Source organism: Gossypium raimondii, chromosome 11 (genome assembly GCF_025698545.1).
Source record: "Gossypium raimondii isolate GPD5lz chromosome 11, ASM2569854v1, whole genome shotgun sequence".
Lineage (NCBI taxonomy): Eukaryota > Viridiplantae > Streptophyta > Magnoliopsida > Malvales > Malvaceae > Gossypium > Gossypium raimondii.
The window spans coordinates 8,963,412-9,014,010 of record NC_068575.1 but is presented as its reverse complement, the minus strand read 5'-3'; the positions used below and the strand labels follow the sequence as shown (position 1 = coordinate 9,014,010).

The following is a 50,599-nucleotide window of genomic DNA, read 5'->3' as shown; positions in this document are numbered from 1 at the left end:
TCAAAAGATAAAGCGCTTAATAAATTTAAATTTTATAAATCTGAAGTTGAACTTCAGTGTGAATCATTTATCAAGTGCTTAAGATCGGATAAAGGTGGAGAATACTATAATCCAAGTTATTTTGAATCCACTGGAATTGTCCATCAATTTTTAGCCTGCTACACACCACAACAAAATGGTGTAGCTGAAAGGAAAAATAGAGTCTTGACTGAAACAATAAATTCAATGTTATCATATTCAGGTCTTGGAGAAGGTTTTTGGGGAGAAGTTGTACTAACAGCTTGTTATATATTGAATAGATTTCCTAATAAGGAAACTAAAATAACCCCCTATGAACAATGGAAGAAAAGGAAACCAAACCTTAATTATTTGAAGGTTTGGGGTTGTAGAGCTATTGTCAAAGTTCCAACACCTAAATGTAAAAAGTTAGGTGAAAGAGGAATTGAATGCATATTTATAGGTTATGCACATAATAGCAAGGCATATGGTTCATGGTAATTGAACCAAATGATCCAATTTCAATTAATACTGTTATTGAATCAAGAGATGCTATTTTTGATGAAAATGGAATTAATTTTATATCAAGACAATTACAGCCACAACAATTGATTCATTCTTCAAATGAGAATTAGATTCCATTGGAACAAATTGATAATAATGATGAATCTTGTCAAGAATTAAGAAGAAGTAAGAGGATTAAAAAGGTCAAAGATTTTGGACCAGATTTCATTATGTTTCCTGTAGAAGGAAAATGTGAAAGTATATGCAATAAGATACCTTATTGTTATAATATGGAATCTGATCCTATTACATTTGAAGAGGCAATAAAATCTCAAGACTCTGCTTTTTGGAAAGAAGCAATAAATGATGAGATGGATTCAATAATGGGAAATCAAACTTGGATCTTAGTTGATCTTCCACCAGGTTCCAAACCAATAGGTTGTAAATGGATCTTTAAAAAGAAAATGAAGGTCGATGGAACTGTTGATAAATTTAAAGCAAGGTTGGTAGCCATATGTTTTATACAAAAACAAGGTAATAATTACTTTGATACCTATGCTCCAGTAGCAAGAATTGCTACAATTAGACTCTTAATATCACTTACCTCTATATATAATTTGGTTGTTCACCAAATGGATGTTAAAATTGCATTTTTAAATAGTGAATTGGAAGAGGAAGTGTACATGGAGCAACCAGAAGGATTTGTTATTCCAAGACAAGAACGTAAGGTATGTAAGCTTGTTAAATCTTTATATAGACTTAAACAAGCATCAAAACAATGGTACCAAAAGTTTGACAAGGTTGTTTTAGCTAATAGCCATAAAATAAATGAATCTGACAAGTGCATATATAGCAAATTTGAAAATAGAAATGGTGTCATAATTTGCTTATATGTAGATGACATGCTCATTTTTGGCACGCATTTGGAACAAATAGAAAACACAAAGAAATTCTTGTCAAACAACTTTGCAATGAAGGATATGGGTGTAGCAGATGTTATTCTTGGGATTAAAATAACCCGAGATAAAAGTACTATAGCTTTATCACAATTACATTACATTGAAAATGTGCTTAAAAAGTTTGATCTTTTCAACTGTATACCAGCATCTACACCCATGGATCCTCAAATAAAATTAGTATCTAATGCTGGTAGGAAAATTGATCAATTTGAAATAACAATTTTAAGGTTATATTCGCCCCCACCTATCTTCAGTGTGCAAATAAATTCTAAGCAAATTAACCTCGATGATAAAATGAAGCCCGTGACTATTTGTGTTTTGCACTGACGAGAATAGTCCACTACGGACTGAGCTATGTATAACAAAAACTCAATTTCTACAAAGGATTTATGCTATAATACTTTATAGAATAATCTAGTAATATTAGAAAATGAAGGAAGGAAAGAAAGAATATTAGAATTTGTTGGTGTGTTTTCCAAATGAAATCTTATTCCTATTTGTAGGAATTTTCATGTCTCTTCATAAAGACATCTTTTATCAATAGGTGTCTTTCTCAATAATAATGTTTTAAAATAAACCTATAATTATTCATTTAATATTATAACAATTCAAATAATATTATTTAAATAGTTATAAATTTTTTCAAAAATCAAATAATATAATCTTTTGATTAATTACACCCATTCATTTATAGTTATTGGAACACTATAAATATTTAAAAATGTTCCAACAATCTCCCCTCATTTTCAAAATATTTCAGATTTTGATATTCTTGGAAATCAATTTGCATAAATGAAGGTATATTACGATTGAACCTTCACTTAGTGAATATATGTTAAAGTTAATTGAAATCGTATGGTAGACTAAGCTTTGAACCAACTATTCCATTTGATTAACCGAACACATCTCACACAATGATTTCAACATCGATCAATGCATAGAATCTAGGGACACTATTATGGCCACGTGTTTGTGTCCTCTTTTCATTAGTGTTGTCAGAGCCAAGCCCTTGAGCTCCTAGAAGTAGCCACACTTCCACTCACATAGGTAGATTCCATCAAGAGTATTCTCGTAATTATAACACTTTAACATATTTGTGTTATGGGTCCATTAAAAGTACATTACTCATCATTCCATTATCATTACGGTACCTAGCACTTTAATCTTAGGATGGATTTAGTTATAGTATTAACAGTCACATATTAATTATGTACTTTGTCTCATTGAACTCAAGACTTAACGTTATACCAAGCGCTGAGTCGAGTTTCCATCATGGGTGACTCTAATTAATGGGCTTTAGTCTTATCCCTTTTGAGGTCCTTTTTACTACATCTCTAGCAAGACTTTTTGTCAAAGGATCCGCCAAATTTTCACTTGACCTTACATAATTAATAGTGATCACTCCATCAGAGATTAATTGTCGGACATAACTATTTCTTAATCCAATGTGTCTAGACTTTCCATTATATACTTGGCTATATGCCTTTGCTAGAGTAGCCTCACAATCACAACGGATAGAAATAGGTGAAATTGGCTTAGGCCATAAAGGTACATCATAAAGCAAATTTTTTAACCATTCTACTTCTTTAGATGCAAAAACTAATGCAATAAATTCTGCTGCCATGGTGGAATCAGTAATACATGTTTGTTTCTTGGAACCTCAAGAAATGGCTCTCCACCAAGAATGAATATCCATCTACTAGTAGATGCATGATCTTCCAAACTTGTAATCCAACTAGCATCTGAATACCCTTCTAAAACTGGAGGATATCCATTATAACACAATCCATAGTTAATAGTTTTCTTTAAGTACCTAAGTACTTTATTCAAAGCTTGCCAATGCAAACTGCTTGGATTACTTGTGTACCTACTCACTTTTCCAACAGCATATGCAATATCTGGTCTTGTACAAGTCATTATGTACATAAGACAACCAATTAGACTTGCATATTTCAATTGATCAATTTTAAGGTTATAATATTCATGATGACTACCACAACATATGAAAATAGAACACTAAGGGAGTTGGCTTCCAACTTTGTCAAACTTGATCAATTTGATAATGGTTTGATACACGTCTTGGAGCCTTGTCCTATTTTTTTTATGTTCGAGTTTCGTTCGTGTGTTCGAGATTTTCCTCACTGAAGAGATTTGAAATAAAAACTCATGAGTGGTTGCGAATATGCTCGTCCATGCAAAAAAAGATTTCTCAACCAACTTCGGGTGGAAACATCCCCATCAGGAGTATTTCACATTAAAAACATGGAAACACAAAGCATCATAGTAATGCACCAAACACTAAACCTGTCCTTCCAAAAGAAAGATTGAATGACAATTATACGAACTAAACCATTCATTTACTGTAACTCTTCGAGTCGATCAATAATGGAATGGCTATTACAGCCAACTAAACGTGATGTAAGTATTTAGAATACAAGGGTGAGTTTAAAAATAACATAAAATAAATAACAATTCAACGAACCAAACCATTGATTTACTTTCTATAAAAATAACATATAAAGTATCATAATGGTACACCAAAAGCCAAACCTATCCCCCCAAAAGTGAAAGATTGAATGACAATTCAATGAACCAAACCATTGATTTACTATAGTGCTTCGAGTCGATCAATAATGGAATGGCTATTACAGCCAACTAAATGTGATGTAAGCATTTAGAATACAAGGGTGAGTTTAAAAAATAACATATAATAAATAATGAAATGTATGGTTTGAAAGCTAAGTAATAATAACACATGCAATATGTATGATATTAAAACCAACTAATATAAATAGTACATTAATATCCTTTGTATATTGTCTTCAACGGTTTTTGCATGCAAAGCAAAATGAAAGAAAATATTGGCTTATTGATTATCTAATGTTTAACTAATACTAAGCAATATTACGTGGTCAGATCATAATACTGAAAGATAACTTATATTAGTAGATAATCTAAACGTGTCCTTAGTCTAATCGAAAACGAGTAAACTGATTGAAAGAATAATATGTCGTTTATCAAGTCTAATTTGGGAGATACATTGTAAATGTCTCCTTATCCAAAAACTACATAACTTTCTCAAAAACCATCATCAAGAAAAGCATTATGAATACTAGCCAAAGTAAGGGTGTCGCAAGATACCTGACAATCATGTAAAGCATGTAAGACAGATTCAGTAGGCACCCCACATCATCCACAACTAGCATCATATACAAGTGTGGTTAAGGCAATCCTGGTCACTATAGCCAACAAAACATGACTGACCTACCAAGCAAACAACATGACTTTGGAAAAAATTTAAGTTTCTATATAGCTTGCCAAAAGAACCGGTGAAGCCCCAAACCAATAGAACATACAAAATTCAACTATAATCGAACTTTGTAAAATACAAACCTAGTGGCAAATAACCCCAAATAAGCATATTAGATGGCCCAAAAGATACAATTGAGATATATAAAACATTGTTCGCCTCCTGATAACTCTTGGAAAGAGTTATATTTCATGCCTTTAGACCTAGCTAATTGCTTGTACTTGATATATTTAGTTTCATTTTAGGAAATTTCATTGGTATTTTTATCATTGCATTAGGAGTTTGGACTGTGTTTAAATGTTAGGTACTTCTAATTGCATGTGGAAGGGTTGTGTTTAGTTGTTTGGTAGGTGCATGATATGGAGAAAAAAATAAATGAATGAAGGTTTATCGAGGCAAAAGGTTGGACAATTTGCCAACACGAATGTCGTGACAATTTGAAGAAGATGACCAAGTCAACACTCAACACATACCAGTTTCAGCCCAACTCTACTTGTACAAGAAAAATCTACCTAAAAAAGAGGAGAAGATGTCGTGGACTGATGGAGTTACCCTAAGAAGAAAAGCTTATAAAAAGCCAAAGGAGGAAACCCTAAAGGGTGTGGAGATCTAGAGGCAACAATAGAGGGTAGCGACTGAGTAGAGACGAAATGAGGAAATCGAAGGCAGTCCTTCTCAGCTACCATAGGACACTGTGCTCCTAGATTGTAGATTGACTTGTTGACGACCATTTTTCTAAGTTCTTCCATTATTTCTTAATATGTTCTCCCGAGAATTGATTTGATCAAAACGATGTTTGGTGTTATTTTAAACTTGAATTTTAGTTGCCAACCCATGAGCTAAATCTTATAGGGTTGGGATTACATGATGAAACTTTTATTTTTATTAATGATTGAAAGCATATATTTGATTTAATCTAATATTTCATTCAATTGTTTTTATTTTCCAATTGCATGCGTACATTCTCTAGACATAGATGAGTGTGCAATATACTTATAAACTAAATCTAATTCTGAAAAGGTTAGATTAGTTGGACTGGAATTGAATAATACATGTGGGTATTTGACCGAATGCTTGCAGCAAAATCTAGACATAGAGCAACGTTTGTATAAAATGAAGCCAAAACAGTGCTGGGTACCATGCTAAGGCCTATAGATACAGGCTAGGTAACTTGAGATCTAGCTCTTAAGAGAAACAAGTCACTTTAGGTCTCTTCTGAGTAGTTTATTGAGTATGATTTTGCTGAGACATTGCTGAAAGTAAAGGTAGATTCTTAGTAATCCCAACCTTCCAAATCAACATCGTAGACCCTTAATCCTTTGTCGAAGTATCTTTGCCATAGTATTCTTAGTTATTTATTTATTTGCTCACAGGTTATTTACGTAATTATTCTCATAATTGCCATTGCATTTTTACTCTTGCTTTCCTTTAACATTTTTCAGTATTATTCAATATACATTTTTCACACATCCTTACTACATTAATTCACCACTGCGTATTTGGTTTTGCGATAACATTAATCATAATTCGTTATAATAACTTGATCACTTTTATTGTAACAGTTCGGTTTCGACCCTAATCGAAACAGTAGTTTCGGGACCACAAATCTGAGTCAAAAAAATATTAAAAATATTAAAAATTATTATCTGTGTTAATATTGTGTGAATTGATATTTGTGAAATTTTCGTGATTTAATTTTTATCGTTTGAGTGTCCGATTTAATAAAATGACTTAATCGCGTAAAAAGTAAAAGTTACTAACTATTTGTTAAAATGCTAAATTGATTTGTTCTTTTAGTAGGAGGTATTTATGTTGATATTATACCATTGAAATATTGGATGGACATAAAAACCAATGGTTAGTGGATTTTAAATGAAAATAAAAAGGTTAATTTAGTAATTATATTAATTATGATAATATAATAAAATATTAAACACAAAATACATGCATGTTCATCTTTGGGATAGCCGAAACTAGCTAAAGAAAAGAAAAAGAAAGCCACATTCGGCCATAGCTAAGTTTGATTAAGGTATCTAACTAGCTCGATTTTTGATAATTTTTACATTTTTGAGATCATTGCTTCAAATACTAGCTAGCCCATGCTTTAATTTTTGATTTGATGAATATTTTGAGTTAAACCATTGATGAATTTATGATGTTTGTGATGCAAGATGATAGATTATGAAAGATATGTTTTGGATTAATATGTTTTGTATTGGAAATTTTGATGATTTTGAGTAATTAGGGCTAAATTGTAAAAATAATAAATTGAGGGATTAAAATGTGAAATAAATGAAATATATGGACTTGTATAATCATGGGTAAAATTCGGCCCAAGCATGGGACCTTGAAATTTTGCATATTTTATGTTTTATGCAATAGGGACTAAATTGTAAAAAGTGTAAAATGTCAGGGGCAAAATAGTAATTTGCCTATTTATGTGTTTTTAGACTAAATTGAATAAAATTGTGTTTAAATAAGTTTAATTTGAAAATGTTTATATCAAGAACCAAAGAAAACGGATTTGGATCGGGGGAAAACAAAAATAATCGAATAGTCGTTTATTCCGTCCGTCGATATTCGAGGTAAGTTTATAAGCAAATAAATGCTTTTAATTTTGAATATATATGAATCTTATATGCTGATTTGAATTTTATGAATATATATAAATGTTTGCCGAATGTTTATAAGCTTGGGAGCTATGTTTACAAGCTTGATTCGATCGAGTTACGATGTTCAAAAGTCCCGTACGAACCTTAGGAATAGCTAGGATACATATGTCATGACATAGGATTCTGTTATGTGTTATCATGTAAGACCACGTCTGGGACGTTGGCATTGACTTGTGTTTACAGTTAAAACCCTATCTGGGACAGTAGCATCGTTATGTGATTACATGTAAGACCACGTCTGGGACGTTGGCATTGTTTGATGTGTTTGACTATTTGAGTATCCTTTTAAATTCCAAATGGTTAAACAGGAAATGATATAGTTAAGATTGAGTGTAAAATCGAGTTAGAAAGGCTCAGGTATGTATTCATACTAAATTATGAAAATAAGGTAAATTGAATGTTTAAATTGATGATCTGATGCTATATATTAATGTGAACTATGTGTATATATATGTGAGAGTAGGTATATTCGGCCTAATGATGTAGTTGTATTATTGAAAGTAAAGGCTAAATATACTAAGGTTCAATTGAGTATTCGACCAAAGGAAAGTTATTACAAGTTATATATGCTTTGATATATAAGATGATATGTTGGATTGTCTATGAAATTATAATGGCTTATTCCTACTTAACTAGCTTAAATTATGTAAATGATTAGATGTTTATTTGCTTGTGACTTACTAAGCTGTGATAGCTTACTGTGTATATTTGTTTTTTGATTTATAGATTTTGGGAGTTGGTTACAAGCTCGAGGATCGTCAGAGAAGTCTATCACACTATCAACTATTTTCGGTATTTTATTAAATCTGAATTCGAACTTATGGCATGTAAAGTCTAGTTAATATATTCGATTTTGGGGTATGTAAATATGAGCCATGCGAAAATGGCTTATTATTTTGTTAAGCTTAGTTTTTTTTATGCTACTAATCAAATGATAGATGTGTTTGGTTTTAGTCATTCGGTCATGGCTTATTTACATGTAAAAAATGTTTGCTATGTTTTGTTAATAATATGGTAAATGTTTTGGTATATATATAAATTCAGTTATAGCATATAGGTGGAGTGAATTTGATATGTATTGTTAATTATTGAAACTGATTAAGGCTTAAGTTCATTCAGAAAATACTATTATGTATTCATATAAGGTGATGTTTGAATATGTAATCGGCAATAAATTAAGTAATGGATGTTAGTTAAGTTATAATATGTATTAGCTAGGTAATAGACATGTTATATATGCATGTGGAGTACTTGACAAATGTTTGATTTGCATATGTGAGTGATTTTATAATTTGGTTTAGTAATGAAATGAATGAATGGAAGCATGTATTGATTGTAAAAATAGTTAATTGTGTCGGTTTGGAATGATAAGTTTGCATGGGTATTTGGTTTAGAAATGGTGAACAGTTGTTTATGAAAATATTCGGCTATGATTTTGAAATTAATTTGATAAGTACGAAATATGATATAGGACGTGTATAATACTGAGTGTTCTTGGTTGATTTGATGGAATGGATTTGATGTATTTAGTATAAAAGTAGAATTGTTAACCGAATATAGAGATTTTGGATATGATAGAGTATTTGAAATTTGACATGAATTATTTCATAAGATTTAGGTAATGTTTTAATTTGGTCTAGGTGTTGAGTTTGGTAATTTATTAAAGGTAGGTTAAATAAAGGTTATATGAAAGATTTATTAAATAACCGATTATGAGATAAGTTAGCTTAATTATGTGAATGAAATTTGGAATGATTTAAAGCATATGGAAGTGGTATGTTTTGATTCGATTAAGTTCATGGAAAATGGTCAATGAATGTCAAATGAACATTATAGTACCTTATAAATAAATGTTCTAATATGTGTACTTGCTTTATAAAGCGGAATATGTTTGATTATAAATTAGGTATTCGAATATCATACATGTAATGTTTTTATATTTTGAATAATATATATTTTTAAGTAAAGTGGTTTAATTTTGAAGCATGAAATGTAATGAATACCTGTTTTGAGCTATGTTCTGTACAGTAATGCCTCGTAACCCAAATTCGGCGATGGATACGGGTTAAGGGTGTTACATTTATACCTAATCTGATCCCTGTGGAGACGATCTTACTTATCACTTTATTACTTGATTTGATGTGTATACTTGCATAATTCGCATTCCATTTCACACGCGACACCTCCCCATTTGAAAACAAGCCTCACACCAAGTCTCGGTACCACCCTTTTCCATCCACCTGAAGCAACTCCCTAACCAAGGCATCACGATACAAACAACCATTAATACCTAAGTTTTTACATCCAAACCCTCATTTCCTCATCGATACCCCTAAATCCTAATAAAAGAACCATTACCTACCTACCAAAAGAAACCAGGTTCCAACTCACAAGTGGTTGCCAAAATGCTCGTCCATGCAAAAGAAGATTTCTCAACCAACTTTGGGTGGAAGACATCCCCATTGGGAGAATATTTCACACTAAGAACACGGAAACACAAAGTATCATAGTAATGCACCAAACACCAAACCTGTCGCCCCAAAAGAAAGATTGAATGAAAATTCAACGAACTAAACCATTCATTTACTGTAACTCTTCGAGTCGATCAATAATGGAATGGCTATTACAGCCAACTAAACGTGATGTAAATATTTAGAATACAAAGGTGAGTTTAAAAATAACATATAATAAATAATGAAACGTATAGTTTGAAAGGTAAGTAATAATAACACATGCAATATGTATGATATTAAAACCAACTAATATAAATAGTACATTAATAGCACTTGTATATTGTCTTCAACAATTTTTGCATGCAAAGCAAAATGAAAGCAAATATTGACTTTTTGATTATCTAACATTTAACTAATACCAAGCGATATTACGTGGCCAGATCATAATACAAAAAGACAACTTACATTAGTAGATAATCTAAATGTGTCCTTAGTTTAATTGGAAACAAGCTAACTAATTGAAAGACTAATATGTCGTTTATCAAGTCCAATTAGAGAGATACATTATAAATGTCTCCTTGTCCAAAAACTGCATAGCTTTCTCAAAAACCATCATTAAGAAAAGCATTATGAATACTAGCCAAAGTAAGGGTGTCGCAAGATACCTGACAATTATGTAAAGCATGTAAGACAGATTCAGTAGGCACCCCACATCGTCCACAACTAGCATCATATGCAAGTGTGGTTAAGGCAATCCTAGTCACTATAGCCAACAAAACATGGTTGACCTACCAAGCAAAAAACATGACTTTGGGAAAATTTTAAGTTTCCATATAGCTTGCCAAAAGAACTGGTGAACCCCCAAACCAATAGACCATACAAAAGCCAAATATAATCAGACTTTGCAAAAATGGCAACCCCACGGTGAATGACCCCAAATAAGCATATCAGATGGCCTAGAAGATGCAATTGGAATAGACAAAACATTATCCACCTCCTCCCTTGAAAATAAGCCTCAAACCAAGTCTCGGTCCCACCCATTTCCATCCACTCAAAGCAACTCCCTAACCAAGTCATCACGATACAAACAACCATTAATACCCCACTTTCTACCATCCAAACCTTAATTTCCCCATCAATGCGACCAAATCCTTTTAAAAGAACCATTACCTACCTACCAAAAGAAATTGGGTTCCAACTCACGAGTGGTTGCCAAAATGCTCATCCATGCAAGAGAAGATTTCTCAACCAACTTCGGGTGGAAGACATCCCCATTGGGAAAATATTTCACACTAAGAACATGAATACACAAAGTATCATAGTGATGCACCAAACGCCAAACTTGTCCACCAAAAGTGCAAGATTGAATGACAATTCAACGAACCAAACAATTGATTTACTATAGCGCTTCGAATCAATCAATAATGGAATGACTATTAAAACCAATCAAACGTGATGTAAGTATTTAGAATATAGGTGTGTGTTTAAGAATAACATATAATAAATAATGAAAGGTATGATTTGAAAGCTAACTAATAATAACACATGTAATATGTATGATATTAAAACCAAAATTATTCTAACTTAAAAACCCTTGAAATAAACTACTTAATTAAAATTTGATGTAATTTCTTTTGTTGTGTCTATCTAGATGAAAAAATAGGTTGGTTCTTAGTTTTATCTATTTATTTCATGAAAATTGAGAAGTCAATCATTTAATTTTAACTTGTTAGAATTTAATCTTAATTGAAAATTTAGTTCATTTATTGGTAAATATGTAAACATGAAGATTCAATCTTTGTTAATTTGTTGTATATTAGTTGTTGAATTATTGATTTTTACTATATATAAATAGTTGAATTGTTTACTTCATTATTAACGTTTTAAGAACAATATATAAAACAATTACCGGATTGAAATAACTTATCAATATTTGAAAAATACAAAATTAAATTCAAATGAATTAGAAACTAACTCTTTTAATTTTTGTAAATTTCATAATTTGGAAAAAATGCTTTCGAGGTATTTCAACAGATCACATAGACAGTCACAAATTTTTCTTTTATTAACACACCGGAAGGTATATGAGAATAAGTTAATATTAAATAAAAAATCAACTTTGCTGACATCATACATAAAAATAAATATTTTCAACCAGAAATAATAATAATAATAATAATAATAATAATAATGGGAAGGAGGAGGAGTAGGAGGAGAAGAAATAATGATGGTAAGATTGGTCATTTGCTTGAAATTGAATTGAACAATAAATAAAATTTTACTTGGAGTATTTGCTCTTAGCTTCTCTGTGGCTATCTTAACAACTACCATTATTTCACTAAGTTTAAATCAGAATTTTTGAATAATATTTTTATTGTATTATTAAATTAACATTAAAAATAATTTATTAGTATAAAATTATTATTATACGATAATAACAAAATAATATTAATTAACATGATAATATATCAATGTGAAAATAATTAATTTAGTCAAATCTTTTAAAAATTTTATTGAAAAATGATATAATATATATTATTAATTAATAATTTTTTTGAATATTAATCTTATTATATTTTCTTATCATTTGTTGCTCTTTTTGATATAATGCCTAGAAATACCCATAGTCCCTCCCTAACCCTTAAATAGGAGGATAACAGCATTCAAACCCATGTCCTTCTGCAATGGCAACAATGTCGATGCCAATCGAGTTACGTTAGGATATTATTATGAGATATTATCTTTTAGTAATTTGATTCCTAATGTGATATTATAGGATATTATTATGGGATATTATCTTTTAGCAATTTGATTCTTACGTAACTACTATTGTATAGATATATATACTCTTGAGATCTATTAATAAAATTCAAGAGAGATTACCCTATTCTTGTTAGGGTATCAAAGTAAAGATTTTGACACAATTTTTTTCTTTCATCATTCTAAATGGCTGGCGGCGAGTCTTATCCTCCTCCACCATCACCAAGGGGGCGACACTTTCTGATTTTACCGTTGAGCAATGACAGTCACTTTTGACGGTATTCGATAATAAACAATCAACTTCCACTCGATTGAACGGTAAGTCCAAGAATAATTGGATTATTGATATAGGATGTTCAAATCATGTTATGGGTGATCTTATGTGTTTGACAAATGTGAGAGATGTTGTAGCATGTTCTGTAGGACTCTCTGATGGTCAAACAGTGGTGGCTACCCAAGAAGGAATTATTAAATTGATAGACAATATTCATTTAAAATACATTCTTTATGCTCCTAAATTAAACTGTAATTTAATTTTGGTTTCCTAGTTGACTCTCACATTTGTCAAACACATAAGATCACCCATAACATGATTTGAACATCCTATATCAATAATCCAATTATTCTTGGACTTACCGTTCAATCGAGTGGAAGTTGATTGTTTATTATCGAATACCGTCAAAAGTGACTGTCATTGCTCAACGGTAAAATCAGAAAGTGTCGCCCCCTTGGTGATGGTGGAGGAGGATAAGACTCGCCGCCAGCCATTTAGAATGATGAAAGAAAAAAATTGTGTCAAAATCTTTACTTTGATACCCTAACAAGAATAGGGTAATCTCTCTTGAATTTTATTAATAGATCTCAAGAGTATATATATCTATACAATAGTAGTTACGTAAGAATCAAATTTACTTCCTTAAGTTAGTAACTCTAGAGATCATCTGAATAAAGCATGTGAAATTTGTCATCATACTAAGCATACTGGAAATAACTTTCCATTTAGTGAACAGAAAGCCACTTGTACTTTTTAGTTAGTTCATTGTGATTTATAAGGGTTTTATGACACTTCATCTTGTGGATCTCACTATATTTTGATATTGGTTGATGATTTCTCTCGTGTTGTTTGGGTATATCTATTGGAAAATAAAAATGAGGTTTTTAAAGTTTTCATGACATTCATTGTTATGTTTGATCATCAACTTTCTCAAAAAATAAAGTGTGTTAGAAGTGATAATGAGACGAAATTTTATTGTCTCCAGAATTATTTTCTTGCAAATGAAATTATTTTCTGAACACCTTGTGTTGATACTCCTTAACAAAATGGGAGAGTGAAGAGGAGACATCAATATATTTTAAATGTAGCTCGTACTTTTCGTTTCCAGGGAAATTACCTATATCTTTTTAGGGGAAGTGTGTGTTGGCTTCTTAACTGAACTCCTTCACCTTTTCTTCACAATAAAACAGCTTACGAAATGTTGTTTTATGGCCCTCATTTGTTTGATGATCTTTGTGTGTTCGGTTGCTTATGTTTTGCTCATAATCAACGTTTTAAGGGTGATAAGTTTGCTAGTCAAAGTCAAAAATGTGTTTTTGGGGGTACCCTTTTGCAAAAAAGGTTTGGTATTTATATGATTTGGATTCTAAGAAGTTCTTTGTGTCCCACGGTGTGAAGTTTATTGAGGATATTTTTCCATATTTGGATAGAAATGCTGCAACCATTAAGCCTAACAATGTTGCTCTACCCCATGGGAGTGCAAACGTAATTTTTTATACATATTTTGGTGAATCAGAGGTGTTGGAACCTACAACAGTTCCTCCGCTTATTACTCCACAACCTTTGAGTTTACCACGTACGAGTTCTCTAACACCTGTGGTATCTTCTTCTTCCTTCAATGACACGTTGGTACAAAGGGCTTTGGGTAATGATGCGCTTGAATTAGGACGAGGGCGTAGGATGAAATTTCCATATGTGAAGCTTCAAGATTTTTTCGCTCATATTGTCATAAAGAAAAGTCCATCTCTCACCTACCTGCTTTAGAGCCTTTCTCAGGTACTCCATTTCCTATAGCGCATTATGTCAATTATGAAAAATCTTCTGTAAAACACATAAATTTTCTTGCAATTATTATTGCAAGGGTCGAGCCACAGTGTTTTAAAGAGGTTGTGAAGGATGCAAGATGGCGTGATGCTATGCAAAAAGAGATTTGTGCTTTGTAGGATAATGACACTTGGTCTATGAAAACAGTTCCTTCTAAAAGAAAACACTGGGTAGTAAGTGGGTGGACAAGATTAAATATGACTCTGATGAAAGTATTGAAAGACTTAAAGCTCATCTTTTTGTTTTTGGTAATCACCGGGTAAAATATATTAACTATAATGAAACTTTCGCACCTGTGGCGAAAATGGTGTCTGTTTAGGCTTTTTTAGCTATTGCAGCTTCAAAAAATTAGAAGTTACATTAGATGGATGTTCATAATGCCTTCCTGCATGATGATCTTGATAAAAAGGTTTACATGAAGCTTCCTCCAAGTTTTGCTCCTGATAAGCTTGGAATGGGTTGTCATTTGGGCAAGTCTTTGTATGGGCTGAAATAGGCTCCTCAGTGTTGGTTTGCGAAGCTTGTTACTGCACTGAAAGGTTATGGATTTTTCAATCATATTCTGATTATTCTCTCTTTACATACACTAAGGGATCTATACGCATTAATGTGCTAGCTTATGTTGATGATTTGCTTATTTCTGAGAACGACTCCGCTGCTTTGAAAACTTTTAAGGGGTATCTCAGTTTTTGCTTCCATATGAAGAATCTTAGTGTTTTGAAATATTTTTTGGGGATAGAGGTAAGTCGTAGCTCTTTGGGGTTATTTCTTTGTCAAAGGAAATATGCACTTGATATTATTTCGGAGGCGGCTCTTTTGGGAGCAAAGCCCGCATGATCGCAAATAGAGTAAACTTATAAATTAACACAAGCTACAGGGATAATTTTGTCTGATCTTGAGCCATACAGATGATTAATGGATGGTTTGATTTATTTAGTAGTGGCCAAACCTGATTTGGCATACTCAGTTCATGTCTTATCCCAGTTTATGTATGAGTCGAGGAAAGAGCAATAGGATGCAGATCTGCATGCTATCTGGTACTTGAAAGTCTCTCTTGGCCAAGAGATTCTTATGAGATTCTATAATGATTAATCCTTAAAAGGGTGGTGTGATTTAGATTGGGCTACTTGTCCGTTAACTCGGCATTCGCTTACTGACTGGTTTGTCTTTATGGGACAATCTCTTATTTCTTGGAAAATGAAGAAACGATATATTGTTTCCCGTTCTTCTACTAAGACTGAGTATAGGTCTATGGCTTCTATCACTTGTGAGCTCAAATGGCTGAAGGCCTTGCTTTTGAGCTTAGATGTTCATCATTCTAAAGCAATTCCTTTATTTTGTGATAGTCAATCTGCGCTGCATATTGCACACAATCCTGTATTTCACGAGCATACTAAACATATTGAAGTGGCATCCATCACTTGTGAGCTCAAGTGGCTGAAGGCCTTGCTGTTGAGCTTAGGTGTTCATCATTCTAAAGCAATTCCTTTATTTTGTGATAGTCAATTTGCGCTGCATATTGCACAGAATCCCTTATTTCATGAGTATATTAAACATATTGAAGTGGATTGTCACTTTGTTAGGGATGCAATTTAGGATGGGTTGATTATACCTTCTTATGTTCCGACCTCTGTTCATTTGGCTGACATTTTTACAAAGACATTTGGTAAACTTCAATTTAAATATCTTCTCAGCAAGTTGGGCATTTGTGATCGGCATACTCCAACTTGAGGGGAGTGTTAGGATTTTATTATGAGATATTACTTTTGGCAATTTGATTCCTAATGGGATATTATAGGATATTATTATGGGATATTATCTTTTAGCGGTTTGATTCCTATGTAACTACTACTATAAAATTTAAGAGAGATTATCCTATTCTTGTCAAGCCAAGACTCAATTGGCAATTAATAAAATTTTTAAATATATAAAATTATTGAATATAATTGAAGAAACTAACAAATAATATAATCTAGACCTTTTTTGTAATTAAACATTTTAATTAAATAAATCTAATTTTATCTATATATTTGATTTGATTTTAAATATCTAAGATTAACATTGTAATATATATAACATTTTCTTTAGCATAATATATATAAATAATATTTTGATAGTATCTATAAAAATAAATATTGTATAATTAAATTAAAAATATTATTTTATGGATAAATACTATATAATCGGTTTAGTTCAATAAAAATCTTAATCCGGGAAATAGCTTCACTCATGTCTACTTGAAAAATTAAAATGCAGAAAATTGCTCAATTAAAATTAGTATTATGTTATTTAGGTGTGTTTGATAAATTGAAATTTTGAGCGTTGAAAAATGAAGTCTTGAGTGCTGAATTCATATTAAAAATGGTTTGGTAAATTAATAAATAGTATTATGTTGTTTGATAAAAGTAAATAATGATTTTTAAAGATTATTTATTTTTAATTCTAATATTATTAAGATAATATTTTATATTATTATGGGTAGTTTTAGATGAAAGATATATATTAATTTAAATATTTCATTTTTATAAAATGATAATTTATTTCAAAATTTTAATAAAACAAAATTAATTTAATATGTTATATATTAAGCGATAAGTAACTACTTATCTTAGTTTCCATTTCTTTAAATCTATAAAACCCTTGAATATGATTTAAAATAATGAGTTAGTTGTGAGCTATGTTATAATTTATTGAAGAAAAAAAAACAGATGAGAATAAAATTAATGTTTTTTGGTCAAAGTATTACTAATAGGTTAATTACTAAAATGACCTACATCAATTTATATAGGAAATCTTAATAGTTTTTTAATACATTTATCTGATCATATATATTTTATACATAATGTGTTAATAATTATATATATATTTGAAATTTGGTTGTATTGGTAATGCCATACACGTGGGTTTGCAAGAAAATATAAATTAAAACAAAAGAGGATATCAGGAGTAGTTGCAAAGAAAGATCTGCAAATCAAATAAAATAGTGGATTAATGAAGATAAATGTTATCCTTAAAATGTTAAAAAAAAGTGCTAATAGGGTATAAATTAATCTAGATAACTAAAGCACTTAATGGGGTGAGTATTTATCAGATACGTTGCAGACACCTTAGATGAGAATCGGTGAACAATCGAAGAAGGGTCAAAACAAGTTCGACATTGAGATGAGAAGCGTCGACTCATCAGGACGACGCGATGGATGACGTTGTAACGACGCAAATGGGGATGTTGCGACGTCACAACATGTTCTCCAATTTGATAACCATGTTTTAGACTTCAAGTAGGACTTTTTTACCTAGACTCTAACTTTAGCCTATTTAAAGGGGCCTTATATCCCTGTTTTGATATGCCAATAAAAAAAAAGTCTCTATTTAGGGGCGACAAGATATAGTCATATATGAGTTTTTATTGGAGTTTCATGATAATTATGGAGAGTATTTGATACCCTTTTTGTAAGTGTCATATGAGATTTAGGGTTTGATTTACAAGTTTGCTCTTTGAGATTTTGAGTTTTGTATTCGGGGTTTTAGGTAATGTACAAGTTGTACATTTAGGTTATTTTCTCCATATTATACTCTCATTTATTTACTCATTTAGTGAAAAGTCGAAACCTCCTTTGCCCATGGGTTTTATACTTTTTTGAGGAGTTTTACACGTAAAATATTTGTACCCAAATTTCTCTATTTTACTTGTTTGTTGTTTATACAGGTCGATCCCAACAAATATTAAAACAATACATTTTAATTTAAATAATATTATTAATACTTATCTAGACGTATTTGTTTTCAAGTTTGGATCAATATATAACTTTATATATTATATATATGATATGTAAGGGTAGTTTAGTAATTTCTTAATTGAATTGGTATCGGTTAATTCGTGAAATCAATTCAATCATTAATTTAAATAATAAATACAGATTTTAACATAAATAAATTTATTTTACTCGATTTGATAAAAAATCAAATTAAATTTAATTATAAAAATAAAATTCATCGACTCTAGTAATTCAAAAATTTCACTCACCAACCACGAACCAAAGAGATGACGAGATGATAATAAAAAAACAATCACGTGGTCTTGATATGCAATTTAGTGTATGTCGTCATGGTTTAATCTACGACTGACGGAATCGATGTCCCAATCTCATACTCTGCTCTGAACCCAACTGCCCAAAAAATAATTAATTCGTTCACCTTTTAAACTCTAAAGTTTAGCATCTGCACCACTTTCTCCCATTCCGAGACCAATAACTTCCTTTCTTGAATATTCCCAGACTAATTTAAACTCTGAAGTTTGAAATTTACTATTGATGCTGTTACATAATACATTTACGGGTCTTTGAAGTGAAACGAGTTATGGGGCGGCAAAGAACCGAAGCAACTGAGTCTTTACTTGTAAGACAAGGAAACGACAACCTTGTTTACAATGAAGAAAATGGTGGTCTTGGGGATGGAGGGTCGGAGGCTGTTTCCGATGTTACCACCATTCTTGGTCTTAGCACCTTCGTGGCAACTTGTATTGCCTTTGGTTCTGGCTGTGCTGTAAATGCTTTTTCACTTCTTTTTTTTTTTTAACAATTTTAAAGTTTTTAAAAATTTCCCAATATCGAATTTGTTATTTTGTTTGATTGCATGGCAGGTAGGATATTCATCCCCTACTGAATCTTCAATCATGGAAGACTTGGGACTTTCTGTTGCTGAGGTAAAACAACCCCCGCTCCCCATCCACTAATTATGTTCGGATTTTGACCTACCTGCTGACATGCACTTTGCATTGCTTTCCTTGAAAAATGTCTACGCAAGTATAGATATTGGTTTTAAGGTTTAAGAATCTGATAAGTGAAGCTTTCACCTGGAATTCTCTGTTTCTGTAGTTTTCAGTTTTTGGTTCAATACTGAGTATTGGAGCACTTCTGGGTTCTGCAATAAGTGGGAAGATAACAGATTTTCTTGGTCGGAAATTGGTAAGCTTTGTCAAGAATTGCTGAATATTAACTTGCTAGTATCTTACGAACTTTCTAACCTCATGTCTTGAATCAGACCATGTGGATTTTGAATTTGTTCTACATCGGTGGCTGGCTTGCCATAGCATTTGCAAAGGTTTCAGCTTTTCTACTTATTCTTTCATGCACTATTCATGTATTAAGTTGGAGATAAATTAGGATCCGGGCTTTAAGACAATGATGGATCAGTTAGAGGATTTTCAAGATTAGTAAAAGCTGTTATGATCAATTTGTCATTGCTTGCTTTCATTTCAGAACATGATGTTTTTATTTGTTTTGTGAAGACCCCTTGGTTGCTTGACCTTGGAAGACTATCATTAGGATTCACAGTAGGAACTTTCACTTACTTGGTAACTCATCTCTAGTTTTCTTTGATGCATTTTTTACTCCTTTGTTGTTTAAATGTTGACTTACGATGGATAATCGTATTTACGTTCCGATCTCAAACAGATGCCCGTCTATATTTCTGAAATAACAACAAAGAATGTGAGAGGAAGATTTTCGGTCATACCGTCGGTAAACCTTTTTATCATAAATCAAACACTAGGCTGCATTGAACATATTGGTTCATAGCTCTTGTACTACTACTTGTTCTGCAGTTGACGGTTGGTTGGGGCATATCGTTCATGTATATTGTCGGTTCCTTTGTCAGTTGGCGCACATTGGCTCTGATAGGTAACTAAAATTTCCCTGAAGGCGTAGGAAATTGGTTAGACAATCTGATAGTTTTGTAACTGTTCCAGAATGATTTTTCATACAGCTACGATTCCTGGTCTACTTCAACTGCTACCACTCTTCTTCATACCAGAATCTCCGCGATGGCTGGTGAGTCTAGTTTGATTTTTTTATAAAATTTTGTAACTCAGTTGTAATGCCCATCTTAAATATTGAACTGATAGGAAAACAGAATATTTCATTACTAAACAGCACCAAACCTGTAAGATATTTGATCGATTTTATCTGGAAGCCTCATGGTTTTGTCCTAGAAGAGATGCCTCACAAGTACAGTTTTTAGTTTCTACATGGACGCTTCTTTTAGTTCAAATCTCCAATTTGGTATTTCTGTGCAGGCAAAAGTTGGCCGTGACAAAGAGCTTGAAGATGTTTTGTTGTGCCTCAGGGGAAATAAAGCTGATATTTTTAATGAAGCAGCTGAAATAAAAGTAACCCTTATTTTTTATTACTTTAAGTATTAAACTGTAATAATTGCACGATTTTTGGTTGTCTCAGCTTACTCTTTTACAGGATTATGTGGAATCTCTTAAAAGTTTCTCAAAGGAAGGAATTCTAGAAATATTCCAAAAGAAGTATTTTCGACCATTGCTAGTAAGACAAGTAATTTGGATGAAATTGATCAATTTCTTTATATTTTTTGTATAATCCATGGATAAATACCTCTTTTTTTCCTTACAGACTCTTATTGGAATGATAATCCTAATGAATTTGGGAGGAGCCAATGCGTTTTCGTTTTATTCTGGTGTTATCTTTGTCTCAGCTGGTAATACCATTGGTCTTAACAATCTCCATAAAAAATTCAAGAAAATGTTTGAATAGTTCAACTACATAAAATTCTATTTTGTGAAAATTGAAAGGTTTATCTAGCATGGTTGGACTCATCACACTGGCTACTACTCAGGTTTGCTTCACAGTCATTTTCTGAATCAAAAGTCTCCATTGATGGGTTGATATCTCAGTAACTAAAGAATTGTTGTTCTATTTTGCAGACAATAGTTGGTGTTTTGGGTATAATCCTAATTGATAAATTAGGAAGGCGACCACTTCAACTGGTAAGCAAAGGATAAACATTTTGTAATAATATGTTCAGTCAAATGCATTGTTAATGAACAATGAGTTAATTGTGTTATTAGGTGTCTACAGCTGGATTGTGCTTCAGTTGCTTCCTCACAGGATTATCATTTCTCTTAAAGGTACTAATATAATGACCGAGAATCCGACATCTCCCCTTCATCACTATACGTGCTGACATTTGGTCATCACCCTTGCGTATGCTATAACATGTTTAGGGATATGCTTAGTGCACAAAATTATTTATGCAAGTCATCTTCAGCTACTTCGGTCTGACTGTGCCCCAAACATTCATTGTAGAGTAAGTTGAACCTAACATTGGGCAACTCCAACCTCCCCCAACCTCATTTTGATTCAAAATTAATTATCTCATTATTAAGATCTCTCTCAAACTTTATCTGCAGTTCTAGGGTGGTATTACATTCCATATGTTGCAGTCTTAAGTGTATAGGCGTGAACCCATGCAATCTATAGAGAACCAACGTGTAAAAACATGGACTAGAGGTGCTTGAGCATGCATGTTCAGTTCCAAAAATGAAATCCTTATGTTCCAGCGACTTAGGCTAGCAAATAGATTTCCAATAGGCTCTAGCTCTATTGCTTGAGTCAACTTGCCCCTACCAAATGAATTTTGAACACAATTAAGTAATGCAGCTGATAACTTTCTGATGGAGTATAAAGTGCCGACACCACTAGTTGTGAAGGTTAAAAAAGATTGACTAGACTAGTTGCAGCCTACCTGCGTAAGACAAATTTCTCGCAAACCAACAAGTCATCCTTATTGTGATCTTCAATGAGAGGATCCGAGTCTCTGATGGTAATTTTTGGAGAACTCATAGCTAAGGTACCTTGCTTAAAGCTTGTTGTGTGCAATATCAACTCTAGTTCAGTTTTCTGAATTCTTTCGCTAAACAACTCACTTTTGTTAAAATTTAGCTCAAGTAGAAAAGGAATAAAAGAGATGAAGCCTTTAGACTCCCAATACCGAATTAAGGTTCCCTTTAGTGAAGATGAGAAGATCATTTGCGAAGCATAATTGAGTCAAGTTGACTCTCTTGCACTTTGGGTGGTAAGAAGTAACACCAAAAAAGGCTACTACACCTAAAAATCGAGAGGGTACATTCATTGTTATTACAAATAAGTAAAGAGACACAGGGTTTCCTTGTCATAGTCCGTTTGCACCCTTGAAGTAGCCGATCAATTCCCTATTAATGGCTATTAAGAATCTCAGAGTAGTTAAGCAACTCTTAATCCATCCTACTGAGCTCTATTGGAGATGACCTTGGTAATGCACTTGTCGACAATGAAGCAACAAGAAATAAGTTTATAGTCAGTTAAGTGTGTAGTCATTTAACAAGTAGGGACAAGAACCGCAATAGTGGAAATGAAAGCTAGATTAAGGTCCCTCGATTTAAAGAACACAACCTTCATAAAATCCACTTCAAACATTCTCTAAGCCACCTTGAATAAGTGAGCAGTGTATCCATCTAACCTTGGAGCTTTATCACTAGCTTGCTCAAAGAGGGCTATCTTTATCTCCTCTTTGGTGATATTTCTCGAGAGCATATAAAGGGTATTGTCGAGTAAATTGACTTGAAGGATGTTAAAAAATTCTTTTATGCAACCTTCCACCCCTGGGTCAACAGAACCTAAGATATGTTGGAAGAAATTCACAGGTCCGTTTGAAATTTGCTCAAATGAATTTAATCTATTGCCTTGATTGCTTATCACTAGATGGATAGTCTTGTGTTTTTGCTTGGCAGCCACAGTACTATGAGAAGTTCTTGATTTTTAAGTTATGTTCATGATACAATGCAATTTTAATTTTTAAGTTCCCACCCATCCATCCTATCCGCTCTCGATTATCGCTCAACACTCCAAAACACGTATCAATAACTGATCATCTCAGATTTCCCGATGACGATAACCATTCACTTGTCATCCATGAAGATGACTTTTACTACAATAACTTACCATCCCGATTAACCCGGTTTCAATGTCATTGCCACCTACTTCGTGCAGTACTGACTTTCGGTGTAGACTTAAATTGTCACTTTCTCCTATGGAACTCTTTCGTCCTTCGTACCCAATTTCATACAATTATGCACATAAACTCAACATATCATGCTATTTATCAACAATCGATACTATGCTTGTCAAGCACATTTATTATTTCATACTATCATCAAATGGAATGTATTCATGCATTCATTCATATCAATTTCACATATACAATTTTTTCATGCGAATTAAAAACTTGCATCAATATACTAACATACAGGGTTCGCACATACAGGCTTCGCATACTAAATCACATATAGGACTTGTATGAAGGTTTGCGGTACAATATACATACAGGTTCGCATACATAATTAAAGGGATCACATAGCAGCTTCACATAAGGGATCGCATAGCAATTTTACAATAGGGTTCGCATAACAGTTAAAGGGATCACATAGTAGTTCTGCAACAACGTTTGCATAACATTTACTAAGGGTTTGCATAACATACACTAAGGGTTTGCATAACATTCACTAAGAGTTCACATACTAAATCACATAAAGGTTCACATACTAAATCATATGGGGGTTCGCATACTAAATCATGTAAGGGTTCCATACTCAATCACATAAGTCTTTGCATGAAGGTTCACATATCGACTACAATTCATCTATCAATTTATAACAGAGTTCGCATTTATACCTGTTTATGTAAGGGTTCGCATGATATCCACTAAGGAATCGCATGGCAGTTCACCTAAGGTTCGCTTAATAGTTCACATAAGGATTCGCACAACAATTCCATAGGTGTTTGCATTCATAAAGGTTTGCATAACAGATTTCCCTACTCTTTAATGATTCAATTTATACACAATGGTTTTGAGTTAGATCTCACACCTGATTGAAGGCACAAAAACTTTACTTTTTGTATGAAGAAATCGGCAATCACTAGGAGGAGAGGGATGAAATTGAATACCTTGAAATCTATGGTTGAGTGGTATGGTTCGACAAAGGAGAAGAAGAAGAGAGAATTTTGAGAGTTTTTTTGAAAGTTTTTCTTAACAAAAGTTATAGGTTTTTGGAAAGATTGGCTATTTATAAAACTTCTTCCCTAATTGAAATATGATTAGGAATTAGTTTAGAATTAGGGTTGATTTAAATTAAGGACTAATCTAAAAAAGTAGTTTTCAGTCTGGGTTGGTTTGAAAATTTAGTACTTTATGGGGGTAAAAATAAGAAAATAAAATATTTTGACTAAAAGTGTACAAAGGTTTTCGATTTTGAGATAAAAGGGAATGCTATTGGGGAAAAAAATAACAGAGGGGTGCAATCAATAGAACTTAGACTTAAGACCTTTAAGATAGGGATTAGCACTTAACCACCAATTCTAAGGCTCATTTTTTATTAATTTCTTAACAACAATAATTTTTAAGGCATTTTAAGTTCTCTTACCCTATTTTTATTATACTTTAAAATCTAAATTTTATTTTTATTTCTTCTAGCACTAATTTTGTGATGTGACATCATTCCACTATAGTATCGTGACTGAGCTCTCCCTAATGGGATACCGTTATGAAAACAATTTGATCAGTTCTCGTCCAATAACATTGTCATAAGTGTGTTACTCTAATAGGATATCCTTAATCTCTTTGGGATAAATCCGCTCTTCCAATGTGATCCTACTCTATCTCATGATAACGATTACATCTTTCTTCATGAAAAGTCAATTACTATCAAATAGTAATTAAGTCATTCATCACAAAGATGAATGACCCGTGATCATATTTATTTTTCATCTATCATGTAATGCAAATGAAAGGATATCATTTACCTATGTCTTAGGCTATAAATTCCACTATTGTGAATGATGTTACATACTGCAGAAGTTGTACACCCAATGCATCATCTTTTCGTTCTTTATCTATTTTTAACATAGACTTTTACTTAGATCAAAGTATACGAGTCATGCATACATAGTCCATCATCCACTCAGAATTAAGGCATGCCACACTATAAACATCATAAGTGAATAAATCTAAAAACAAATTCAGGATCTATTCTGCTTGGGGTTCAGTTCGATGTATTATTAGTCTAGTCAGTCACATTTATGTCTCTACCTTTTAGGAGTCATTCACTCCAATGCTCAAGACAAAGCATCTCCCTAATTGGACTTGATAAAAGACATATTAGTCTTTCAATTGGTTTTCTTATTTCTGACTAGACTAAGGACATGTTTAGGTTCGTCTACTAATATAAATTGTCTTTTCATATTACGATACGACCGCATAATACCGTTTGGTATTAGTTAAACATTAGACAACTAGTGAGCTAATATTTGTTTCTATTTTGCTTTGCACGCAAAAAACATTGAACACAATATACAAAAGATACTAATGTAACTCATGTATAATTTTATTAAGTAATCTGTTTGAAAAAATTACAAATATACAAATGAATATACTACGTACACTTGGGGCACCGGATTCAACATCTTCAACATTCAGCATACTAGTAGAGATCTTCTAGTAATCAAACTCTTTTAAAGATCATATTTTCCATTTAAAGAAAATTGGAAAGATGGAAAATGAAGGGGTGGAAAACTAGAAGGATGAAAAATATAAATTTTCTTGTCATAGGTGTGATTGGTAGGAAAGATGAAAAAATAGAAAGAAAAAACAATTTTATTTTCCTCCATTGCTTATTAGAGTTGAAAAGTGAAAAGAAAGAAAATAAAACAATTAAAAATTATATAATTTGGAAGGATTAATTTTTATGCATTAAGATGGAAAATGATCACCCCACCTATTTTCTTTACTCTCACTTTTCTTCCCAACCAAACACATTCCAAATTTATGTTCTTTCCACTTTTCCACTCCCCTCTCCTATTTCTTTACTTTTCCACCTAACTAAGTACACCTTAAGGCTTACTTGGTAGAGTGTAAAGAAAACTAGAAAGATAAAAAATTGATGGGAAAGAAAATAAAATATTTAAAAATACATAATTTTAAACTAACATGCGTTCCACTCTTATTTTCTCTCTTCTCATCATCTCAATTTAAAAAGATTGATTTTTATGCATTAGGATGGAAAACGGCCATCCCTCCTATTTTCTTTCCTGTCATTTTTTTTCCTTACCAAGCACACTCAAAATTTATTTTTCTTCCACTTTTTTACTCACTCCTTCTATCCCTCCACTTTTCTACCTACCAAGCACACCTTAAAAGTCTAATTTTGATTCCTTTGCATAAAGTATTCTCAAATAAGTTAATGATAGTCTTCAATATTTAGCAATTAAAAATTCAAATCAATTTATTTAAAACATATCAATCAAACAACACAAGTTATAATGTCTCACCAAAATTCCTTAAATTATAGTTGGCACTAATAATATCCCTTTTAACATTATTAAACAAAATCTTAACAATATATTAAGTAAATATAACTAACTCAACATTCCTACTAATCCATTCACTTAACTATAAATTTTAACCATAAAATCAACTATTAAGGTAAATTATCAAAAAAATTAACAATTAAAATGCATAATATAAAAATATTATAGAAAAGATAAGAGAGTTATTTCAAGTAAATTCATCAATTATATCTTCAAATATCATCAAAGAACAAAATCCAAATAACAAAAATGATGAAGAAAAAACACTTCAAGTTTAGTAAGAAAAAAAACTCAATTCAAAATTTGAAACTTAAAAGTATATCCGTTTTCACTTTGGTATTTAATTTTTTGGTTCAATTTGGTACTTAAAGTACACTCATTTTTCAATTTGGTGTCTAAAGTTTTCCTCAATTAAAGTTTTTAATCTATTTTTAACCGACATTGAAAAAATTTGGTTACTAATAATATAGTGCCACGTGGTGTCTTTTTTAAAAATAGGTATTTTCTTTTATTAAATGTATATTAACATTAAAAATATAAAATAAAAATTCAAAAATATATATAATCTATAAAAACATATAAATTATAAAAAATGATAAACGAAAAGAAATTAGTTAAAATTAATAAAAATATAAAAATATAAAAAGAACACTTGTAAAAATTATAAAACTTTGTAACAAATTATTTAAAATTTACTAAAAATATAAAAAGTTGTAAATATATTTTAAAAATTATAAAATATATTTAAAATTTAAAAACTAGATACCTGGTGTTACTATCCAAATAAGTATCCATTTTGATAAATTATAAACAGGCATTAAACTTTTTATAAATACGACTCATATTTTACCTAGAACATTGTACCGAAAACTCTTAATCAAATATCATTTTCTTCTCCTCCATCTTTTAAATTAAAAATTATTCTATAATGAATTACTGTTTATACGCCTTGACCACATACCAATATTTGAATCTTGGTCATTACTGCTAAAATCTTCCTTTATTGCTTCCCTTTGATATTGGCACTGCATTTTACTCTGTCATGATGTCTGAAATACAATGATCAATGAGCAGGAATCTAATTGGTGGGATCAAGGTAGTCCTGCTTTGGCATTCATTGGCTTATTAGTAAGTAATCCATTTTCCCCTACCAGTTTTTTTTTTTTTCTTCTTGCTTTTTCTTTAGCCATTCTAAATGTTGGATTATGTTTTCAGGTGTACACGGGATCTTACATAGTTGGCTCAGGAATACCATGGCTGTTATTATCAGAGGTCCATAAATTGTTTTCCTTTATGTTGCTTTAGTTCATTTATTTTCTCAACGTAATCGTATCCAACACCAATGTCTAACTACATCGGGACATTAGGACGAGTGTGAAGATATGATGCTGGAAATACATGAAAGAACTTTTAGAAGAAACTAAATATATCTACACGAGAAATATACCAGCGTCTAATACTCACACCCGAATCCGAGTAATATAAGATTTTGCCTTTGTTTAGTTATTCATTCATCGATTTCAACAACATATTGAACTTGTGTCACAGTTATTTCCAATAAATGTAAAAGGTTCAGCAGGCAGCATCTGTAATTTTATGGGCAGTTGCTCTGGTTGGGTTGTTGCATACTACTTTAACTTCCTAACTGAATGGAGCTCAACAGGTGATTCATGCCTTGTTCATTTTTGTCATAATATTTCACAAGCTTCTTGACCTTACAAATGACTGCATATCCCTTGGCATTGTTTCAGGGACATTCTTTATATTTTCAGCCTGCTGCGCTGCAAATTTCATCCTATCAGCAACAATGGTACCCGAGACGAAAGGGCGAACACTGGAGGAAATACAAGCATCGATTATTCAGTCTTTAGATTGAAATAACAAGTTTTCCAAGTTATTTCATCATCAACAATTTGCTTTAAATCCTCACTTGTCTTGCTATTGTAGTTACCAAACTCTTTACCGTCATAGCTTGCTCCCTGCTGTTGTCCTGTGTTATTCATTAATGAAAGAAAAAAACAAGTAATGAATGAATTTGTGCTTTGGCTATAAGGTTCTCTGTATTGATTAATGTTAGGTTATTAGTTGATTACTTTATTTTCATTGCTTCCAAAAAGCACAAAAGCAATTCATTCATGAAGCGGTTGCTTTGGTTATCCTTGAAGCTATCTATAAATATGCGGTGGGATAGTGTCGGCATTGACGTGTTGAATGGAAATAAAAAAGAAACAAAAGCTACAACCCTTTGACCCATTCACTGTTTTTTTTACAGGATTCCATGTAAGCAATTAACGGTAGTATTTGTGACCATTTCAGTGAACAAAATGTAAAAAATGGATAATATTAATGATCATTTTATAATAAATTAAAGTTTAATAACTAAAATGTAATTTAAACTATATATAAATGATTATTTCAATAGTTTACCCTTGCATTTTTAAATTTTAAAATAAAACAACTAAAAGTGCCTTTGATTTTAGAGAACATTCCCTGTTTTTAATTTTTATTTTCATTTTCTATATTCCAAAAATTAGAAATATGTTTGATAAATAAAATAGGAATTTATTTTCAATAATAAAAATAGTGAAAATATTCTTAAAAATACAAATAAAAATTAAATTAAAGGATAATTCATTTAAAATATATTACAATAGTAAAATAAAATGTAATTAAAAAGAGTCTAAAGGTTATAAAAAAAGTTCTCTTAAAAGGATTAAAACCAGGATAATTTTAATGCATAAAATGAAGCTTAAAAAATAACTTTTAACTATTTCAATTTTTCCAAACATTTTTACTAAAAGTACCTATTTTTATTTTGTTTTATTTTCAAAATGAGAATGAGAATGAAAATTAGAATTGTTTCCTTAAATTAAAGGCATTTCTTAAAATTAAGGAAAGGATTAAATTTCAAAACTTAAAAGCATATTAATAAAATATTATTATGAATATCTTATTAAGTGAATGTTCATTAAGATCAAGATAAGTTTTGATGTATTTTAAATTCTTATAATCATTAGAAGTAGATATCTATTCCATTTATAATTATTATGCCTATAAATAGATATTTTAGAGAAGATTTATAAATATTCTAATTAATCAATAAAATACGCTCTCTCTCTCGTTCTCTAATTTTATTTATTATTTATTCTCTATATTTTATTTTATAATAAATATAACTTAAAACTTTTAAATAATAAAAATAATTAAATGCAATAAAGTATATGTCCCCATCGTCTAATGTACTCCTCGGTTGAACTAAAAAGAAAACAAAAAAAAATTTCAACTCAAAAAAATATCTACGTACGATTGAAGTGACGTTCCAACCCCTTTCCCAAACCCTACTGCCAATTATTTAATTTTTATCTTTCCACCTTTTACAGTAATCTTCAAGAAAAAATTAGTATTTTGCACCTTGTCTGAATTGCAACAAAAGATCATTTTTTAATGAATACATATATATACACTGTGGCGAACCCATGCCTCCTAAAATAGAAAATTTTTGTTCAAGTTTTTAAAATTTTAATATTATAATAATAAAACTGTACTTTGTCTCCTCCAAATGATAAAATTTTGATTTAATCCTTTAAAATTATAAAAAATATAGGTTAATAAAATGGTAAGATTGCGTTTACTAGAGTGAAAATATACAATTTAATTTCAGTCCCTAAAATTTCCTAGTTTTGTCCTGTATATATATATACAAGGGAGGGATCGAGTTCCATTAGTGTAAAATTTAAGTAATTTTATACTTTTTTATACTTTTTATGTTTTAATATTTTAACAACTTAATTGTTATATTTCGTGCTCCAATAATATAGATCATGCATGTCAAATTTGGTATAAATCAAAATTTTCTAACTATTCATTTTATGTAAATAAAAAAACTTACAACCATTAAAAATATATTAATATAGATAACATTTTAGATCGATATGATATGAATATTGGATTAATTCAAAATTTACATGCATAACAAGTATAATTTTGATAAATTTATTAGTTGGATTGTTAAAATATTAAGCGTATAATAAGTTACAAAAAGTGTAAAACCACTTAAATTTTACATCGGTATAAGTGGATCCTCATTATATATTAACAATCCAAACATTATATTTCATGCTCCTTATGTAAATTTGACATTCATTCTATGTAAAAACAAATTCAACAGTTAAATATATATTAGTATAGATAATATTTAGATTGATATGACAGAGATATCATGTCGATTAAAATATTTATCTGCATAACAAGTAGAAACATATTGAATAAATGTTGAGTTGGATGGTATAAAAAATAATGAGGTGGGTTAAGTTTTAAGTGGATACCTACAGCACTAATTTTGAAATCTAAAGTTCGTTGCCTTTTTTTTTCTTTTATAAATAGTTACTTGAAATTCGCAGTTGATTCTGTTAGCATCCTCGAAGAGGAACAATCTATGGAGCAGCAAAGAAAAGAAGCAACTGAGCGTTTGCTTTCCACTCAAGGACACAACAACCTTTTTTACAGTGAAGAAAATGATGGTGTCTGTGTCGGGGATGGAGGGTTGGTGGCTGTTTCCAATTTTACCAGCATTCTTGGTCTTAGCATCTTCATGGCTGCTTGCATTACCTTTGGTTTTGGCTGTGCCGTAGGTGCCTTTTCATTGAGCTGTTTTTTTAACAGTTTTAAAAAAGATGGAGCTTACTAATTTCTTGGATCGCATGGCAGATAGGATATTCATCGCCTACTCAATCTTCAATCATGGAAGACTTGGGACTTTCTGTGACTGAGGTAAAACAACCCATCCACTACTTATGTTCCGATTTTTAAGAGGTTTCAATTTGACAGTCAGTTCTCTGTTTCTGCAGTTCTCACTTTTTGGTTCAATTCTGAGTATTGGATCACTAATAGGTGCTGCAATAAGTGGGAAGATAACAGATTTGTTTGGTCGGAAACTGGTAAGCTTTCTCAAGAATTATTGAATATTAATTTGCTAAAATCTTACAAACTAACTCCGATGCCTTGAACCAGACCATGTGGATTTTGAATTTGTTCTACATCGGTGGATGGCTTGCCATAGCATTTACAAAGGTTTCAGCTCTTCTGCTTTTTCTTTTATAAGCTTTTGTTTACGACATGCTCTAGTTATGTACCAAGTTGGATATAAACTTGCATTGTTTTTTTCCATCACAATGCTAACTAGGATGTTGGTATTTTAGAAAAAATGTGAAAGAAAAATATATTGGAAGCACACTATAATTTATTGTATTGTTTAGATTATATAGCTAAAAAAAAAACAGAAAATGTATCCTACTAATATTCAGCCACATAATTTGCTTCTAAAATTATGTTACAAAATTAAAAATCCCTAAAAACTTGGTCTATAGTCTTATTATTCACCAAGTCTAAGGCACATTCTCAACACTCTTCATTGCCTTAGTAATTGCAAAAGCCTAATTTATTTCTTAAAACTTTAAATCTAAGGTTTGGAAGAGTCTTGGTTAACGTATTTGCAATTTGATATTCAGTCTTGCAAAAAATCGACTTGGTTTTACTAATCTTCTATTCTTCTTTCAAATTATATTCATCAATCCTATTGTACCAAGCCCTAGGAGCTTGTTTAAGACTGTAAAAGGCCTTATTTAATATGTAGACTTTCTCCTCCTCACTCTTAACTTGGAATCCCTTGGACTGCTTTTCTCTCATTGCTTCAATCCACTTGTCATCCTTTTCAGCTTCTTTAAATTGAGCATACTCAAATACAACAACAGTACACCTTCCATAAATTTTAGATAAAGATATTGTGTCACAAACCGGAACATCATCTATGTTGTCATCAAAGTACTGAGGAGTCTCTAGCAATTACTTCATTGTTGGCTTCTCCTTCATAAGAGTGAGTAAAACTCGATTCGACTCGAAAAAATTGAAAAAAATTCAAATTTCGAGTTAAACAAATCGAGTTATTCGAATCAACTCGAATTTTTTTTTTGAATTTCGAGTCCGAATCGAGTTGAGTTTTCGAATTCAAATAACTCGAATAATTCGAATAATTCGAATATCAAACTATAATATTTTACATTTTTACCCCAAACTCCCAAACCTTTTTACTTTTCCCTCAAAAATTTTACTCTTTCCCACTTTCGCCCCAAAACTTTTACTCCCCTCTCCTCCCAACCCCCCAATCTACCCAAAATCTATTTCCCACCAAAATTTTACTCTCCCATTTATTTTTTCTCAAAATTTTACTCCCAAAAACCCTCAAAACCTTTTATTTTCCCCCAAAATTTTTACTCCCTCCCACTTTTCCCCTAAAACTTTTATTCCCTTCCCATCTCACCTCTCATCTATCCCAAACCCTCCCCCCTCCAATTTTTTTTTAAATATTTTCCTTCCAAAATTTTACTTCCCCTATTTACTTTCCCTCAAACTTTTATTCCCAAAACTTTTTTATTTTTCCCCTAAACTTTTACTTCTCACCCTTTACTCTCAAATAAAAAATTAAAATTATCCAAAAAAAATCACTAAACATAAATAGTAATAGTTTTATTTATATCTACTATTTATATTATTAAATTAAATTTTATATTTTATATTATTTATATTATTGAATTGTTTAGTCATATTGAATATTTATATTAAAATTGAATTATTAATTATGCCATAAAATATTCGTGTTAAAATTTTATATTGGTATCAATTTCACATTTTGTTTTTAAAATAACTTTATTAAAAATCATATTTTTACATTTAATATATTTTTAATTCTAAAATACATAATGACAAGAATCAAGATAATTGAAACAACTAAGCAATCAAAGAAGCTAACCAATATATAAAAAATTAATAAATAAATTATGAAGTGATGAAAGTTAATAAAAAATTTGATTAAGGTGGACAAATTTTATTACGATGGGTGACAATGGTTACAAGGACCCAAAATTATTTTTTAAAATTTAACTCGAACAAATATATTCGATTCGATTCGATTCGAATTCCATCTCACTTGACTCGATTCGAGAAAACTTCAAATAAAGTGAGGATGATAAAATGAGATTCGAAAACTCGATTAACTCGAAAATTTTCGATTCGATTCGATTCGATTCGATCGAATTCTCACCCCTACTCCTTCATTAGATTTAGGGTAAAGCTTTTTGCTTTCATTTTTACTTTGAATACATCTTTGCCTTTTGATTATTTGATCAAGCACCATTTATTTTCAAATATGACCTTGAAATCTTTTTCAATCAATTGCCCAACACTAACAAGATTTTGGTCAATGTTAGGCACATATAGAAAATCAATTATGTGTTTCAAACCTGTTAAACTTTCAATAGTCACTTTTTCTTTTCCCTTAACTAGAATAAACTCACCATTTCCAACTTTTATTTTGGAAATGATAGTTTTACCCAGTTCTTTGAAAATTGTTGGGTTATTGTTCATGTGATTTGTGCAGCCTTTATCGATCAACCAGGAATCACTGGAGAAACATGTCACCACAAAAAGGAACTCATCTTCTTGTTTCAATAAATGCTTTTGTCTCTTCATATTGTTGAGACTTACAAACCCACTCTATGTGCCTAATATTGCCACATTTTCTGCATTTGATATTAGGCCTCCACTAACACTTCTTTGGCAAGTGATTTGTCTTCTTACAATATGGATACTAGAGAAACATGTTGCCACAAAAAGAAACTCATCTTCTTGTTGCTCAATAAATGCTTTTGCCTCTTCATGTTGTTGAGACTTAGACCCACTCTAAGTGCCCAATACTGCCACATTTTCTGCATTTGATATCAGGCCTCCACCAACACTTTTGGCAAGTGATTTGTCTTCTTACAGTATGGACATGGTGGATATATCTTATTGTTGTTATTATTGTTGGTCTTATCTTTAATTTTCTTGTTTTTACCTCTCGAATTTTTAAACTTTGCTCGAAAAGCACCCTCTATTGATGCTTCTCGTCTCATCTTCCTCCTTTCTTCTAGAGCATTCACTAATTCTGTCAAGGATATACTTGAAAAATTCTTAGGTTCTTCTAATGAAGAAATTTTAGACTTATTTTTCAGACAAAGTGACAAAAATTTTTTGCACTATTTGATCATTAGAAAAATCAATCTTACCTTGTTTACTATGCCCTCCAACTTGTTAGAATAGTCTTTAATGGTTTCTACCTCCTTCATTTTTAGCATTTCAAACTCTATGATCAAATTGAGCACCTGCATATTTTTTGTTCTTTCATTGCCCTGGTATTCCTTCTTGAGGTCTCAAATTGCATCTGCTCATCCCAAATTAATGGTTCTTGTAAATATTTTGCTTGAAACAACAGAGAAAAGACATGCTTTAGCTTTGGACTTCCTTGTCCTCTTCTCTTTGTGAGTCTTAATTTAGTTAATTCATTGTTGGATTTGTTGGCAATGACGGAACATCATAGTCTTCTTCTACTGCTTCCCAAAGATCCATTGCATCAAGATAGACTGTCATTCTAACAGCCCAAGTTTGATAATTATGACCATCAAAAATTGGTGGAACAATATGAGAAAACATTGTGTCAACTTCCATGTCTAAAGCTTATGCGTTTCTCTTAACTCAGAGATCCGATAAGATAGTATTTTAGAAAAACATATGAAACACAAAAAATGTAAAAGAAAAATATATTGGAAACACACTATAATCTGTTGTATTATTCAGATTATTAGCTAAAAAAATAACAGAAGATATATCCTGCTACTTACCCCTAAAGTCATGTGACAAAATTAAAAATCCCTAAAGACTTGGCCTGCAAACCTATTATTCAGCAAATCTAAGTCACATTCTCAATATAGGATTCTAGCTGTAAGACAATGATGGATCCATTAGAGGATTTTCAGGATTAGTTGCTGTCATGATCAATTCGCAATTGCTTGCTTTCATTTCATAATACCATGCTTTCATTTGTTTTCAAAAGGCCCCTTGGTTGCTTAACCTTGGAAGAATATCACTAGGATTCACAAATGGAATTTCCGGTTACTTGGTAACTCATCTGACGTCTTCTTTGATACATTTTTTTTATCCATTTGTTTTTAAATGTTGAATCACAATGGATAACCGTTTCAATCTCAAACAGGCGCCCATCTACATTGCAGAAATAACAACAAAGAATGTCAGGGGAAGGTTTACAACCATATTGCAGGTCATTAATCAAACATTGCCTGTAATACACTTATTGCCTCATGGTTCTTATACTACTAGCTAGTTCTGCAGTTGATGGTTGGTTGGGGCGCGTCGTTCATGTATGTTGTTGGTTCCTTTGTCCATTGGCGCACATTGGCTCTGTTAGGTAACTAAACTTCGAATTGCATTGGAAATTGGTTAGGCAATCAGATAGTTTTGTAACAGTTATTGAATGATTTTACATACAGCCACGATTCCCGGTCTGCTTCAAGTCCTACTCATCTTCTTCATACCAGAATCTCCTCGATGGCTGGTGAATCCAATTCGAGTTTCTCTTAAATTTTACAGCTACTGTTCAGTGTCTATCTTAAAAATTCGAGTTGAAAGAAAACAGAAAAACTCATTACTAACCTGCAAGATATTGTCCGTTTTGATATGGAAATCTCTAGTTTTGTCCTGCAGCTACAAAATGGCTTTGAGTTTCTACAAATATATCATAGCAGATCATCATAAGTTTTCTATTTCGGTTCAAATCTGCTCTGTGATTTATAGCTACCGAGAATATTCTGTGCAGGCAAAAGTTGGTCGTGAGAAAGAGCTTGAAGCCGCTTTGTTGTGCCTCAGGGGAGATAAAGCTGATATTTCTGATGAAGCAATTGAAATAAAAGTAGCCTTTGTTTTTTTCTTAGGAAAAAAGTAAAAACTTTTATAATGGTTCAATTTCTGCTTCTCTGAGCTTTTTTTTTCTTTTTACAGAATCATGTGGAGTCTCTTAAAAGTTCCTCAAGGGGAGGAATTGTAGACATATTTCAAAAGAAGTATGTTCGGCCATTGCTTGTAAGACACGTAACTTGGTTGAAATTGATCAATTTCTCTATGTTTGCTATATAATCCATTGATGTATCTCTTCTTTTCCTTATAGACTGTTGTTGGAATGATGGTCCTAACAAATTTGGGAGGAATAAATGCATTTGCATACTATTCTGGTGCTATTTTTGTCTCAGCTGGTAATATTACTGATCTTAACAATCTCCTAGAACTTCAAAAGAAAAATTATGAAAATTTCAACTATATAAAGTTCTATTTTATGACAATTGAAAGGTATATCGAGCATGGTAGGACTCATCACACTAGCTGCTACTCAGGTTTGCTTCACTGTCATTTTGGGGAGCTAAATTCTCTATTGATGGGATTAATGTCTCACTAAGTAAAGAATTGTTCTGTTTTGCAGACAGTAGTTGGTATTTTGGGTACAACCATAATTGATAAATTAGGAAGGCGACCACTCCTACTGGTCAGCCAAGGATAAACTTTTTGTAATGATCTGCCAAGTAAAATGCATTGTTACTGAACAATGATTTAACTGTGTCCATCAGGTTTCATCAGCTGGATTATGCTTTAGTAGCTTCCTCACAGGAGTATCATTCTTCTTAAAGGTACTAATGTGATGACCAGGATTCGGATATCTCCCCCTCGTCACTGCACGTGGCAAGATTTGTTTCATCACCCTCGCGTATGCTTACATCAAAGGTATTATCCCATAAGATAGTTCTATTGCCCTCACAAGTACCAATGATCTCTCCCTCATTTTGAATCAATGTAAGCGTAAGCGATGGGATATCGTGCAATGATGCAGGAGAAACATTCGAAGCTCAGTCATTATAACTAAAAATGTGCCTTTATTTGCCCCCCATTGATCTTATTACTGCATTTCACTATGTCCTAACATATCAGATACAATGATCAATATTGAGCAGGATTTTAATTGGTGGGATCAAGGTAGTCCTATTTTGGCATTCATTGGCTTATTGGTAAGTCATCCATTTTTCTCTTCCATTCTGTTTTTCTCCCCTTTTTCTTTAGCAATTCTAAATATTGGATTATGCTTTCAGATGTATATGGGCTCGTATGCACTTGGCGGAGGACTACCATGGCTGCTAGTATCAGAGGTCTGCAAACTGTTTTCACCTATGTTGCTCCAACTCTTCATGTTTCTCCAAGTAACTATATCCAACCATATCGGGACATGTGTTTGAAGATATGATCTTCCAAAAACCCTCCAAAAAAATTAAAAAACTTGTTAAAAAGTTGGATATACCTCCGTCGGATAAATATCTGTATCCGACACTTACACTTCACTCTAAGTAACACAGGTGTTCGCCTTTATTTATTTATTCGGTCATCCATTTTTGCATCATATTGATTATTGAACTATATTTGCTTGTATCACAGTTATTCCCAATAAATGTAAAAGGTTCAGCAGGAAGCATCTGTAATTTTATGGGCAATTCCACTGGTTGGGTTGTTGGATACTACTTTAACTTGCTAACTGAATGGAGCTCAGCAGGTGATTCATGCCTTACTCATTTTTGCCATAACATTTCTCAAGCTTTTAGACCTTAGAAATGACTGCATTTCTTTTGGCATTGTTTCAGGGATATTCTTTACATTTTCAGCATTTTGCTGTGCAAATTTCATCCTAATAGCGACGATGGTACCCGAGACTAAAGGACGAACACTGGAGGAAATCCAAGCATCAATTACTCCCTCTTCAGACTGAAACAGCAGCGGCTTTTCCAAAAGTTATTTCATCATCAGCAATTTGCTTTAAATCTTGATCTGTCTTGCTGTTGCATATGCCAAACTCTTTAGCGACATTGTTGCTCTTATACTACAACATACCATCGATACGAATAGGTAACGATGGGACCTGACAAGGCTAAAACCCAGCAACACTAGTTTATCTGTCCCTATCATTAGGCAATATCTGGATCCTGTTAGCTCACTTATTAAGTATGAAATTTAATTAGGATTGCTTGATTAACAAGTGAGCCACTTGCTTTTGTGGTTGACCAATTAGAACATTGGTTGACGTTGTTAAAATGGGGTTATTGGTATGTGGGTGGTGTGACTAGCATATATATGAAAAATATTTAGCCATGGGAAAAACGGTGTCTTCTTAGGTTCACATGTGAATTTCGCCAAGTTATTTATACATTTTTAAAATTTTAATGATTTAGAACTCAAAAGAGAAAAAAAAAGTTAAATAGTTTAATTTTGTAACATTTTGAAACAAAATAAAAAATATTCACTTAATAACCATGAAATTAAAAAAAATTAAAAATAATCATTTATGTATAATTTAAATTATGCTTTTAGTTATTAAATTTTAATTTCTTACAAAATAATTATTAAAATTTTTAGTTATTAAATTTTAATTTGTTACAAAATTATTATTAACATTGTTGATTTCTTACATTTTATGACTAATCATTATCCTTTGTTGAACATGTGATGTGTGACACAAATCTAATATTTCTATTTATTGTGAACGAGTAATTCAGGTGAATGTCACGTAAGTCGAAAGAAATTCTAAACAAAAACAAAACCTTTCTTTCATGAACCTTATACAGTTGTCGGTGCAATTCCACTGCTACCAAATGTCCATAGAGCCAAGGCTCGAGCTTTCGAGGCTTCAATGTCCAAATCTGTTTGCATAAATGAGAGCCAAAGCAGTTCGACGATGCCTTATAGTAGAATCACCTCGAGCGGACTATGTTGGAACATTTTCAAATATTTATAGTGTTCCAATAACTATAAATCACTACACCAAAACAGGTTTTTAACAGCGTTTTTTAGGCCTTCATTTATGCAAATTGATTTCCAAGAATATCAAAATCCAAAAAATTTTGAAAATGGGGGGAGATTGTTGGAACATTTTCAAATATTTATAATGTTCCAATAACTATAAATGAATGGGTGTAATTAATCAAAAGTTATATTATTTAATTTTTGAAAAGAATTATAACTATTTAAATAATATTATTTGAATAGTTATAATATTAAATGAATAATTATGTGTTTATTTTAAAGACATTATTATTCAGAAAGACACCTATTGATGAAAGATGTTTCTATGAAGAGACATGAAAATTTCTATAAATAGGAATGAGATTTCATTTGGAAAACATACCAACAAATTCTAATATTCTCTCTTTCCTTCCTTCATTTTTATAATATTATTAGATTATTATATAAAGTATTATTGCAGAAATCTTTTATGGAAATTAAGTTTCTTATCACACATTGCTCAGTGTGTAGTGGGCTACTCTTGTTAGTGCAAAACGCAAATAGTCATTGGCTTCATTGTATCCTCGAGGTTAATTTGTTTGGAACTCATTTGCACATCGAAAATAGGTGGGGGCGAATATAACCTTAAAGATAGTGACTTGATACACGCCTTGGAGCCTTATCCTATTTCTTCTTTTTTTGTTCAAGTTTCGTTCGTGTGTTTGAGATTTTCTTCACTGGAAATTTGTACTAATAGACCATATTTGGGTCCTTTAGCTGGAACTTTGACTCTTACAAGAACAGGGGACTTGGAGATTCATATCTGAGTCTTAGGGAACTTAACATACAACACCAACAAAGGCATTCCCACCTCTGCCATGCCCATTTATTTGGTCACTTGAGAACCAAACCAAAACCCATCTATTTTAAGGGTCAAGTTAGCCTTTTTCTATTTTTTTAGGGGGGTGGTTGTGTTTTTAATGGAGGAAGATGGATTCTATGTCACTATTTAATAGTAGTATTTGTGACACATGATATTTTTGATAAGTCTTGAATGTAGGGTAGTGATTTAATGACCATTTTGTAATAAGTTAAAGTTTAATGATTAAAAAGTAATTTAAACTATACATAAATGATAATTTTAGTAGTTTATCAGAAAAATAACATTATAATAAATTTGAATTTAACAGAAATTTAATGATGTTAACCATTTGACTTGCATTTTTAAATTTAAAAAATTAAAAAAAATTAAAAGTGTGTTTGGTTTCAGAGAACATTCTCTATTTTCATTTTCAGAAAACAATTTTCATTTTTATTTTTCAAAAGTGAAAAATATGTTTGATAAATGGAAATAAAATTTGTTTTCAATAGTGAAAAATGCTGTTGATGCGTATTTTAAAAATAAAATGAAAAAGAATTAAATTAAATTATAATTTATTTAAAATTATAAAATATAATTAAATAAAAATTTAAAGTTATAAAAATAAAAAGTTGTTTTAAAAGAATTTGAATTTGGATAATTTTAATGCATAAAATGAAGCTTAAAATAATTCCTAGTTTTCAACATTTTCCATTTTCCCGAAACATTTTTATTCTCTAATTTCTACATATTTTTGTTTTGTTTTTAAAGATCATTTTCAAAATTGTTAGGCGAACAAGTTTTTTTCATTATTTTTAAAATAAAATTACGCTGTTCCTGAAATCAAACGCATTTCTTAAAATAAAAGTATAAAAAGTACAGAATATAGAACATATTTTAAGCTTAATAAAATATAATTTAGTTTTTTTAAAATTAATACAAATAATAACACGTGGTCTTCAATGCAATAAAGTGCATGTCCCCATCGTTTAATCTACCCCACATTGAACCAACAACAATCAACTCAAAAAAAATATCTACATATTAACGTGCCAACTTTTTTGCCAATAATTTAATTTATATGTTTCCACCTTTTAAAGTAATCTTTAAAAATATATTTTTAATATATATAAAAGTTTTTTTTAAAATTGACCCAAATTTTTTATTAATTACGAAAGTGACTCATTTTCAGAATCATGTATGTAAATGACCCGTTTGCTATGGTGAACCATGGTGTCGTCATTGCCTTTGACGGCACCACCCCTAATAATTCCACAATCATTGGTCGGTTTCTTAAAAAAAAATTCCCGGGGTGCCGTCGTTGACATTGGCAGCACCAGTATATCTACATGTACATATCAAGTGAGGTGTTCATTATGGTGGGCACAAGTTGATGGCAATATAAGTGTGGTAGCGGTTCTAGTTAGCCAACCAAATATTGCACCAGTACAAGCACCCTTGGGTTACAGGATTTGTGATGGACCTAATTCAAGCAAAGTTAAATACTACAGGTGAAAAGTATGGAATTTTTGGGTTATTTTCGTAATTAAATAATTTATTGTGGACTCAAATCAAGCAAAGTTGAATATTATGGGATTATCGATGGACCTAATTCAAGTAGAAGATGATGGAACTAGAGGAAGAAAAAGGAAAAAAAGAAAAGGGTGAATTTTAGACCATGTAGAAAAAATTGAGATGGAGATGAAAGATATGGCATTTCATTCATACTTTTTTAATGAAGAATGCTTAAATTTTAAGTGTGATTTGGTTTCATTATTGATTTGTTTAAGAAATCTTTAAATTTGTATGATATGAAATCTATTTTACTTTAGAGTTGATGCATGATTTGTTTGAGTTAGTAATTTTTTTAATTTTCAAGTATTTTTCGTTTATTTGATTTGAATTATGGAAAATAATAGTTATTTGAATAATTTATTATCTAAATATTTTCTATTTAAATTATTTATGGTTATATAATAATGAAATATTTGGAAGCCAAGAATTTTCTATTATGCTAGATGAGTTTTTATTGCACTTGTTTGTTTTGCATCTATTTATTTGACAAGTCTACATATATATATATATATATGTTTTTAATACAACATGATAATTAAAATAAAATTAACATACACAACTTTTGAGAAAAAAAAAAGCAAGGAGAGAAATAAAATTGGAAAAAAAAAAGAAATAAATTTCGTAATTAAGAAAAAAATTGGTCAATTTTTAAAAAATAAAAAAAGGAAAAAAGAAGCTGACGCGTGTGTCCGAACGCGCTACCGTTCGGCGTTGCCTGTCTGATGCAGGCGTCAACCTATTTTTATTTTTCTTTCCTTCCTTCCCTCCTTTATTTCTTTTCTCTCTTTTCTTACTCTCTCCAACTGTTCCCACCTATAAATTGTCCCCCCAAATTTTACTTGGTCCCCCACTAGAGTTGTATTACAAAAAAAGTTTTGAAATTTTTTTTTGATAAATATCCGAAAATCAGAATTTGTTTGTGTTGGTTTTTTTTTTTTGATTTTAAGGTATGTTAATTTGGTTTTAATTTATTTAATTTAATCAATGTTTTTAATTTGATTTGTTTTATTATTGAATTTCATTTATGTTTCATATGATGATTTTATTTATTTATATTCTTGTATATATAGTTAATTTGAATTATATTTTTGCATTTGCATGATTTATTGCGATTATTTTATTTAGTTGTTGGGAAAAATATTATAAACTTATTTTAAAATATAGAACACCATTGATGGTTGGTCATTGTGTTATTTTCAATTGCTAAGAAAAATAGTATAAAACTTATTTACAGACTTTATTAAACAAAATTCCGCTGTAGTGTAATGGTAAGATATGGAAGTAATAATCTCAAGTTCAAGGCTAAAAGTTAAGCGACTTCAATTATTATCTTGCAATGAGAAGAAAATAAGTGGGAATAATTTGTCTTAAAAGCAAGAAAATATTGCCATTGTTTAAAAATTAATTTGCACTTCATTGATTGTTTAAAAATTATGTAAATATACAATTTGCTCTCCTTGCACGTTTTTGTCTACTGTGTTTAGCAGGGTTTTGTTTCTTTTAGGGTTTCAGTTTGTTTTTGTGGTTTTTTACTAAGATTTGGGTGGAGCCATTTAGATTAATCGCTTGATTTCTTTAAACTTGGGGACTTTTCGCTGGATGATATAGGGGAATGGAAAGAGGTTTTGTTGCGCTATCATTGAATGGAAAGAGGTTTTGTTGCGCTATCATTGGACGATGAGGAAGAAGAGGTTGTTCAGGTGCAGAGAGAGCCACATCCGGTTTCTGCGGAAGAGGATTTTTGTTTGGTCGGGTGTTTTTTAACAAGTGTTATCCACTTTCCAGCGATGAGAAGCACAATGTCTAATCTCTAGCATCCAGTTAAAAGGGTCCAAATTTCAAATTTGGGTGAGAAAAGATTTTTGTTTAGATTTTTTCATAGAATGGATCTTGAAAGGGTGCTGAAAGGATCTCCATAGACTTTTAACAGTCATTTATTGTTGGTTCATTTTTTGGAGGAGGGAGAGGATCCGCTGAGGAGGCCTCTAATCTTTGCAAATTTTTAGGTCTAAATTAATGATGTGCCTCAAGGATATTTCTCTAAGGCGATGGCGAGACAAATAGGGAACTTTATTGGTAAGTTATTAGGATACGATGGTGCGAACCTAGGTAGAAGAGTGTGAAATTACCTTCGAATGAGGATTCAATTGGACGTGAGATGCCCTTGGAGAAGGAAGATAAAGGTTTTAGTTTCATTCGGGGTTTGTTCGTATGCAGTTTTAAATATGAATGGTTAACTTTGTTCTGTTTCTTTTGTGGCTGATAAGGTCATGGTGATTCTTTTTGTCAAGTGAAAATGGATCTAGAGTTTGAAGTAGCTGAGATAGGATGAGACCTTTCATTAAGGGATCAATTTGGAAGATCTTTCGTGATGAACAGTATATGGTTGAGGGGAGAGGGGGGAGAGACAAGGTGGGGGGAATAGTTACGAAGGGGCTGATTTGGGTAGAAGTAAAAGGGAGGAAGAGATTGAAGGTGGGTTGGGATGCCAAATCGACCACATATTGGGGATGAATTTGGAAGGAGACCTTAATCGAAATTTGGATGTGGATGTGGTTTAATCAAATTTACAAGGCCGAGTGAACATGGACCAAGATTTGGTGATGTATATGATGGAGGGTGATGATGGGAAAAAGAGGCCTAGAATGGAGAGTGATAAATCTATGGAAGGGGAAGAGATGGGATCCTTGGTCGTGAGGAATAGAAGAATGGTGTATCGGCGGTTGCTAAGGGGAAAGCTAACCGGTTACAATGAAAATCTTTAGTTGGAATATCCGTCGGCTATTAGGAGGTTTCAATATGTGCTAAAGCTTTATAATCCCTAGGTGGTCTTCATTATGGAGACTAAACTAAGCAAGGTACGATGAAAAATGTTAGGAGGAAGTGTGGTTTTCTAAATGGAATTGATATTGAAGCAGATGGTTCGAGGGGAGGTTTATGCTTGGCATGGAAGGATAATACAAATATTTGTTTAAAAAGTTTTTCGGCTTATCATATTGATGTCGTATTGAAGGAAAATGCTGATGGAAAGGAATAGAGTTTTACGTGATTTTATGGCTCCCCTTATGCGCAAAATAGAGGAGCTACTTGGGGTACACTGAGAAACCTGAATCAACTTTAAGGTTGAATCAACTTTAAGGTTTACCTTGGATGGTTTGTGGAGATTTTAACGAGATTCTTTAGTATTTTGAGAAGGTGGGTGGCACACGAAGAGAAGAGAGGAGGATGGTGGAGTTTAGGGATGTTTTGGAGGAGTGTCAACTAATGGATATTAGTTTCTTAGGTACTTGGTTTACATAGGAAAGAGGGAATTTGTGATGGACTAATATTTGTGAAAGGCTTGATAGAGGAGTGACAAATATGGAATAAAGGAATATGTTTCCATCAGCAGTATTTCACCATTTTTTGCATTCTTTTTCTGACCATTGTCCTATCTTACTTGATAAAGATATAGAATCGAAGATCATGTCCAAAAGGGTATTTCGATTTGAGGCGTTGTGGGTGAAGGAAGAAAGCTGTGTGGATGAGATTAGACGGTTGTGGAAAGTAGATAGAGGTGATATTTTAGAAAAATTGAAACTTTTACAGAGTGGGCTCGTGGGATGGGCAGCTGGACTTAGACAAAAGAGGGAAGGGCAAAGGAAGAAACTGACAAAAAAAATAGAGTTAAACTAACAGAAAAAATAGAGTTTCTCTTAGATCAAGATAAAACTGATGAAAGTATGGTTGAATTGATTGATACTAGAGTACATCTTAATTTGGAGATTAGTAAAGATAAAATGTATTAGGAGCAAAGGGTTAAGGTAAACTGGTTGAAATTTGCTGTTGATAAAGGGTTAAGGATTGAAAGATGTATTTCTGAGGAAGAAAATTTGATGTTGATAAAGAATTATACGAAGGAGGAGGTTGTGGCGGCTCTCAATGAGATGTGTCCTACAAAAGCATCGGGAGAGGATGGTTTTTTAGCTTTATTATTTCAACAGTTTTGGCATATTGTGGGCGACGAGGTTACGAATTATTGCTTGGGGATTTTAAACAAAGGTATGCCTGTGGACCATTGTAATTTTACTAATATTGTACTTATACCTAAAGTCTCTAATCTAGTGAACTTAGGAAATTTCAGACTTATTAGTTTATGCAATGTCCTCTATAAAATATTAGCCAAAATGATAGCGAATCAATTCAAAAGCATCATAGGCAGTTGCATTGATGGTACCCAAAGTGTCTTTGTGTTGGATAGATTAATTTCGAATAATGTGCTCCTTGCATATGAGATTCTTCATACCTTTAGACAAAAAAGAGTTGGGAAGAAAGGTTTTATGGAATAGTTAGACATGAGCAAAGCGTATGATAGGGTGGAGTGGAATTTCCTAAAAGTTATGATGTTAAGAATGGGATTTCATACTTTGTGGATGGAAAATATAATGAAGTGCGTCACTTTGGTCTCATATTTAGTAATAATTAATGGAAGAAATTGTCAGACTTTTAAATCGGTGAGAGGAATCAGACAAGGGGACCCTCTTATTCCCTTCTTATTTCTTATTTTTAGTGAGGGACTTTCGGCGCTTATGAGGATGGCCTTGAGGGAAGGGTCAATTAAAGGAGCTAAGGCAAGTAGAGAGGTTCCATTAGTTTCTCATTTATTATTTGCGGATGACAATATTTTGTTTGGAAAAGCTAGTAAGAGGGGTGCACAAGTTTTGAAATCAAACCTAAAGGAATACGAAAGATGCTCGGGGCTAAGCATCAGTTACGAAAAATCAACGGATTTTTATATTGCTAACATTTCAGAAGAATTCGGGAAAGTTGTTTCCAATATTCTTGGTGTGAGAAATTCAAATAATATGGAAAAATATCTTGGTTTACCAAATGTTGTGGGGAAAAATAAAAAAGTTTCTTTTCAGCTCTTAAAGGATCGCATGAGGCAATGAATTGAGAATTGGAATGTGAGATTCCTTTCTCAAGAAGTCAAGGAAGTGTTTATTAAAGCCATTTTACATGCTATACCTACTTAAACTATAGCCTATTTTTTACTTCCAAAATCTTTATGTGTGGAATTGGACAACATAATGGTTCAATTTTGGTGGCAAAAAGGAGAAGAGCGAAAAGGGATCCATTGATGCAGTCGGGAACAACTTTGCGATCTTAAGGAGAATAGGGGTATGGGATTCCGTAGTTTATCCAAATTCAATGTTGCATTATTAGCTAAACAAGGTTGGCGCATTCTTAATAATCCAGATTCAATATTAACGAAAGTTCTAAAAGCAAAGTACTTTCCAAATACTGATTTTCTTAATTTTGAGTTAGGAAGGTTATCTTCATTTACTTGGAAGAGTATATGGGTTGCTAAAGGATTGTTGATGAATGGGATTTGTTGGAGGGTGGGAACTGTTAGTTCAAATCTCCGGTGAAGAAAATCTCGAACACACTAACGGAACTCGAACAGAAAAAGAATAGGACAAGGCTCCAAGGTAGGGGTGAGCATTCGATCGAATCGAATCGAAAATTTTCGAGTTAATCGAGTTTTCGAATCTCATTTTATCATCCTCACTTTATTTGAAGTTTTCTCGAATCGAGTCAAGTGAGATGGAATTCGAATCGAATCGAATCGAATCGAATATATTTGTTCGAGTTAAATTTTAAAAAATAATTTTGGGTCCTTATAACCATTGTCACCCATCGTAATAAAATTTGTCCACCTTAATCAAATTTTTTATTAACTTTCATCACTTCATAATTTATTTATTAATTTTTATATATTGGTTGGCTTCTTTGATTGCTTAGTTGTTTCAATTATCTTGATTCTTGTCACTATGTATTTTAGAATTAAAAATATATTAAATGTAAAAATATGATTTTTAATAAAGTTATTTTAAAAATAAAATGTGAAATTGATACCAATATAAAATTTTAACACGAATATTTTATGGCATAATTAATAATTTAATTTTAATATAAATATTCAATATGACTAAACAATTCAATAATATAAATAATATAAAATATGAAATTTAATTTAATAATATAAATAGTAGATATAAATAAAACTATTACTATTTATGTTTAGTGATTTTTTGGATAATTTTAATTTTTATTTGAGAGTAAAGGGTGAGAAGTAAAAGTTTAGGGAAAAATAAAAAGTTTTGGGAATAAAAGTTTGAGGAAAGTAAATAGGGAAGTAAAATTTTGGAGGGAAAATATTTAAAAAAATTAGAGGGGGGAGGGTTTGGGGTAGATGAGAGGTGAGATGGGAAGGAATAAAAGTTTTAGGGAAAAGTGGGAGGAGTAAAAATTTTGGGGAAAATAAAAGGTTTTGAGGGTTTTGGGAGTAAAATTTTGAGAAAAATAAATGGGAGAGTAAAATTTTGGTGGGAAATGGATTTTGGGTAGATTGGGGGTTGGGAGGAGTAAAAGTTTTGGGGAAAGTGGGAAGGAGTAAAAGTTTTGAGGGAAAAGTAAAAAGGTTTGGGAGTTTGGGGTAAAAATGTAAAATATTATAGTTTGATATTCGAATTATTCGAATTATTCGAGTTATTCGAATTCGAAAACTCAACTCGATTCGAACTCGAAATTCGAAAAAAAAAATTCGAGTTGATTCGAATAACTCGATTAACTCGAATAACTCGATTCGTTTAACTCGAAATTCAAATTTTTTTCGATTTTTTCGAGTCGAATCGAGTTTTGCTCACCCCTACTCTAAGGCGTGTATCAAGCGACTATCTTTAAGGTTATATTTTCCCCCACCGATCTTCGGTGTGCAAATGAGTTCCAAGCAAATTAACCTTAAGGATACAATGAAGCCAATGACTATTTGCATTTTGCACTGACAAGAATAGTCCATTACGCACTGAGCAATGTATAACAAAAACTCAATTTCTACGAAGGATTTCTGCAGTAACACTTTATAGAATAATCTAATAATATTAGAAAATGAAGGAAGGAAAGAAAGAATATTAGAATTTGTTGGTGTGTTTTCCAAATGAAATCTTATTCCTATTTATAGGAATTTTCATGTCTCTTCATTGAGACATCTTTCATCAATAGATGCCTTTCTGAATAATAATGTTTTAAAATAAACACATAATTATTCATTTAATATTATAACTATTCAAATAATATTATTTAAATAGTTATAATTTTTTTCAAAAATCAAATAATATAATCTTTTGATTAATTACACCCTTTCATTTATAGTTATTGGAACACTATAAATATTTGAAAATGTTCCAACAATATTCCCTCATTTTGAAAATATTTTAGATTTTGATATTCTTGGAAATAAATTTGCATAAATGAAGGTATCTTACGATTGAACCTTCACTTAGTGAATATATGTTAAAGTTAATCAAAATTGCATGGTAGACTAAGCTTTGAACCAACTATTCCATTTGATTAACCGAACACATCTCACACAATGATTTCAACATCAGTCAATGCATAGTATCTAGGGACACTATTATAGCCATGTGTCTCTGTCCTCTTTTCATGAGTGTCGTTAGAGCCAAGTCCTTGAGCTCCTAGAAGTGGCCACACTTCCACTCACACAGGTAGATCCCATCAAGAATGTTCCCGTAATTATAACACTCTAACATATTTATGTTATAGGTTCATTAAGAGTACATTACTCATCCTTCCCTTATCATTACGAGTACCTAGCACTTTAATCTTAGGATGGATTTATTTATAGCGCTAACAGTCACATACTAATGATGTACTTTGTCTCATTGAACTCAAGACTTGACGTTGTACAAGGCGTTGAGTCGAGTTTCCATCATGGGTGACTCTAATTAATGAGCTTGACTCTCATCCCTTTTGAAGTCCTTTTTACTGCATCTCTAGCAAGACTTTTTGTCAAAGGATTCACCAAATTTTCACTTGACCTCACATAATTAATAGTGATCACTCCATCAGAGATTAATTGTCAGACATAACTATGTCTTAATCCAATGTGTCTAGACTTTCCATTATATACTTGGCTATATGCCTTTGCTAGAGTAGCCTCACTATCACAACGGATAGAAATAGGTGAAATTGGCTTAGGCCATAAAGGTGCATCATAAAGAAAATTTCTTAACCATTCTACTTCTTTAGATGCAGCCGCTAATGCAATAAATTATGCTACCATGGTGGAATCAATAATACATGTTTGTTTCTTGGAACCCCAAGAAATGGCTTCTCCACTAAGAATGAAGATCCATCCACTAGTAGATGCATGATCTTCCAAACTTGTAATCCAACTAGCATCCGAATACCTTTCTAAAACAGGAGGATATCCATTATAACACAATCCATAGTTAATAGTTTTCTTTAAGTACCTAAGCACTCTATTCAAAGCTTGCCAATGCAAATTACTCGGATTACTTATGTACCTACTCAATTTTCCAACAACATATGCAATATCAAGTTTTGTACAAGTCATTATGTACATAAGACAACCAATTAGACTTGCATATTTCAATTGAAAAATTTTCCTACTAGCATTAGATACTAATTTTATTTTAGGATCTATG

The 50,599-nt window shown here is 31.7% G+C and overlaps 2 protein-coding genes across 5 annotated transcripts; both read left to right on the top strand.

The window, feature by feature from the left end:
• The first annotated feature begins 18,923 nt into the window (after positions 1-18,923).
• On the top strand, positions 18,924-29,008 carry LOC105804805 (sugar transporter ERD6-like 15). Its single transcript, XM_012637580.2, has 18 exons — positions 18,924-19,295; positions 19,393-19,455; positions 19,628-19,717; positions 19,794-19,853; positions 20,041-20,106; positions 20,207-20,272; positions 20,356-20,431; positions 20,517-20,581; positions 20,827-20,919; positions 21,002-21,082; positions 21,170-21,254; positions 21,349-21,392; positions 21,481-21,543; positions 21,625-21,684; positions 28,031-28,084; positions 28,172-28,228; positions 28,505-28,619; positions 28,708-29,008. The coding sequence occupies exons 1-18, from the start codon at positions 19,110-19,112 to the stop codon at positions 28,830-28,832; spliced, it is 1,449 nt and encodes a 482-aa protein (XP_012493034.1). The 5' UTR covers positions 18,924-19,109; the 3' UTR covers positions 28,833-29,008.
• A 2,259-nt stretch (positions 29,009-31,267) lies between these two features.
• On the top strand, positions 31,268-39,055 carry LOC105804799 (sugar transporter ERD6-like 15). 4 transcript variants are annotated; one of them, XM_012637559.2, is made up of 18 exons: positions 31,270-31,583; positions 31,664-31,726; positions 31,804-31,893; positions 31,967-32,026; positions 35,880-35,945; positions 36,039-36,104; positions 36,176-36,251; positions 36,334-36,398; positions 36,660-36,752; positions 36,842-36,922; positions 37,008-37,092; positions 37,187-37,230; positions 37,317-37,379; positions 37,462-37,521; positions 37,843-37,896; positions 37,978-38,085; positions 38,318-38,432; positions 38,521-39,055. In XM_012637559.2, the coding sequence occupies exons 1-18, from the start codon at positions 31,392-31,394 to the stop codon at positions 38,643-38,645; spliced, it is 1,506 nt and encodes a 501-aa protein (XP_012493013.1). In that variant the 5' UTR covers positions 31,270-31,391; the 3' UTR covers positions 38,646-39,055. The 4 variants fall into 4 exon arrangements, with proteins under 4 accessions (XP_052480211.1, XP_012493016.1, XP_012493013.1 ...); XM_012637561.2 differs by having other exon boundaries at positions 31,271-31,583; positions 37,978-38,034; XM_012637562.2 differs by lacking the exon at positions 35,880-35,945 and having other exon boundaries at positions 31,269-31,583.
• Positions 39,056-50,599: the final 11,544 nt, after the last annotated feature.

Bases quoted from the DNA above. Each gene is read 5' to 3' on its own strand.
- LOC105804805 (XM_012637580.2), top strand. From the start codon at position 19,110: ATGGGGCGGCAAAGAACCGAAGCAACTGAGTCTTTACTTGTAAGACAA. The intron at 19,718-19,793 runs GTAAGCTTTGTC...GTCTTGAATCAG, and splicing joins ATTTTCTTGGTCGGAAATTG to ACCATGTGGATTTTGAATTT. The intron at 20,273-20,355 runs GTAAACCTTTTT...CTTGTTCTGCAG, and splicing joins GATTTTCGGTCATACCGTCG to TTGACGGTTGGTTGGGGCAT.
- LOC105804799 (XM_012637559.2), top strand. From the start codon at position 31,392: ATGGAGCAGCAAAGAAAAGAAGCAACTGAGCGTTTGCTTTCCACTCAA. The intron at 31,727-31,803 runs GTAAAACAACCC...CTGTTTCTGCAG, and splicing joins TGGGACTTTCTGTGACTGAG to TTCTCACTTTTTGGTTCAAT. The intron at 38,086-38,317 runs GTAACTATATCC...CTTGTATCACAG, and splicing joins AACTCTTCATGTTTCTCCAA to TTATTCCCAATAAATGTAAA.